This window comes from Hypanus sabinus, chromosome 23, assembly GCF_030144855.1.
Source record: "Hypanus sabinus isolate sHypSab1 chromosome 23, sHypSab1.hap1, whole genome shotgun sequence".
Lineage (NCBI taxonomy): Eukaryota > Metazoa > Chordata > Chondrichthyes > Myliobatiformes > Dasyatidae > Hypanus > Hypanus sabinus.
Window position 1 is genome coordinate 22,957,856 of NC_082728.1, and position 72,089 is coordinate 23,029,944.

Sequence of the window (72,089 nt, forward strand, 5' to 3'; positions counted from 1 at the left end):
CAAAGATCATCGTCAGAGGCTCAGCAATCTCCTCCCTCGCTTCCCACAGTAGCCTGGGGTACATTTCATCTGGTCCTGGCAATTTACCCAAATTGATGCTTTCTAAAAGCTCCAGCACATCCTTTTTCTTAATATCTACATGCTCAAGCTTTTCAGTCTGCTGCACGTCATCACTACAATCACTAAGGTCCTTTTCCATAGTAAATATTGAAGTAAAGTATTCATTAAGTACCTCTGCTACCTCCTCCAGCTCCATACACACTTTCCCACTGTCACACTTGATAGGTCCTATTCTTTCACATCTTATCCTCTTGCTGTTCACATACTTGTAGAATGCCTTGGGGATTTCCCTAATTTTGTCCACCAAGGCCTTCTCATGACCACTTCTGGCTCTCCTAATTTCCTTCTTAAGCTCCTTCCTGTTAGCCTTATAATCTTCTAGATCTCTAACATTATCTAGCTCTCTGAACCTTTTGTAAGCTTTTCTTTTCTTCTTGACTAGACTTATTACAGCCTTTGTACACCACGGTTCCTGTACCCTACCATAATTTCCCTGTTTCATTGGAACGTACCTATACAGAACTCTATACAAATGTCCCCTGAAAATTTGCCAAATTTCTTCCGTACTTTTCCCTGAGAACATCTGTTTCCAATTTAAGCCTCCAATTTCCTGCCTGATAGCCTCATAATTCCCCTTACTCTAATTAAATGCTTTTCTAACTTGTCTGTTCCTATCTCTCTCCAATGCTATTGTAAAAGCGATAGAATTATAATCACTATCTGCAAATTGCTCTCCCACTGAGAGATCTGACACCTGACCAGGTTCATTTCCCGATACCAAATCAAGTACAGCCTCTCTTCTTGTAGGCTTATCTATGTACTGTGTCAAGAAACCTTCCTGAACACAACTAACAAATTCCACCCCATTAAACCCCTTGCTCTAAGGAGATACCAAGCGATATTTGGGAAATTAAAATCTCCCATCACAACAACTCTGTTATTATTACACCTTTCCAGGATCTGTTTCCCTATCTGCTCCTCGATATCCCTGTTACTATTAGGCAACCTATAAAAAACACCCAGTAAAGTTATTGACCCCTTCCTGTCCTTAACCTCCACCCACAGAAACTCTGTAGACAATCCCTCCATGGCGACCACCTTTTCTGCAGTTGTGACACTATCTCTGATCAACAGTGCCACGCCCCCACCTCTTTTGCCTCCCTCCCTGTCCTTTCTGAAACATCTAAAACCCGGCACTTGAAGTAACCAGTCCTACCCCTGAGCCATCCAAGTCTCTGTAATGGCCACCACATCATATCTCCAAGTACTGATCCACGCTCTAAGCTCATCTGCTTTGTTCACAACACTCCTTGCGTTAAAATAGACACATCTCAAGCCTTTGGTCTGAGTGCATCCTTTCTTTATCACCTGCCTATCCTCCCTCTCGCACTGTCTACAAGCTTTCTCTATTTGTGAGCTAACCTCCTCTTCCCCAGTCTCTCCAGTTCGGTTCCCACCCCGCAACAGTTCTAGTTTAAACTCCGCCCAACAGCCTTAGCAAACCTCCCCGCCAGTATATTGGTCCCCTTGGGATTCAAGTGCAACACATCCTTTTTGTACAGATCACACCTGCCCCAAAAGAGGTCCCAATGATCCAGAAATCTGAATCCCTGCCTCCTGCTCCAATCCCTCAGCCACACATTTATCCTCCACCTCATTCTATTCCTATTCTCACTGTCGCGTGGCACAGGCAGTAATCCCCAGATTACTACCTTTGTGGTCCTGCTCCTCATCTTCCTTCCTAACTCCCTGTAGTCTTTCTTCAGGACCTCTTCCCTTTTCCCACCTATGTCATTGGTACCAATGAAACCGTTGCTCTGGTTTCCTCCCACAGCCCAAAGACATACCGGTTAATTTGTCAATCTACCCGTTGGTAGGTTAATTAGTCATTGTAAATTGCCCCATGATGAGGCTAGAGTTTAATCAGGGGTTGATGGCTGGTGCAGCTTGAGGGGCCAGAGGGCCCTACTCGGCGCTGTGTCTCAATAAATACCCAGTACAAAGTGGCAGAGCGATCCCAGACTGGGGAGATCCAGAATCATGGAGGCAATGACAAGTGAACTCCAATTCATCCATCAAAGGGGAGGAGATATCATTGAGCTAAGGGTGAGGGCAAGGACGCTGATAATGAGGCTGCGCACCAATGCAAGGACATGACTTCTTGTCGGTAGAAATGGGGCCAGATATTTACGTAACATTGTCCCATAGGAGAATCACTGTCCCATTTAATGATGCAGCAGGCTTGAAGTAACAATCATTGTTCACAACCAATATTACGTACTCTCTCTCCTTGGCACGGAGTATAGGAATTGGGGAGGGCATCATTGGAAGCACACTCAGGTATAGTCTTCATGAATAGCACACATTTAAATAGCTTCCAGATTATCCCTTGTTTTCTCTCATCGTCCTTTTACTCTCGTTGTGCAGGGCTCAGAGCTGGTGGCACGTTCTATGACTTCCAGCTGGCAACGTTGTACACAAAACCCAGACTAGCACAAGCCTTGATAGCAAATTTGTAGTCCTCTGCCGTTTGACGTGGCAGCGTTATTGTTTTAAGGATGGACCTCAATGCCCATATCCAGTGAACACACCATAGGCATGGCTTTCTTTGTTCACACGTGTTTGCAAAATGCATAATGACTCATCAGCCAAGCTGTTAGTTTATAGCCAGTCACTCAGTAGGTGCCTTTCGGTTTGCTATAGAAGCACAAAGGCAGAGTAGGGAGGCACTGACTGCTGCCTGGAAACCGGACACTTACCTGCATGATATGGTGGAGACAGTGTCATGCCAGCAGGATGCTGGGGGGGGGGGGGGGAGGCGTGGGGGTAGAATCCCTTTCTTTGTAATACAGGAGCTGAGTTAACATTAAGCAGACACAAAGCTCATATTACAAGGACAGTTTTAAAGGACATTAAAAGGCAGTCAAAGGACCCCCCACCATGGCAAAGCCTGAAAGTCTCAGAAAGCTGTGCACTGACTTGACTGGAAATAAACACTCCTCATCACATCACCAACCTGTTTTTAGATCCCATCTGTGAGAGATACTTCACTCTCATTCAACCACAGTTTAGCATTATTGAAATATAATGAAACCACAAACTAGATTGTACTAAAGAAGAAGGTGGGGAATTGAATAAACATATTATCGTGTCTCACTGCACTGATCCAAAATTACTACAATAAGACTCTATCGTTAACATCCTTTGGTATTGATCAGTCAAGGTGACAGGTTCTCAGAGAGAAGTTTGAAAGTAAGAATCCCAGAGCAATAGGAGCTGGGAAAGTTCTTCAAGGTGTTGTAGTTTAAGGTGGACATTTTGAGATCTTGAACAATTCCTTTGTAGAAAAGCAGCCAAAGCTTTTCTACCCTCTATATGCTGGTAGCTGATAAACCCCAAGACCAACACCGGGCTTCTGGTTTTCAACGGACTGTGTTATGATTCCTTCGTTTTGTTTCAAGTGTCTTTATCTTTATGCTTTGAAAAGACATTTTGCATGGCTGACTGGTGTGCAACAAAGCTGAGGAATGAAGTGTTCATCGAGGAGTCTTCCACAGTGCAGTTTAACTGACAAAACACGACACAATGAAGCCACCATTGCCCATTTAAAGCTGCAATCGAAAGACTCTCTGGAATGCTGAAACAGACATCTCTAGGGCCACAATAATGAAACCCCAAAATATTTTGTTGTGGAACTTGTGTTTGTTACATTAGCCCAAGAACCATCAACTAGAATATCGCATGGCACACTGCAAAATCAATGTAAACCAGTCCTCCACCACCACCAAAACTTATAGTGGTAAAGACACTGCACACTGCTCTATAACCACTAACAGTAATAAGAGATTGTGGTATTCTATATACCTGCCAGGTGTACCTATTATCTGAGTGCATTCCAGACAACCCAGATTCCCTTCATACTGTATGTAACCACCACGTCCCATAGCACTTTATTATATCCTCAGACAAAAGCATCTATAGTTCAACAATCCAAAGTCCAAAGTTCAATTTATTATCAGAGTACATACACGTCACCACATGCAACCCTGAGATTCTTTTTCTGCGGGCACACTTAGCAGATCTATAGAACAGGAACTGTAACCGGGATCAATGGACAACAAACTGTGCACATTCATATATAAATAAATTGCAATAAAAAATGAGCATGAGATAACAAGGTAAAGTGTGCTTAAAGTGGCAGGAACACCAGAAATAGAATGTGTGTGTGTAGTTATCCACTTTTGTTCAGGAGCCTGATGGTTGAGGGGTAGTAACTGTTCTTGAACCTGGTGGTGTGGGTCCTGAGCCTCCCGTACCTTCTACCTGATGGCAGCAGCGAGAAGAGAGCATGGCCAGGGCGGTGAGGATCTCTGATGATGGATGCTGCTTTTCTACAGCAATGTTTCATGTAGATGTGCTCAATGGTTGGTAGAGTTTTACGCACGATGTACTGGGCTGAATACGCTAACTTTTGTAGGCTTTTCTGCTTAAAGGCATTGGTGTTCCCATACCAGGCCATTACACACACTTTCCAGCACACATGTATAAATTATCCTGAAGCAGAGGCTGCCTCTGACCCAGTCACGATAGGTCAAAATGCTGCGGGGATGTAGCTAGTCCAAAAACATATGTCAATACTCAATATGAGTCAAGAGAGATCCTCTGTTTGATCCCCACCCACTCATCTGGTCGGTAAGAACAAATGACTGCAGCACATCCTCCACCCATGTGTTTACATTATTCAAAACTAGAAAGAGTTTTAATACCTATTTCACTTCAACAGGAGGCCAGATTCAAGGATTTCACTGACTGTCCACTACCGGCAAGTTCCCAGATCCTGTGTCTCATTACCATACTCCACATCATCCTTTCCTACTGAAAGCAAAATTAAATCTACAAATTCTTCCATAGCATGATTAATTAATGAAGAATTGCTCAACCAAAAGAAAATTGCCAAGAATTCTGTTTGTATCCCTGTGTCTGCTCTTCCACCTTACTGCTTCCTCGCTGTTCTGAATGACATACCCTGAAGAAATGGCACACTCTTAAGTGTACTAAAGTCATGAAACTCAAGAGCATAGAGATTAAAAATAAGAAGCATAACTTTGTAAGCAACACAAACTATATATAATCTCTCCTGAGGATCATTTTGTTTATGTAGGTCATCCTCTGAGTCTTCCACTGCAGCTACCTGAAGAGACGGAGGAGAACTGCCAGGTGGATAAAATATGAGCACCAGCCTTTAAAACAACAATAATGTAATAAATAACAATTATATAACACCTTCGTACTCTTAATGACATGGCATGCCCCAAGCTGTTTCGCAAACTAGAACAAGGAGACTTCAAACAGGAGCAGGGACAAAAAGTTGAACCAAGTTATCTGAGCCACAGGAAATGAGGGGAGCTCAGAGGGAACACAGGAAGGCAGGGGAATCTACGGAGAGCAATCCTGAGCAGGTTTTGCAGGACCAAAGATCCTGTCACAGATGGAAGGATACGTGGGGGTGGAGGGGGAAACAAATTGACTAGCGAATAGCGACTAGCATGGGAGTTGGGATGTCACATTGCAAACGTCTGAGTTATTGGTGAGACCACATTTGGACCACAGTGTGCAGTTCTGGTCACCCAGATACAGAAAGAGTGTCATTAAACATGAAAAGGGGCAGTGAATATTTTCTGGATATTACTAGAACTGCTTGAGTTATTAAGATAGTTTGGAATATTTTCCCCTGGCGTAAAAGGGGCTGTGTGTTGACATTATAGACATATATACAGTCAGGAGGAATGTGATAAAGTGGATGGCCAGCAACTTTTTCTGAGAGTAGGGAAGTCTAGATCTGGAGGACATAGATTGAAGATGAGAGGGCAAAGGTTCACCAAAATCTAAAAGTAATGCCAAAGCATACAGTGCAGCCAGATCGAGAGGCATCAAGACTGCCAATTATAGACGTAAGTACAGATAGAGACATATTTCTATGGTGCCACTGGTCCCCAACGTGTTTGGGAAGGAATCAGATCCATCTCAGATTACAAAGGAAAGCTCTCGTGTTCTGCTCACGGTGACATCAAGCTCGCCGAAGAGCTAAGCATCTTCCCTGCTCGCTTTGATAAGGACAATAAGGAACCAGTGATAAGGGCCTTTACATTGGTCGGAGGAACTGTGCCAGCACTGAGCACACATGAGAGGAGGTGTGCAGTCCGTGATATCAAGACACACAGATGGTGTACCCGGACAGGTTCTCAATGACTGCGCCAACCAGCTGGCGGGCGTGCTGATGGGTATTTACACATCTCGTTGCCCCAGGCATGTTATTCAAAGCAGAACCAGTCATACCAATCCCAAAGACATCAGTGGCAACATATCTTAATGACTAAAAACCGGTTGCACTGACTTCCATTGTTGCCAAGAGCTTGGAGAGATTAGTCTTGTCCCACATTAAGGACATAATCCTGGCTACTTTTTACCATTACCACAGAACTGGAGAGTATGACATCGGTGGCAGAGCGGAGGGCGCTGAGTAGGCTACGGTCAATCATGGAAAACCCTGAACATCCTCTGCACAGCACCATCCAGAGACAGAGAAGCAGCTTCAGCGGCAGGTTGCTGTCAATGCAATGCTCCTCAGACAGGATGAAGAGATCATTACTCCCCAATGCCATTCGGCTCTACAATTCAACCACCAGGGGCAAGACATGTTAAAGTGCCGGGGTTAGGACTGAGCTTAAGATACCAGTCAATGCACTTTAGTAAATTATTTAAGAACTTTTTAAAAGCTATTTATTAATGCTTTTTGGGAGGGTGATTTTAGATGCATATCATATTTATACTGAGTTAAATACTGTATGTAATTAGTTTTGCTACAATAAGTGTATGGGACACTGGAAAAATGTTGAATTTCCCCTTGGGGATGAATAAAGTATCTATCTATCTATCTATCTATTTTGCCTTCGAGGTGAATAGATCAATTGAATTTACCATCTCTATTGCTCTTCATTCTGGAGTACAAAGATGCCCACATCAGGAAGTTTTTCATTGATTACAGCTCAGCCATCAATACCATAGCATCGAACAAGCTGACTATCAAGCTCCATAATCTGGGTCTCCACACATCAACCTTTAATTGGATCTTTGACTTCCTCACCAATCGTAGCCAGAAGGTGAAACGAGGCAAGTGCCTATCAACCCCCATCCCTAAACACCAGTGCTTCGCAGGGGTGTGTACTGAGCCCACTTCTCTCCTCTCTCTTCACCGATGACTTCACACGCTACAAGCTCAATTATCAAATGTGATTGGCCTAATCACAAACAATAACAAATCTGCATAGAGCGAGGAGGTGCTGAAACCATCCGATTGGTGCAGGAGCCACAAACTATCACCCAGCATCAAGAAGATAAAATAAATGAGAATTCAGGAAGGCAAGAGATTCCGAACAAGCCCCACTATTCACAAAGGGTGACATAGTGGAAAGGATCTCCAGTTTCAGGCTCCTGGAGATGAACATCACTGAGGTGCTCTGTTGGTCTGCCAACACAACCTTAATAGTAGGAAAGGCACAACAGTGACTATGCTATCTGAACTGCTTAAGGAGAGCTAATCTGCCCCGAAAACTGCTGGCTAACTTTTATCAATGTGCCATGGAGAGCATACTGACAGTGTGGTACTCGAGCTGTAGCGAGGAAGATCATAAAGCTCTCCAATGGGTAAGTCGGATGGCTCAGCACATCACTGGGTCTCAACTATGGGAGCTGGAGACAATCTACAACTCTTGATGCCTTGATAACATCATTCAAGACCCATTCAAGACCCATTCCATCCCTGACACTGTCTTTTCAATCTCCTCCCATCTGGGAGCAGATACAGAAACATCTCGGCCAAGACAGTTAGACAGAAAAACAGCTTCTTCCTGAGGGCTGTTGTGCAGCTGAATATTGCTACACTCCAGCTTGCCAATGGCCTTTGATTGTTATGGACTTCGAAGTCTCTTGTTGCAGTATATATAAGATTTTTTAGAATTAGGCTGTACCACGTGCATTGAGAATATCTGTTTTGCACAGGTCTAGAGTAGCACCACAATCTTGTTGGCTTGGTATGCAATGACATTTCTATTCTGGCAGGATCCCGAGGGGCAATTCTTTCCACACAGAGGCTGGTGGAATGAGCTTCCGCAGAAAGTTGTAGAATTACAATGATTAATAGATATTTAGACAGGTACATACATACAGTAAATAGAAAAAGTTAAGGGGAAATGCAGGAAAATAAGACAATCTCAGATTAACATCTTGGTCTGCAAAGACAGATTGGGCCACAGGGCCTATTTCCATGCTGTGAACAAAATGATTCTGTGATCAAAATGTTAACGCATTTTGGTAAAAGGAACAATAGCGTGGGCTATTATGTAAATGGGGAGAAGGTTCAAACATCAGAGTTGCAGAGGGACTTAGGAGTCCTTGTGCAAGACCACCAGAAGGTTAATTCACAGGTTGAGTCTGTGGTAAAGAAGGCATGTGCAATGTTGGCATTTATTTCAAGAGGAGCAGAATATTGAAGCAAGGAGAAAATGCTCAGACTTTATACGACACTAGTCAGGCCACACCTAGAATACTGTCAACAATATTGGGCCCATATCTCAGAAAGGATGTGTTGTCATTGGAGAGAGTCCAGAGGAGGTTCATGAGGATGATTCAGGGAATGAAGGGATTAACAATTAGAAGCATCTGGCAGCTTTGGGCCTGTACTCACTGGTATATAGAAGAATGCAGGGAGATCTCATTGAAATCTACCAAATGTTAAAAGAAATAGATAGGGTGAAGGTGGAGAGGGTATATCCTTTGGTGAGGGTATCCAAAACTAGAGGGCACAGCCTCACAATTGAGGGGAGACCCTTTAGAACTGAGGTAAGGAGGAATTTTTTAGCCAGAGTGTAGTGAAACTGTGGAATGCTGTGCACGTACTGCAGTGGAGGCCAAGTCCATGGGTATACTTAAGGCGGAAGCTGATAGTTTCGAAATCGGTCAAGGCATCAAAGGTTATGGTGAGAATACAGGTGTATGGGTTTGAATGGGATCTGGGTTCAGCCATGAAGGAATGGTGGAACAGGCTCAATGGGCTGAATGGCCTAATTCTGCTCCTATGCCTTATGGTCTTATGGACCCTTTTGGGACCATGAGGAGAGATTGGAAGGAGGAAGGCTTTTAAAGGATTTGTAAGCAAGCGGACGAGCCTTGATTACAATGGAGGGGAGTGATAGGAAGTGACCACGGACTGGGATAGCGGATGAGTGATGAGTAATGAATCTGTAAGAAAATACTAAAAGAGGCCTGGATACATCGGAGGTTTGTAGGACATGGTGATGAGAAAATCATTGATGAAAGTGAACGTGGAGAGGACAGAGGTACCAGTGAAGGTTACCAGTGTAGCTGTGAATGGGTCGAGTGGGAATAAATCTTCAGGAGTTAACTGGGTGTTAAACTTTGAAGTTCATTCTGAGGTCCAGTGATGTCTAAGTGAAAGGTGGGTGGGTGTGTAATAAATACCCAAACCCTATCCTAACAAAACACTGGCATACTATATTTTCACTTTTGCCAGAAGAAGGTGTCTACATGTGATGGTGTCTCTTTTCATTTCAGCCGCTGCTCTTGAGGGAAGGTCATTACAATTAGATGATCTCTCTCTCTCACACACACACACACACACACACACACAGTGCCTGAGCAAGGTTTAATTGCCACTGATTGTAGATTTAGACACTAATTGAGATGCACTATGTGTACTAGTTCTTCTTGCTCCTTTTTTGTGGCTAGTTTGGGCGATTTTTGAATTGAGTTGGCCTACAGACAATGAGCACTGAGCTGAACCAAAACATGCCTTTTGATTTTGTGCTTCATATTCAGTGTTTTCAATTAGTTTTGTTGTGGTTTGTGAGATTTTTTTTTGGGGTGCGTGAGGGGGTTGGGAGGGGTTTGATGTTTTTTGAATGGGATGGGTCCAAGCTCTTTGTTTCATGGCTGTCTGTGAAGAAGACAAATCTCAGCGCTGTATACTGCATACATAATCTGATAATAAATGTACATTGAATTTTTGAATCTTCATGATGTGCAATCCCAACAGGTTCTAGAAAGAAAATGTAGATGGTTTAAAGACAGACAACCATGGTAACATTTAGCACAATTTGGTATCTTTGGGTATGAAGTGACTCCCTCTCTGAGTTCAAAACTGCTCACTGAGGTTTTGAATCAATCTACCGTTGTCCTACGCTAATCCAAACAATGAGTCTCGAGTAAATATGAGAGTTATCTAAACAGTGAAATCCTATCCCAATGCAGCTTGTATAGATTCAACAAAGAAGGATCTTGTTGAAGCATTGATAACAACAACTTGCTTTTACAAACCTCCATCAAAGTTAACAGCTCACTTCAGGAGCTCAACAAGGATTAATATAAAAATGAAGACAATCTTAAGCTTAGCAGGTAGGAATTTGGGCTGTGCAATTTGTTGAGGGAAGGAAATGTTGTTGCTTGTTAGGCAGGGGTATCACTGTCAGCCCTTAAGAAAGCAACAGAGATTAATTTCATCACAAGCAGACTGGTTCTGAGGGGCTGTTGCTGCATGCGCCAGGATTGCCCCCTGTGGTAAAAAGGGATCCGAACATTTTCATAGAAGCGATTCATCAGTAAGCACCAGGCAAGCAGCCAGGGCTCAGTGACTGCAGATGGGCAGCTTGACGCTGTGGGGTGCCGTGAGGATTTATGATTCAGGACAGGTGCGTGGTCTCAAATCCGAGTGGTGGGAGGGAGTGTGAAGACAAGAAGGACCGATCTGCTGAGTAGCATTTAATGACCAACTGTTGGTTTGAAGTTTGTGGGGGTATGTCGCACCTGACTGCATACAAAAGCACCCAAATACACAGTTTAATCCATTTCCCACGAATTACAGCTTAATCACAGATGCATCACTGATCACATTCCTCTGATCTTCATGGTGGTAGACACCACTAGTGGAATGGGGCCACAGCAACAACCTGGCACTCAACGTCAGTAAGACGAAAGAGCTGACTGTGGATTTCAGGAAGGGTAAGATGAAGGAACACACACCAATCCTCATAGAGGGATCAGAAGTGGAGAGAGTGAGCAGCTTCAAGTTCCTGGGTGTCAAGATCTCTGAGGATCTAACCTGGTCCCAACATATCGATGTCATTATAAAGAAGGTAAAACAGTGGCTATACTTCATTCGGAGTTTGAAGAGTTTTGGCATGTCAACAAATACACTCAAAAACTTCTATAGATGTACCACGGAGAGCATTCTGACAGGCTGCATCATTGTCTGGTATGGTGGGTGGGGGGGGGGGGAGCGGTTGCTACTGCACAGGACCAAAGGAAGCTGCAGAGGGTTGTAAATCTAGTCAGCTCCATCTTGGGTACTAATCTACAAAGTACCCAGGACATCTTCAGGGAGTGGTGTCTCAGAAAGGCAGTGTCCATTATTAAGGACCTCCAGCACCCAGGGCATGCCCTTTTCTCACTGTTACCATCAGGTAGGAGCTACAGAAGCCTGAAGGTACACACTCAGCGATTCAGGTTCAGCTTCTTCCCCTCTGCCATCTGATTCCTAAATTGACATTGAACCCTTGCACGCCACCTCACTTGTTAAATATATGTTATTTCTGCTTTTTGCACTATTTTTAATCTATTCAATATATGTATACTGTAATTGATTTACTTATTTATTTATTTTTTTCCTTCTATATTATGTATTGCATTGAAATGTTGCTGCTAAGTTAACATATTTTACAACACAGGCCAATATAATAGACCTGATTCTGATTATGGGAGGATGGAGACTTCTGGAAAATGAGTGCAGAAAATACCTATAGGTTGCTGTGACATTATTAATGATCAGTCCCTCCTACTTACCTTCAAAGACAGATCTGCTCTGTTAGCTACATTGGCACAGATTACCTGAGTGAGAATTCAAACAATCCATTCAGTTCCTCGAGCCTGCCTTGCCATGCAGCCACATTGTAGTTCCTCTGCACCTGAGCTCCATTCAGTTACCTGCCTATTACACACTTGACATTCGGAGGAACAAAACTATCCCCGTTCTTGAGTGCTCAAACTAATTTCAGTCCAAACGAGACTCAGGCCGATTTTCTAGCCAGACTGCTCTGTAATTTTTACAAAATGGTCAAATGTGTGAACACACTTTATTTTCCCGTGAGTTCCTCATCAGAAATTGTTTGTGGTCATGATTTAGCTTATGAAATATCTTTCTAGGTCACCAGTGACTGAGGGTAGTGATGCGGTCGCTGGTTAACCATCTATTCACATAACCATCCTTCCCTTTCACTTATCTCAAATTGCCTTCTGAATTATTCTCCATTTCCTGTCCATAGTAGACACGATTCCAAATTTTGACCCCTCATTGTGAGAAGATATTTTGCTAATCACTCCTAAATTTAAACTCACAAGCCATTGATAAAACTGTATTAGAAAATCATTGAGTCATACAACACAGAAACAGACCCTTTTTCCACTGACTCCATCACCCATTTTACAGTTAATCCTACCCTAATTCTTTGAAGTCACCCACATTTCAATCCACCCCCCCCCCGCATTCTTCCCCTGAATCCACACGATAAGTGCCACTTAGAATAAGGAATCAACCTATCGACCCTCGTGTTAATTGGGATTTTGGATTCTGAATTTTTTTCTCTAGGCCATGCTTTATCCACTACCTTTACAGAAGATTCAAATTTTGTTAGGCCTTGCACACCAGCAATTAGAGATCAGACTCTTGGCTCAGCCCAAGTGCTGGCCCATCTCCCCCATTTCTCTCTGACCGGAACTGAAGGGTGTGGCCTTCTCTTTGCTGTTTCTGCAGACTTCCAGCTCACATTTATTATCAAAGCATGTATACCATACGTGGACAACATTGGTGGCGTGGAGAGGGGAGACTTGCAGCATGGGCAACTGCTGGTCTTCCATACAACCTTGCCCAGGCCTCAGTCAACAGGGAAATCGATAGACAGCTGAAGAAGATATATACCATATACAACCTTGAGACCCACCTTCCTGCAGGCAGCTACAAAACAGAGAAACACAATAGAATCCATGGAAAACCCCACACAAAGACCGTCAAACGTCCAATGTGCAAGAAAAGAACAAGTTGGGCAAACAATTAAAAAGTAATCAAATAATACACAGAACACGAATCGCAAAGTCCCCCCGAAGAGGAAGTCTGTTGTCTCAGCACTTTTTATATTGCTGTTCTTTAAGGCTAATCTGAAGAACAGAGCTGCAAAAAATATATCCTTTCTTAAGGCCAGTAAACTGTTAACAAATCACAACACAGGCCATCCCTAGGTTATGAATGACCAATTTATGGAAATATCTCATTATCCATTCTGGATTTGCGCCAGAGTTTGAAACGGGGTTAATGGGCCAGTGATAGAATAGACACACAGTCACTAATGGATACTGACATTGTGTTTCAAATTACACTTTATTTGGTACAGCTCTACACCTGCTCATTAATGCAAATAACTAATCAGCCAATCATGTCACAGCAACACAATGCATAAACGCTTGTAGACATTATCATGCGTTTCAGTTGTTGTTCAGGCCAAACATCAGAATGGGGAAGAAATATGCTCGAAGTGAGTTTGACTCTGGAATGATTGTTGGTGCCAGACGTGGTGGTCCGAGTATTTTTGAAATTGCTGATCTCTTGGGATTCTCATGCACAACAAAGTTTACAGAGAATGGTGTCATAAACAAAAAAATAATCCAGCGCGCAGCAGTTCTGTGGGTGAAAAAGCCTTGTTAATGAGAGAGATCAGAATGGAATGGCCAGACTGGTTCAAGCTGACAGGAAAAGGACAGTAATTCAAATAACCAAGTGTAACAAGAGTAGTTTGCCGAAAAGCATTTCTAAATGCACAACGTGCCAAAGTGTGAAGCGGATGGGCTACAGCAGCAGAAGACCACATCGGGTTCCAATCCTCTACCTAATAAAGTACCCACTGAGAGTATGTACACATATTTGCTTCCACAAATGGCAGAACTAACTTCCCACATGTTCCGTCTCAGCAGTTCTCCAAACTAGTGGCACGAACACTCAATTCTCAAACTTCTGATAACCGCTCATCCTCTGCTCCTTTTCTCCAATTTTCTTTTTTCTCACCCTCTCTCCTCCTGATCCCACTGCTCCATCAGCTCATCTCTTACCTCTCTCCCGCCCTCTCCAGCTGCCCATCACCTGCACCTCCCAGCAAACCCTCCCCGCATCCCTCTCTTTTTTGCCATGCTCCACCATCCTCTCCTGTCGGATTCCACCATCTTTGGTCACTTCCACCTATCACCTCCCAGCTTCTGACTTTATTCCCAACCTCATCTGCCTACCACTCCTCTCACCTGGATATACCTGCCACCTCCAGCTGTTTGACACCTTCCGGCCATCAAGACGATCCAGCAGTGCGGCTGGGCTGAGCGAGTCAACCTGCACGCTTGCATGGGCCTTGTTCATTATAATGTCCTAGGGAAACAGGCAAATCTATCACGTACACTCGAGATTCTGCAGATGCTGGAAATCTAGAGTAACACACACAGAATGTCGGAGGAACTCAGCAGGTCAGGCAGCATCAATGGCGAGGAATAAGAAGCTGACATTCCAGGCTGAGACCCTTCATTAGGATGGGTTTTGATTTATCATGGGCTGACTTATTTAATGGTGTTGTCCAATTTCACACAAGGATTCTAAAACCACTTAGGGACTTTTATTTAAATGCTGTAAAGCATTGCCTGGCTTTTACAACTGTGGGATGCCCATGAAAAAGGACAATCAAAATTTCAGAATGGGGCTTATTTCGACTGGGTAGGTGACTTTGCCGTTTACCATATGGCTCCCTGAGCACCTGCTTCAGGCCTAAAATAGGTCCTAAACATGATCACATTTCTAAGGTGAAGGGTATGCCTTACAAGAGAATTGCACAACTTGACTGCTTAACGTATGCTCCAAAGGGGTCAAACCAACTGCTGAACTATGCTGGGAAACTAAAATTATGCAAAACCCTGAAGTAAGGTAACCCACCTGGAGTAGGTACTTTGCCTACATTCCTATTCACTTTGTGCCAAAGTCTCATTGCTTTCACTTACATTGAATTTGGACAAATTTAATCGGCAGTAAACAATGGCAGCTGGTCTGCGCAGCAACATCACTCCAACGTAGAACCACCTCGGACTGGGCTTGAACTGTCAGAGTAACCTTAATAATCAGCTATTGTTACTGGCAAAAAAAAAGATAAGTGCATTACAAGCAGACCAGGAGCAAGCCAACTGTCAAAATGATATACTCTTTAAATACAGCACTGAAAAATAGAGGAAGCTGAATGGCTGTCTGTGCAATATGGCTTTTATTTCCAGGCGTGAGTTATTGCAGCACATGTAAGTGAGAGTGAAAAAAATATACCGGAGACTCCGTGCTTTTCACTTAACACCCCTGCAATACACGATTCAAAACAATTGGAAGCAACTCCAGTTTACAGTGCGCTTTACTTTCGGGCTCCCAATTTATAAAGTTCAAAGCAATTTCATTATCAGTTATGACCTACCATATGCTACTCTGAGATTCGATTTCTTTTGGGCATTCACAGAGGGTCAAAGAAACACACTAGAATCAGTGGAAAACTGCACACAAAGACTGAAACCCAACCAATGTGCAAAAGAGGACGAATCATGCAAATAATGAAAAAAAGCAAATAAATCATACCGAGAAAGTGACTTGTAGAGTCCTTGAACGTGAATCTATCGGTTGTGGAACCAGTTCAGTGGTGGGGTGAGTGAAGTTATCCATCCTGGTTCAGGAGACTGATGGTTGAAGGGTAATAACTGTCCCTGGACCTGGTGGTGTGGGACCTAAAGCTCTTGCACCTCCTTTCTGATGGTGACAGCAAGAAGAGAGCATGGCCTGAATGCTGGGGGGGGGGGGGGGGGGCAGTGGGGTGTGTGCAGTCCTTGATGATGGAGGCTGCTTTCTTGTGGTACTCTTCCTGGTAGTGCTCAGTGGTGGGAAGGGCTTTGCCTGTGATGGACTGGGTCACATCCACCACCGTTTGTACCTGGTCAACACCCATTGCTTGTTCTTCTGCTTTCATTCCTTCTTCCTCTCTCACATGCACACCCTTCGGCATTCTCCTGCTCTCTCTAATTCTCCATTCTCTGTCCCGTATGTACATATCGTCGCACCCCAATGCTTTGTTTTCCCTGCTGCATGCCAAAAAAAACAAAATAATAAGCTTTCAATTGTGCACACACCTTCAGGACAAGCTCTCATCATTAATTCAATAACTGTCAGCTTTGTGATGCTCCAATAACAGCTGAAGTCACACCCACCATTATAATGCTTAATCTGACGTTTGATTTGAAAGACTTTACAAGATAGTTTGCAATAATCAAATTTGAGCCCATTATGAATTGTATGGATATAAGCAAGTTTCAAACTGTTATTCAGCACACTTTATTTTGTACTATGATGGCGAGTGATATTTGTAAGGTGTTAAGTATAACCAAAATCCTACCTCTTTCTCTCTCTGTGCTAGGGAAAGAATTTTTCATTGATCATGAGCTTATAGTCTCCAGCAGCAAGAAGGAAAGGCTTGCGAGTTCTTTCCAAAACTGAAGTGACTCTTGCCTTCTTCTGGGTCCACTTGCTTGTCCTTTTTTCCAAAACACAACCTCTTCCCTGATCCTCCTACATCGTCCAGCCTCAACATTACAATTCCTTATTTGTCTACATTTATTTAGCCAGAGGGTAATGAATCTATCAAATTCATTGCCACAGATGACAGTGGAGACCAAGTTGTTGGATATATTTAAAGCAGAGACTGATGGGTTCTTGATTATTAAGGGTGACAAAGGTTATAGGGGGAGAAGGCAGGAGAATGGGGTTCAGAGGGATAATAAATCGGCCATGATGGAATGACAACAGACCCAATGAGCTGAATGGCCTAATTCTACTCCTGTGTCTTATGGTTTACCCTGTGCCTGCTAATTCACCTCCTCAAACTGTCTGTAACCTTGCACAGAGTGAACACACCTCCTTCCTCCAAAGACTCCCATTCCCATCTAACTGAGTTGCACCCCACTGGCCCAGTTTCGTACTCATTTGGCTAGTCCCACCGAGACAATGGTTTCTATTCCAGATCTGGCACCTTTCTTCTGGTGTTCTTCTTCGATCTGCCCTGGGCACCCACCTACTCCCTCAATGTCATGCCTGGACAACATAATTTCAAACACAGTGTCAGTGTCCACATCTACATTGGTGATGGTGCATCTATTTTATCAACACCTCTCTTAACCCCATTCTCAAACTTCTAGTGCAACATCCAGGATGGATGCGGAGATATTTAGAACATAGAACATAGTAATCTACAGCACATTACAGGCCCTTCAGCCCACAATGTTGTGCCGACCATGTAACCTACTCTAAAGACTGCCTAGAATTTCCCTAATGCATAGCCCTCTATTTCTCTAAGCTGCATGTACCTATCTAAGAGGCTCTTAAAAAACCCTACGTATCCGCCTCCACCACCATCACCGGTAGCGTATTCTATGCACCCACCACTCTCTGTGTGAAAAACTTACCTCTGACATCCCCTCTGTAGCAACTTCCAAGCACCTTAAAACTACGTCCCAACTGTGTTAGTTATTACATCCCTGGGAAAAAGCCTCTGGGTATCCACACGATCAATGCCTTTCATCATCTAATACACCTCTCATCCTCCGTCGCTCTAAGGAGAAAAGGCCGAGTTTACTCAACCTATTCTCATAATGCAAGCTCCCCAATCCAGGCAACATCCTGGTAAATTTCCTGGAGTTAAATCTTTGAAGGACTGAAGCCGGTCTCTGCAATACCGTTTATCTGATTCAGAGTCAGGTTTATTTATCATGTGTACATTGACAAACACAGTGAACCAAGTCATTTCCGTTAACAACCAGCACAGCCAAAGATGTGCTGGGGGCAGCTGGAAGCGCTGCTGCAAATTCCAGTGCCGAAATAGCATGCCCATAATATTCCGCAGAGGAACACAAAGCAACAACAAAACAGCAATGCAAGCCCCTTTCCCATTCCACTCACCCTTTCACACAGCAGATAAGCCTCCTACTCCAGGACAGGCTAATTCTGGGTCGTCAATACTTGTCCACAGATTCTCAGACTCGCAGATATTGGGCCTCCAACTTTGAACTTTACCCTAGACAAACAATCACGGACGTGACCTTCAGACCTTCATTTCCAGACTCGCCTGGATCTCTGACCTGGTGACTTGGGCCCCCATCACTCCTTTGGCCTCCTACCTTCAGGCTTCAACCCTCAGGCTTTGACCTTGTTACAAGAATCACCCCGTGTAATAATGATCAGGGAGACAGAGAGAATCTGTAATTACTAACAAGTACCTATATTGTCTCAACAGAAGAACATGTGAACTTACACAACCAATACCCGTGTACACACCAACCAAGTCTTCCTGACCTTCCATGAACAGTCAAAGAACAGAAAAGATATTACCCATTAAAAAGGAGTTTCTGCTGCTGGACAAATGTTCCTAGTGGTTCCGTTTCGAATCTCCACGTGTTTGTGGGATACCACACATCCACAATAGTTGTTCCCCTACAGAATTAACACCACCAACATGCTTGAAACAACTGGTTTTATATTCATTTATTACAAATTCCAATATTGCATTCCAGTGTCATTGACTGTAGGTCATTTGTCTGACCTTTAACATCTTTTTATTGGCTATACTCCAGGCCTACATCCATTTATTGCCATCTACTCAGCAAGTGACAATCAGTAATTTATGACTCCTTGTTCTCAATCAGCTAGAATCACACAGACCAACATTCACAAACCTGCATGTTGTATCCAACCAAACAGCACCTCACAAATAACTTCTTGTTTGGAAATGATCCCTAGTTCAGCAGGTTACCTGATGCATTATTGTGTTGACTTTAAATCACTGATCAAGCCAAGCAATTTAAGCTCACAAAATGGAGAACAGAGTGTCTTCATAAAATGGCAGCCTCCATCTCCTCCCTCATGGCAAGAACAAAGGCAATTGTTCCATCTGCTTCCCCTGTCCTTGATTCATTCAAATTCACTGATTTGTGGACTGTAGTTCTTTCTGGCCAACATCTCCCTCCTCTTGATCCAAAGATATTTATCTTGTGATCACAGCCCTCCTCTATTCTCTGTATACAGACAATAGTCTTCTCTCTATTACAAAACCTTTTGCACAATTTCAGCCTTTCACTTTCTGGGGTGATACATGTTAAACAATACTATTATCGTTATATTTAAAATTGATAACACAGCCGCATACAATACTATCCTCGCCCATGGGCGTATTTGAACACTTAATCCCCAATTCCAAAATTTATCCCATGAGTTTGTGTCCTGTAATATGTCATTTGCTCTACCAGCATATTTTAATAACGTTTGTATGTTTAGTCCGTTGATGGATTGTCTCCTTTGCTTCTTCCACAACTTGTTCCCAGTCAGCAGTCAAATGAGGACTCGATAGCAATTCAGTGACAGCATAGTCCCAGAAAATATCGATCCATTTCAGTTCATTGGATTGTAAGGTTCTCCTTTGTCACATTCTCTCTCCACTGTCGTTTGTGGCAAAGGTCATCCTCTAACAGCCAAATCTAAAATCACACTTCCAAGTGCAACATTATGACTTCCAAAGGGTACTGTTTCCATCCCTTGATATATCTCATTTTGTTGTTTCTATAACATATCTGACTCATCAAAGCATATTGTAAGTAGAACTCATTATGTACAGGCAGAACATACAATAAACAATTCTCATAAGTACTGAAAACACAGTCCAGAAGTTTCTGTCTTGTCATCTCTTCTGGACAATCTCAATGGGTTTCCCCTTTAATGACATCTTGATAAATCTATCCATTTCCCAGTACTATTCATAACAATAGCATGTGTTGCTGGGTTACTTAAGAACATTCAAGTCTCATGATACTTGCTCATATTGTGAACTCTGCGGTTATACTCTTGGCAGTGTGGAGGATCAGCAAGATCTTGGGGTCTGTGTCCATAGGACACTCAAGTCAAGTCAAGTCAACTTTTATTGTCATTTTGACCATAACTGCTGGTACAGTGCATAGTAAAAATGAGACAACGTTTTTCAGGACCATGGTGTTACATGACACAGTACAAAAAACTAGACTGAACTACATAATAAAAACAACACAGAGAAAGCTACACTAGACTACAGACCTACACTGGACTGCATAAAGTTCACAAAAACACTGCAGGCATTACAATAAATAATAAACAGGACAATAGGGCAGCAAGGTGTCAGTCCAGGCTTAGGGTATTGAGGAGTCTGATAGCTTGGGGGAAGAAACTGTTACATAGTCTGGCTGTAAGAGCCCGAATGCTTTGGAGCCTTTTCCAAGACGGCAGGAGGGAGAAGAGATTGTATGATGGGTGCATGGGGTCCTTCGTAATGCTGTTTCCTTTGTGGATGCAGCCTGTAGTGTAAATGTCCGTGACGGCTGGAAGAGAGACACCGATGATCTTCTCAGCTGACTTCACTATCCGCTGCAGGATCTTGTGATCCGAGATGGTGCAATTTCCGAACCAGGCAGTGATGCAGCTGCTCATGATGCTCTCAATACAACCCCTGTAGAACGTGATGAGGATGGGGGTGGGAGATGGACTCTTCTCAGCCTTCGCAAAACATAGAGATGCTGCTGGGTTTTCTTTGCTATGGAGCTGGTGTTGAGGGACCAGGTGAGATTCTCTGTCAGGTGAACACCAAGAAATTTGGTGCTCCTTACAATCTCTACGAGGAGCCGTCGATGTTCAGTGGGGAGTGGTCGCTCCATGCCCTCCTGAAGTCAACAACCATCTCTTTTGTTTTGTTCACATTAAGAGACAGGTTGTTGGCTCTGCACCAGTCCGTTAGCCGCTGCACCTCCTCTCTGTAAGCTGACTCGTCGTTTTTGCTGATGAGACCCATCATGGTCGTGTCATCGGTGAACTTGATGATGTGGTTTGAGCTGTGTGTTGCAGCACAGTCATGGGTCAGCAGAGTGAACAGCAGTGGACTGAGCACACAGCCCTGGGGAGCCCTGTGCTCAGTGTGATGGTGTTGGAGATGCTGCTCCTGATCCAGACTCAACGCTGCTGCACAGGTTGACGGTGTTGTTAAGAAGGTGTATGATGTGTTGGCCTTCATCAACTGTGGGATGGAGTTCAAGAGCTGTGAGGTAATGTTACAGCTATATAAGACCTTAGTTAGACCCCATTTGGAGTACTGTGTTTGGTTCTGGTCACCTCACTACAGGAAGGATGTGGATACTATAGAGAGAGTGCAGAGGAGATTTACAAGGACACTGCCTGGATTGGAGAGCATGCCTTATGAGAATAGTTTGAGTGAACTTGGCCTTTTCTCCTTGGAGTGACAAAGGATGAGAGGTGACCTGACAGAGGTGTATAAGATGATGAGAGGCATTGACCGTGTGGATAGCCAAAGGCTTTTTTTCCAGGACTGAAATGGCGAACACGATGGGCATAGTTTTAAGGTGCTCGGAAGTAGGTACAGAGGGATGTCAGAGAGTTTTCATACAGAGAGTGGTAGTTGTGTGGAATGGGCTGCCGGCAATGGTGGTAGAGGCGGATACAATAGGGTCCTTTAAGAGACTCTTAGATAGGTACATGGAGCTTAGAAAAATAGAGGGCTATGCGGTACAGAAATTCTAGGCAGCTTCTAGTGTAGGTTACTTAGGCAGCACAACATTTTGGGCCGAAGGGCCTGTAATGTGCTGTAGATTTCTATGTTATGTTATGTTTTTTAAATTATTTCCATGTCGGAATATGAAATACTACACCATCATAAAACCTGTACCCAGGCACGTGTACCCAGTACTCTTTTGGTTAGTGTGACCTTCTGATGTGATACAAGGGCACTTTTCTCCAAACCCTTATTTTAGATGCTCATCTGATACCTAAATTGGTACTTGACATGCATCAGGTTGTAATGAATTTGCACCAATCATGGTGAACAACTAGCTAGTATATGTAACACAGATCTCAGCTCTATGTATTCCCTTGGATATGAGGTCAACAGTATGCAGTCAATTATCAAATTCATGATATCTTGAAGGGGCTTCAGAAATTTAACTGAATCCATTGTTACCTGTGATGCACTCTAATTTCATTAGTCTGTATCTGATTCCGATAATGTTCTCCAGTAATATCCCACATTTTCTGCTGAATGGACTATGTCTAGTTTCCTAACTCTGCTCTATCTAAAGTGTTGACCATCGCAAACCTTGATGCATTACATACTTCCACTAATTCCAACAGTTCTCTCTTTTTCCCGTTTTTAAACAACTTAAACTCACTCCTGCTTAGCCGTCTCCCAAGAAAACGAGTAAATGACCATCTTGTTAAGCACCATTATTTCAGTTAGGTTAGAAATTACCTACACTTGTTGGCTCCCTGATACCAAAGTGTCAAATTCCTAACACTGATCCTTCCCCTTTGTGTTATGCTGGGTCTTACTACACCTGGACTCTGGTGTAGTTCTAACTACTTGAGGTTGTGGGGTAGACAATTTTACATTATCCTCATCATATTGAATTAAGCCTGTAACACACCAGTGTAATTTCTGTTCTGATTTCCAGTTTCAAGTTTCAATTGTAAATAATTTTAAGTTCACATTTTCAATTTGTTTTCTACCTCATTCAATCCAGGCTCCTAATTGTCTTGGACTCAAGCCATCCATCTTTTTTCCCCCCATCCAATTTCATTCCCAATAGGGGAGGTAGGAACCAACATGTTTTTTCCTTTTCTTTATTTTCTTGACAAATCTCCCCCGATTCTCAGAATGAGAGAATGAAGAAAATCCTCCTTGGTCAAATCTGTCACAATATACTTGGAACAACTATCTCAAATCTTCCATATCAGGATTACCACATACACCGGTCATCACATCTCCAAAATTGGGACCATCATGTACATCAATTGTTATGTGCCAATGATGATAACTTTCCTGTTTCTCCCCCAATTTCAACTGGGTGATGTGAAACCATGTACTTTTATCTGGAGAAATCAGCACCTGTTGTACTGATGGACTTGCTTTGTTTATAATTTCATGGGATCTTGCAAACCTTGGATTTAAAAATGAGGTGGGTTGGTGCATTTGAATTCACTGATTTGTAGACTGTAGTTCTTTCCAACCAACAACCTTCAACCTTATTTGTGTCTTTCTGAATCTCTCTTGTGGACAGCTGACTAGAAATGAACCAGACCAACCTTAACCTTGGCATCATACATCTATGGGCATTGAGGTGAGCAATGGACCATTACTCATGTTCTTCCTCTGGCCTGGTCGCAACCTTACAGTGCATCAGCTTTACTGCAAACTAAACACTCATCCACACCCTTGTTATCTCTAGATGACTATTCCATCTGACCTCCATTCTTCTACACATTATAAACTTAAAGTCCTTCAAGATTTTGCTACTCATCACTAAATCACACCAAGATCTGTTCCAAAGGATTCTGTATAAACAATCCTTTGGCATCTCACATTCTCATCTGGGATATTTTGATACGTAACCACCAACTATCACAGCAACCTTCTTCAAAACTCTCCTCTTTCTCTTACATAGCATACTTATATGTTGTAAAATTTGGCAGAAATTGTCATTTCCTCAAGACACAGAAATAAGTTGCATGGGTCTCCACTGGTTATTTAAGTGATCCTAATGCATTGGTTTCCAAGTGGTATTTATCACTCCTTTTACAATGGAGCAGGATTTAGGGCAGCAACCTTACAGCTCCAGAGGCCTAGGCTCTGAAATGACTTCGAATGCCATCTCTGTGCTGTTCTTTCAGTGACTAGATGAGTTGCCTCCCACAATGCAGAGGCGTGCTAGCCGGTTACTTACTAATGTAACTCAGGCCTTAGAGTAGGTTAACAGCAAAAACAAAAATGTGAGCCTATAGGAATCTGAGAGGATGAATAAACTCCTGGACTGTCAAATTGGGTCCCATTTCTCAGAAAGGACATTCTGGGATCGGAGAGCGTCATGAACCCTGCAGGCCCATGCGACGAGCCATTGAGCATTGGGCTCTGAGCTTTCTAGCACACTTGGATTTGTTACTTGTTGTCTTAACTAGAGTGATTAAGCCCTTGTGCTTTCTGTTTAATCTTGTCAGGTTTATTTTGACTGGCCCAGGTTTTCTGTGCCCGGCAGACTCCCAATTAACACTTATCGCGGGGTTCTTGTTCTGAGAATGATTGTCTCCGTCTAACGACTGATGTTCTGTTGGAAGTCCAATGTCTAAACCCTTGTTTCCATCTCTACATGGCACTGCTGTTCCTCAGCACCTGGGTTCAGTCATTGCTAGTGGATACCGTGACAGAAGGACCCTGTGGCCAATGGACCCACTGGAGGTCTAACAGCATTTTGGCCACTGGGTTGGCTGGAGGCAAGGATGCTTTCTGTTCACAGTGTATTTCCTGAGTCAGCGTTCTGAGTGTCCCAAGTCTACATTCCGCGATACTCCAGTTTACATTCAAGGTTTCTTCTTTGACTCCCTAGGTTGACATGGTTCATTAGGTCTCCCATGGTATTCAGTATTTCTGAGTTACATGCAAAGTCCCCGAGTTAACCAGCCCTGTCTGGAGTTTACCAGCCCTATCTGGAGGGTATCAGGTCTGTTTCAAGTTTCCCAGCCCTGTCTCAAGTTCCCCAAAGCATCCTATGCTGACAGATGCCAACTTTAGGGAGGGTCATGAGCCTTGTGGCAAGCATAGAGTGTTGGGCTCTGAGATTTCTAGAACACCTGTATTTGTTCATTGATGTCTTAACTAGAATCTTAAAACCTTTGTGCTTTCTGTTTAATCTTGTCAAGTTTATCTTGACTGGCATGGGCCTTCCACATACTGAGATTATTTAAAGCAGGCTCCTTGTTCTGAGAATGATTGTCTCATGGTCTCCGAGCGACTGATGTTCTGTTGAAATTCCTACGCATAAATTCTTGTTTCTATCTTCTCATGGGAGTGTGTAATCCTCTGCACTTGGGGTCGGTTGCTGCCAGCACATTCCGCGATAAGTGGCTGTGGGGACACTTTCCTAGCCATCCTGTTCAGCGCCTTGTGTGTGTGTGTTGCTCAAGATTTCCACTATCTGCAGAAACTCGTGTGTTCATATCAAACCTCTGTGTTCATCCAAATGAGCCCGAGCAGCTATTCAACTGGGTACCTGCTCAATTCAGGCAGAACCGTTTTGAAACACAGGAGAGTTTGTAGATACTGGAAATCCAGAACAACGCACACAAAATGCTGGAGGAACTCAGCAAGCCAGCAGCATCTATGGATGGGAATAAACAGCCAATGTTTCAGGCTAAGACCCTTCATCAGGGCTGGAAAGGAGCGTGCAGGAGCTAGAATAAGGAAGGGGAAAGGAAGGAGTACAGGCTGACAGGTGGTAGGTAAGGCCAGGTGAGGGGGAAGGGGGGAGGGGAATGAAGTAAGAAGATTGGAGGGGATAGGTGGAAGAAGTAAAGGATTGAAGAAGGAATCTGAGAGGAGAGTGGACCATGGAGAAAAGGAAAGGAGGAGGACCAGAGGGAGGTAATAAGAAGGTAACAAGAAGAGAAGGGGTGAGAGGAATATGCAATAGAAGAGAAAAGAAGGGGTGGTTGGGGGAAGAGATTACCGGATGTTGGAAAAATCGTTGTTCATATCATCAGGTAGTTCCAAATTTTTTTTAAAACAGAATTTTATAGTATCACACCCAGGAGGCAACATTACAGTAGCTGGTGCTGAAAGCACACAGCAACCCTTTGCTTCTAGCCATAACGCCCCCCCCCCCCCATTTGATTTTGCTGACTGCAGTGAAATCCCAACGCTCAGAGGTGAATGCAACCATCAATATATTTCACACATGTTTAGCACTAATGAGCAACAGTGAGGTTCTCTCCTCTACTTCTGCAAGTGACATTGATCCGAGTTTCCGACCACAGTTAGCAAACATGCCGGGGCTCCACTCACTGTACGCTGATCGCAGATGTCTCGGCCTTATTTTCTGGTGATTTAAAACCTGTGAAGATAGATCTGACCGTCACTGTTTTCACGTAAAACTGAATGCAAAAATCAGCATGGCAGTATCCTAATTCTAGTCATTGGTAGTGTAATACTGTACTATTACCACTCTACGATGGTGGGGTGGGGGGTTCATTTCTCACCGATGCCCGTAAGAAGCTGCATGTTCTCCCCGTGACCGTGTGGGTTTCCCCAGGCAGGGTTAGTGGGCACGCGTGGCGACCCTAGCGGGCAACCCCTGCAGACCTGACTTGACAGAAGCAACCATCTCACCGTATGTTCTGATGACAATAAGGCTAATCGTATCTTCTCCTCACATTTTATGGGTGCTTACTGGTTGGGCGCTTTTGAGGAAGCATCCAGCGGTATGGCAGGTCAGGTAGTATCCAACGCTAGGCCATTCTGCCCAGCCAGATTACTACCTCACCTTGGGGAGCTAAAAGCTTCAAAGCAGGGTCGGTTCACATGGGGAAATGGGTGGGGCCGCGTTTTGGAGGGGTTGGCGACCAGGAGGAGCCTGCAGCCGGAAGGGGTGCTACCGATTGTGGCGGGTGGGAGGTGAGTCGGACGGTGCCTGTGATCACCGTATTTCCGGGTTCATTCCTCAACAGGGTGGGAAGGGGATTGAGGCAGATTCAGTGATCGGAGGAGGGGTTATTGGAGGGCTTGGGTATCACGGCGTTGTTTGATTTGGGAGCAGTAATTATGGGCGCTATCACGGGGAAGCGGGGTGTCGATGACTGGAAGGAGTTGCCAAGGAAAACCAGCGGGTTATAGGCACTGATCTCAACCTTGCAGCCAACCCGACCTTTTATTAGTTATCAAATACCAGCACTGACCCAAAAATGCAGTTAAAGCCCAAGGCACAACGATTTTTAAAACATTTTAACCAGCCATCCACCTCGTGGGGGGAAAAAGTTGGTTTAAGACTCCTCTACTACCTAATAACGTCGTTCAGGTTCATAAGGGCTCGTTTGAAAGCGTCTTTTTTGCAATATAAGATTCCATATAACCATTTTGAGATTATTCCAGTGCCCATTGCTAGTCTTCTCTTTGACCTTCCATAAACTTTGCGACTCTGAACACGAGAACCTCGATACAGAACCGGCTACTAAGCACCAGCGCGCGTTCCCCTCCCTCGGTGGAAAGCCACACACTAGGTTTGCTCAGACTTGGGGTCCAACTCATCTCGGGAAATCAGTTTCGCATTGTCTGCAGATACCAAGCGGAGTAAGCAAGCCTCATCAAAAGAACTCGCCGATCTTCAGGTTCTTTTGGCCAATAATTCGGTCTGGATCCTACCTAGAGTTTATGGCTTTTTGCAATTTCCTTCTGTGCGACCGTTTATTAAAAGCAATTCTTTCAGCATTAAACGTTAATGATGTGATTTCAGCATTTTAAAACAGCTCATTAAATATTAACTGTGGGTGTAATTACTTATTTCCATGTTGTCTCGGTTTCTGTGTTGAGGTGTACAACTCCATTCACAAGATTGTACATCATGGTCAAACTCCATTTCCTCACGTCAGCTCCCTGTTCATTCACAAATCCCGGCCAAGATCCGTCTTCACATCAGTTCTTCCCATCCAACCCCACCCCCCACAACAAGAAGTGCTTGCTCGTTATAGTTTTCAGAGTTCACTTCGCTGACTCCTCACTCCGAAAAATAAACACAGCTCCGTGGGGAAAGATTTGCTCTAAACACCGAGTTTAGTGCAATCGTAAACCCGCCCTTTATATGCGCGTTTACGATTTTGCTACACTTAACCCGCAAGAGAGAGGGGAAAAAAAATCTCACCTCCATATGTTGAAATGGGGTTTACACTCCGCCTCACTCTTTCTGCTCGTAAATCTAATTCGTAACATTTCCCTGATGCTGGAACGCGAGCCTACCATCAGGAGGCGCTCTTGCCGTGGAGGCGTGGTTCCCTATTCACCGCCATCAAAAGCCATGAAAGAAATGATTCTATTAATTCTTAGCACACACCGTCATTAGTACGTCTGAAGTCAAATTTACCACTTCCAGTGGTTTCTAAAAGGGAAGAGAACGACATTTGTGACAACGAAATATTTGGAACTACTTGTTTTCAATTGTGTTTTAAGAATTACCCTAATCGATTCAGCAAGTTGTATATCAGGGTTGGAAACCAAACTAATTAAAGCACTAAGTTATTGCTTCATACTTTAATTAGCTCCCTGTCCCGTAATCCAGCATAAAATTCACGTCTACCTCATTAGGAGTTAATTCCCTGCAGTAATTATCATGTGGTTATCTTGCCTTATCTGGCCATATTATAATACCTCTTCCTGCTTCCCAAAGGAAACTGGAGTTTTTGTGTAATCTAGATTATTGCCGACATCGGGGAAATAAGACCCCCTCCACCTTTGTGCCCACTTGGAAAGTTGTGCATACGGTGAGGTAGGGTTGAAGGTGCATGTTTAAATTAAGCAAGCAACCTCTGTAACTGTAGGAGGCCAGCTGTGGTCATGGGGAGGTGGTGGGAAGTAGTTGCTGGTTTTTAACCATTCAAATCTGGGGAGGTTAACTTTACTGCAGTAAATCATCAAGACACTTGGTAATGAAACTATCAACAGTACTTGGCAGATTAAATTCCATTCGTTACAGTTTTAGTTGTAGGCCTATTATTTCAGTAGTTTAAAAACTTTAGGTGTTATGAGGATCAAATAAGGCACAATGTCCTTCACTGTGTTGGGGTCATCAACACTAAAACTTTATTATCTTCATAATTCATTGTTTTGTGCAGAGACAGGCAGAAGGGAAAAACGAGGATTTATTACATTTGTGGTAGTGACACATCATTGTAAATCACTCTGACTAGATACACAGCTGCCAATGTTGGGCCGAAACCAGTTGAGACTAGTTTTGGGGAATGTTGGACTGCTCGCCCCTTAGGTAAATGAGCGAAACCACATGATGCTTGCAGATGCTGATTAGGAGAAAATACATCATCATGGCAGCTTTAACCCCTTAAGCACTGTTGCGACGAAGCATTGCCTTGGATCAGATACAGGAACGTTTGGGATAACAGCAAGGATCTCGAGAGGAAAAGGTGTGCAAAGAAGTCCCATGTAAAGGGTGAAAGGAGCATGCTGTCTCCCAAGTAACAGACTTGCTTGCTTTAGCAAGCACCTCCTTTCCCTGTCATCCTTTTCAACTACCTAAGAGTCCATTAAACCAGAATGGGAGTAAGTCAACCTCGACTCCAAGGAATAGTTTAAGAAGCGGATGAAATGTTAAAAATTATATTAAGTTTCTAATTGCACTTCGTTACATGTGGGAAGATGGAGAATCTTAGACTCCGGGCGTCTATTGACCGACTAGAGTATAGGCAGTCACGGTTCAGTCAGACTGAGCCTGCATGTGCCATTTTACCCTTTCATTGTTCACCTACTGTCATCCTCCTATGCAAAGATGATTCTAGAAGTGGACGATAATGGTGCAGTCTTCCATGAAGTTTAGAATCAGAATCAGGTTGATTATCTTTATGCATGTCATGAAATTTATTGTTCTGCTGCAGCAGCACAGTGCAATTCAGAAAATATTACTTCTAAGTTTCAATAAGGAATATGAAAAAAGTAGTTAGTGCAAAAAAGAAAGCAAAAGTTGAGGTAGTGTTCATGGGTTTATCGTCCATTCAGAGATCAGACAGCAGAGGGGAAGAAACTGTTCCAGAGATTGAGGGGAAAATTAAAAGAGGGAAGAGGGGTGGGGAAAAGTTGTAGAAATTGATATTCTCTGCTTGGCCTTTTACCGCTTCTCCTCACCTGCCTATCACTTCACCTGGTACTCCTCCTTCCCTTTCTCCCATGGTCCACTTTCTCTCCTGTCAGATTCCTTCTTCTCTAGCCCTTTGCCTTTTCCACCTATTAACTGCCAGCTTCTTACGTCAGTCCTCTCCCCTATCCACCTGGCTTCCCCTATCACCTTCTAGCTTGTCCTCCTTCCCTGTGCTTCCATCTTATTCTGGCATTTCCCCCTTGCTATCCAGTCCTGATGATGCTTTCCATGGATGCTGCCTGACCTTTTGAGTTCCTCCATAATTTTGTGTGTGTTGCTCTGAATTTCAACATCTGCAGAATCTCTTGTGTTTATAACAAAGCTGCTGGCATGTCTTTGTGATTGCATCAATCTGTGGGCCCAAGATATATCTTCAGAGACATTGACACCAGGAACTTAACACTATTCACCCATTTCTCTGTAACTCCCTTGATGAGGACTGATGTAGGTTCTCCCAACTTCCCCCTCCTGAAGTCCCCATTTAATTCCTTGGTCTTACTGACGTTGAGTGCAAGGCTGCCGTTGAGACACCACTCAACCAGCTGATCTAGCTCACTTCTATATACCTCCTCATCACCATCTGAGATGCTGCCAACAACAGTCGTATCATCAGCAAATTTATAGATGGCATTTGAGCTGTCCCTAACCACACAGTCATGACTGTACAAAGAACCGAGTAGTGGGCTGAGCTCACATCCTTGAGGTGCACCTGTGTAGATGGTTAGTGAGTTTATCCTAATAAACTGGGGTAACTCCAACCAGTAGACATTCATAGATAAGACACCTATAGATCCTGGTGAACAGCTTCACAGGTAGAAAATTATATAATGTGAAAATCTCAATAGACATGAGGATCGAGACAAATGGCAGAATGGGATTCCTTACTCATCTTGGTCTCCTTGCCATTAGATGAAAGACTTGCTCCAATAAGTAACACAGAGAAGATGAAAAGCATCACTGTCTCCATGTTAATTAAGTAACACAGAGAAGTTTTCAACTGAGGTCTGGAGCCATTTGACAGCAAAAGATCGTCCAAAGTGGGAGAGGCAAAACATCACAAGAGGGCCACATCAATAATCTAGTCTGTCTCACTGGCAACGTATGTCTTGGGTGTGGTGGAAAAGGCAATCTCCAATAATCCATTTCTGTAGCTGAGGAAAATGGAGAAAGCCCAGCCTTGACTTCGAGGGATTGTCTTTAAAACTGAGGATTTCAGTCTGTAGCATAGCCGTAGGCAAGCTCAGCCAACCAAAGCCTGATTACTCAGTCAAAAGCACCAAAAATGTCTGTATTCTTCTTGCTGGGAAGCAAAAACAGAGTGCTGGAGTTATGAGGGTGTTCAGTACAATGAACCCATCAGAGGATATGTCATAATAGAAGATTTGACAAATCTTCAGCATTTGTGGCTAGATGATTTTTCTGCTCAGTGAGTACAAGGTAATGCAGGCAGTGCACAGAAATACTATGATTCACAAATATATATTGAATTTATTCTCTAAAATATGCAACATTGCTAATAACAGATCCAAGTCACAACATTTGACAGTAAAATCAATCCTTAAAGATAAACTAAAATGTAAGTAAGAAAATAATACAAGAATAAAGAAACAAAAGCAATCTGTGAAGATTTCTGTATGTAAAAAGGAAAAGATTAATAAACGTTAATGTGCTTGAATCAGGAATAAATATCTTGGGGAATATTGAAGTGGCAGAGAAATTAAACAAATATTTTGTCTCTGTCTACATGGATTTGCAGATTCTGGCTGGCTATAACATTACCAACATGCAAGCTTTTCCCAAAATGTACCTGTTTTGTTCAACTGTCAAACCTTCATTAAGAAGATGAAGTAAGTAAGTGATTACAACTGGATGTAGGGATGGGCATTGCTGGATGCCAGTTTCTTATTTGCCATTAATCAGTTTTTATGAAATCTGACCGAACAAATGGAGAAAACAGTAAAGAGACAAAGTTATCACAAAAGCTGAACTTCCACGTTCTCAAGTTCTTTTATACCAACCAGCTTCTATTCAAAATAAAGTAATATTTACTACTATGTAAAAGAACGCACCTCACTTTTACTGATATTCAGTTCCCTGCCATTCTTTTTCGTCTGTTCCATTGTCTATCAAATGAACTTTCTTATTTCTAACTAAGAGAAACAGTTGATGTATTTCCTATTTTAATACCACTTGCAGATTTCATAAGAACATAAGAAATTACAACAGGAGTCAGCCATCCAATCTGTCAAGCCTGCCCTGCCATGCAGTAAAATCATGATCTGGACGTGGGTTCAGCTCCACCTACCTGCCTTTCTCAATAACCCTTAATTCCAGACCTATGCAAAACAAAAGTGTCTTAAATATATTTATTGAGATAATTTTTACTGTTTCCCTGGGCAGAAAATTCCAGAGATTCACTATTATCTGGGAGAAACAGTTTCTTCTCAACTCCATCTTAAATGTATTCCCTTGAATCCCTGGAGAATTTCAATACAATTTTGGCAAGGACATTATTGACATACAAAATGCACAGAAACAGTTATCAAAATCAGAATCAGTTTTATTAAAACCAGAGATTCTGCAGATGCTGGAAATTCAGAGTAACACACACAAAGTGCTGCAGTAACTCAGCAGGTCAGGCAGCACCTATGGAAAGGAGTAAAGAGTTGACATTTCAGGCCAAGACTCCTTATCAGTCCCGAAGAGGTCCTCGATGCTGGGGTGGCTAACACCCTTGATGGAGTTAGCTGAAACCTCTGCAGCTTTTTTAAAGCATCCAGTGCATTGTTAATCCATACCAGGCAGTGATGCTACCAGTCAGTATGCTCTCCACAGTACCTCTGTAGAAGTTTGCAAAACTTCGGCAACATGCCGAAACTCCCCACTCTCCCAATGGAATATAGCCATTGCCATGCCTTCTTTGTGATTTCATCAATATGCTTAGCCCAGGATAGATCCTTTGAGATGTGGACAGCCACCAACTTGTATCTCCTCACCTGTTCCACCGCTGATCCTTCGATGAGGACTGGTGTGTAGCAGAATTAACTAATCTTCCACAATTATAAGAAACTGTGACTAAATCCTGACTTAGATGATGGTTGTTGACTTCAGGAGGGCACGGAGCGACCACTCCCCGCTGAACATCGACGGCTCCTCGGTATAGATTGTTAAGAGCACCAAATTTCTTGGTGTTCACCTGGCGGAGAATCTCACCTGGTCCCTCAACACCAGCTCCATAGCAAAGAAAGCCCAGCAGTGTCTCTACTTTCTGCGAAGGCTGAGGAAAGTCCATCTCCCCCCCCCACCCCATCCTCATCACATTCTACAGGGGTTGTATTGAGAGCATCCTGAGCAGCTGCATCACTGCCTGGTTCAGAAATTGCACCATCTCGGATTGCAAGATCCTGCAGCGGATAGTGAGGTCAGCTGAGAAGATCATCGGGGTCTCTCTTCCTGCCATTATGGACATTTACACCACATGCTACATGCTACAATCTCTTCTGCCTCCTGCTGTCTAGGAAAAGGCACCAAAGCATTCGGGCTCTCACAACCAGACTATGTAACAGTTTCTTCCTCCAAGTTATCAGACTTCTCAATACCCAGAATCTGGACTGACACCTTGCTGCCCTGTTGTCTTGTTTATTATTTATTGTAATGCCTGCATTGTTTTGTGCACTTTATGTAGTCCTGGGTAGGTCTGTAGTCTAGTGTAGTTTTCTTTTCTGTGTCGTTCTTTACGTAGTTCAGTCTAGTTTTTGTACTGTGTCATAAGCACCATGATCCTGAAAAAACGTTGTCTCATTTTTATTGTGTACTGTACCAGCAATTATGGTCGAAATGACAATAAAACGTGGCTTGACTTGACTCCATATTTTCTTCTATCAAGGAGTTGAATTTTATCTGATTTGAATCCCTCCCAATTATATCTTGAGTATGATGTTGCACAGGACTTGAAAGTACACAAACCGCATTACTACTTCAGTCTCTCCACCATCTTCTGCTCCTTAAAGATTTCTGTGCTGAAGCTTAATCATGATTCAACACAATTGCTTTTGAGACAGTGGATTCGTTTTTTTTGGGCACATCAAGACCATTTTGGCCCAATTAAGTGGCTGCCCCAGTTAGCTAAAGTTTCATGGAAGTACTTAAAAGGGTACAAAAAAGACAAGCTACCATTAAACTGAGTAACAAATTATTTATAAAAAATTAAATATTGAACAAATTTGAACACTATCAATACTACTGCAGTACTAAAAGCTGTGTATTAGTTCCTAGTGTTTATCAATGGAAGAATTCATCCAGAGTACACTGCCATGTTCTTTTGATTAACCATAAATAAACATAATCAAACAGAAAGCTAGTGTACAACCCCCTTCAATGATTGCATCAACCAAATCTTCATTTTCATTGTAACATTCATAATTATTGCTGATACCCTCAACAACTTTGTAGTCTCTAACTTGTTGAAGTAAATAAATGTTTTTGTTTTCCCCCCATGGCCATTTCTGGCATTTCCAAGCCTGAATGCTTGAAAACACAGTAAGCAAAAGAGTTCTGAATTGTCTTATGGTTTATTGCCCTCCAACTATCAGTGACAAAAATCATTGTATTTGAATGCAAACACACACAACTGACACTGCTTAAAAGCTGTTTGCTCAGTGTTGTGTCTGATGGCCACATGGGTGCATGCAACTGCCATAATTAGAAATTGTTCTGTAATAATCTCCTGCCACAATTAAGTGGTATATTGTCTAAATTAAATGGGAGGAATCCAGGATTAGGTTTGTTCTTTAAGAGTTGGCCCAAATAAATGGCTACGCTGATTAACCAATGCCCAAACTGAGTGGAATGCTCTGCACTTATTTTCTCATTTACCTCAAATACTTCTCTATAAAAATGGAAAGAAATGACACACCAAAAATGAATTGTGTGTAAATTGATGAGGAAGGGCCAGGTCAGAGGCAAACTCACAGGCAATCTGTGTGTCACTTATCATCAATGCCCGGAACTGCACAACTGCCACACTTTGAAGATGCAAAATTCAGTTTTCTATTTGCTTTTACTAATATATGTAAATCTAAGACAATTAAGTTGCAAAGGCAGGGCAGACTCCTCATGTCAAGTACTGATTTGTATTAACTTGTAATTCAATTCTAACATTGTGATTTTCTGGGCTATTTTATGCCATTACTTCCATTCAGCAAAGTTATATTTAACTTACTTGAACTATAATGTTCAAAATGTTATTCTGAAGTAGTCTTACCCTTAGATTTCTAGATCAGCAGAAAGTGATAGAAACAGTTCATTAATATTCCTTGGAAGGAATTTGCATAATTGTACATGATTTTAGCCTAGTAATTATAATCAAGCTTGTTTAGCTAATGCCTTTTGTTTACCAATATACAAAGGTTTATTCACAAACAAAAACATAGACAATAATCAGGGGTTCACAAAGTTATTTACAATTTCAAACTAATATATGACTGCTATTATCTGCATTCAAGCTCTTGCAGGGGTAAACAAAATATCATAACACATCAGTGTAAGAACTGGAAGGCAATACAGGGTTTTCCTCTGTACCACCTTCATAAAATTCCAGAAGTGCCCCATGCTCTCTTCCAAAATCTTAATTGTTCTGATATTTGTTCTTTAGTTAAATAATCAAAACTTCTGGTTTACTTATTGCTGGGTGGAATCAGATTATTTATTGTGGAAAAAAGCACATGATTTATTGTTACAGGGATGGTAAAATTTAGCTGTCTCCATTCTATAAGTGTCATTGCAGTCCTCCTCAATGGCAGCACTTTAATTTGAACATTGTACACTTGAACACAATTATGCAAAGAGGGCAATGGCATCAGCTTTAATTCCCTGTGGTGTAACTCCCAGCCAAAGGTTCCTCTCATTTGTAATGACCATTGTATGCAAAAACCTTGTGCTGTGAAATTTTTTGCCCAGTGACAACATATGCGCACTGAATAATTTCATCAATTAAAACAGTATAAATAAGACTTTTATAAAATTTGCAGACAAATCATCACAAACTCCATGTTGTCAACACCATCCTCATCAGAAACCGGAAAAGGAAATGTGATTGTGTATGATTGTGAAATACACTTTACTTGCCAACGAGGCAGAAGGCGACAACCATTTGAGTGCAGTCTAAATTCCTTCATGTGCTAGTTGCAAAAGATGTGCGCACATGCACATCTTAGAGGGAACATTGCTCCCAGCCCATTTTGAAATTACACCTTTCATTATGACATTAGCAGTAAGCAGACTCCTCTGCCTGTGCCCAGCAAACATTAAGAACTGGTGCACAATATGCAGTAGCTCTGTATGCACGGGCAGTCACAAATGTCCGTTGGTATTGTCACATGTACAAAGATACAGTGAAAAGCTTGTCTTACATACTGTTTATACAAATCACACAGTGCACTGAGCTAGACTGGGATAAATAATAACAATGCAGAATAAAAAATAAAAGAGTGCAGTACAGATAGGTGATAAAGGGCAAGATCATAATGAGCTACACTGTAGCAACTGCCCATTTTATCATACAAGATTCTGCTAACATTGGGATAGAAGCTGTCCTTGCTGGCTGAGCCAGCAAGAATTAGGAACGGAGTCCACAGAGGGGAGACGGGTTCGTGTGATGTGCTGGGATCTGTTGCTACTCAACCTGGGTGCTGGTCTGAATCTGAACATTCGCAAGTGCCTGTCAGAATTTTGTAGCAGCTAATGGACAGGTTTCAAAAGAAGCCCAGTCTTAAAGTTAAATGCCTCGTATTGATCCCACCCCCTCCACCATTACTGTCCACAGTAATTTACTGCTTGGAACTTCTGACCAGCATTTTGTGATCCAGTAATTTCCATGCTCTGCTATGTTATAAATCTGTATTATGGATCTATTCTAATTCTAATTGTGATCTAACTAAGACCTGAAAATAACTAAGATTTGTACTAAGCTATAGTTAATTAACTTTTCAAAAGCAATTTTTGTGACTCAGCTGACGGTGTTTCTGACTACAAGAATGTTGGGTTACAGACATTTCTTGGATCCCTTACATGATCAGGAAGTGCCTATACCTAAAAAAAAAGCAGTTCTCCTGCCTGGAGGAAGGTGATCACGGACAGTTTCTGTGTCCCGGCACCAGACATGTCCCACGAGTGCCGGACCAGAGTATTTCAACCTGCGTTCCTATCTGACCCTGGTTAGATGTTCAACATGCTCCCTAGGATTGTACATATGTCCCAGCAGAATATAAACAGAGTTATTCCAGTAAGGCAGATTATTAGTAACCTGTCCAGTTTTACCCATTCTCAGCAAGTTGAAGGTAACACCAATTTTGGCTGTGACTCACTTGTGTTCATTACCCATTACTTATAAGATCATTATAGTAGGTCTTTGTGACTTTCCATCAGGCAAGTTCCATTTAGAGTGCCATGCACTTTAATGTTGATAGTAATTGTGGGCATTCATGTTCAAGATAATCATGGAATGCCCAAACCATGGTAATTCTATAATTATAATTCTATAATGCTGCCAGCATCAGGAAAAGTTCATTACTGCTGTGGATGGAGGGCAGAAACATTGATAACTTGCCTCTCTGATCAGCTGAGAACAACAAAAACTTGCACTTTTATGTTTTAATGCAGTCAGGAGTTCCATCAAGTGAAAGTTATCAGGACAGGTGATTAAAAGTTATCAACGAAATAGACATGCAGGAGGATCTAAATGGGAGAAACTAAAGGTTGAGTGAGCACTGTGTGCAAAATGAAAATGCAAAAGAAGTAATAATAAACAGTAAATAGAAAACAACAGTCTTGCCAGTGGAATAGGGAGAGTCATAAAACCCAGGTTTATTTATGCAAGTACTGTGCAATTGCATCATCCTAACTTTCCTTACCAATGTTGGTGATGCATTCCAAGCAGCAACATTTCAGGGAACGCAGCGCTGTCAGCGGCCAGTCAGTGTGATACCTGTTCATCTATCCAAGCTTACATTCAGGTTGGGTGGCAACCTGTTGCCCTCTGTCAGTCAAATTTGGTAAGAAGTCTTTGTTATAACCTGTTGCACCTTATTAGCTTCCTATCAGCAGCAAACCAGCCCTGCTGTGAGAGGAGAGAAACGAATCCAGTACCAGTCTGCTGGAAGTTATCCACTGCATCTGAAGTGAGTGGAGCATTTTACATAGTTTTGAAAAGCAAGGAAAGCCCCTGAGGTCAGCACCATTTTATGGAATAAATGTCATGAAAACAAAGTCTCCCCTTTCCTGTGACTTTTACAAATAACTTTTCAAATCTGTTCTCTTTAATGTGGTGATGCATTTTTTTATGGTTTGGACGCATTATCCCAGGCAGAGTGAGATTTTCTATTTATGGCATCAAGTTGGCATCTTTGCAAGACCGAACTTTACTTCCAGCTGACAAATTTATATTCCTGATACTGTGAGGTGTCAAGTGAGTGTCACAGTCCTTGTAAAATGAAAGTGACAGGCAAAGTTTCTGACTTTTTGTGCAAGACAATAACTCCGAAATGGGGAAAGAACATACACAAGGAAATAAAGAACGTGTTTTTGTCAGTACTATTCACAACCACAAAATATATTACAACCAACAAAATACTTTTGTTATCTTAGCCTTTTTCCACAGAAATCACAATTAAACAAACAATCAGATCATATCTGCTACTTTTGGTCGCTAAGAGATTCATAGTAGAAGGGACAACATTGTTCTTGTTGCGGTGTCAAGGGACCTTTTATACTCCATCAAAATGGAAGACAGAAGATCTAATGATTGGGACCTTTGTCTGGATTCTCTCAACAATGCATAAAAGCATCAGTGCAGATTTTGTGCTCAAGCCTTGAAAGAAGTGTTTCCCAAATGCCCCCTTAAAGCACCTTCATACTTGCCAAAGCTCCTCTTAGGCACAATGTACTTTCCATAGTGTAAAAAGCATGTCTACCATATGCTAACATGAGAAAAATGATTCTGCTTTAAATCTAGCTTACACAGTACTTGTGCGCTATACAGCAATTTGGATATCAATGTGATCCTTGAGCTTGATGGTTTTTAGCAAGAGTTGCAACATTTGGTCCAAGTGTGACAGCAAAAGTTTTAAATCCCCACACGTAACAATGTCCAAGCAGTTCCTGTTTTTTGTGAGTGTCTGGTTCACTGCACTGAAGCCTCTTTCAACAAGATAAGAGGTTGGAAATGCAATGAAGAGCAGTTTGGCTCTTCTCCAAAGACCAGGAAACTTTGTGTGACAGTGTATCCACATACCACAAAAGCCGACATTTTTGAAATCATTTTTGCTTCTTCTTCATTCTGAATTTCAATAATTTCTTCTCGCAAGCTCTCTTCCTGTTTTGACACCTTGCAAAGAAATGGGTTAATTACACAGTCCCAAATCCTGTGGGACTTGGGATGGTTCAAATCCTTGAATCAATTCTGAAAATCCTTCCTTCATTGATTGCAGGTGTAAGCAGTACTCTTGCAAATCGTCATCTGTGAAAGAGAGTGCCATACTTTCCATGCAGGGAAACTGTGAGAACATTCCTCTCCCAAGGTTTTGTTTACAAATTCCCAATTTCCTGAAAAAAGGCACTGCACTTTTCTCCTGGATTAAATTGAAATTCTCACCTTGCAGTTTCAAATTTAGAATATTCATTTTATCATACAGATCGGCTAGCTATGCCACATTTCCACTTAGAGGTTCAATCTTGTTTTCCAAGCTCTTGAGCAAAAATTCAACCAGTGTCAAACCGACCAAAGAAACATTTTAAGCAGCAGCCTTTTGACAGCCAATGCACTTCAATGTGAAGAAGCAATGTGGCGTAACGTGAAGTATTCTGCTATTTAATGGATGAGCTTTATTTTTGTTGATAGCAGATATTACAAGAGTTACGCTTGAAAAAAATCACTGGCTGGGGTTTTTGGCTGCAAGATGTTGACAATGAATTACACAATGGATTGCAAACAGACTTGGAACTTCAATTTTCATAAATGCCACTAAACCAGCATGGTGACCTGTCATATATGGTGCTCCAACTATTGCATAAGAAATCATGTTTCGTCGCAGTTCTTTTATCCTCAATATACATTTTGAGCTCATCATAGATTGATTCTCAGTTGATAGTTGTTTTTAACTTTTTACAAAAAAGAATAAACTGTACATTTGACATTTGCAATGACTCATTTTCTCTCTCAGTTAACTCATCCAGTTATATCCCAAATTCTGTTTTTCGTAGCTCTGTGCATAGTTGATCTTCACTCGTTTCACCAATATGATGAGCTACAGACTTATTACTCGAGTAATTGATCTGAAAGTATTGGTATTTTTAAGCAGTGGTGAGCACTTCCGATACAGCAGACATTATTAATCTTTCACCAATTGTATGAGATTTTCCACACTTTGCTTCTTATAACATTTCCAAAATGATAGCAATGAGACCACTATCAAGGTCATTTTTAGCTTCCTTGCCAAATGACTCGAGTGTGTAACACTTCTCAAATGCTTTTTTCATCTTCTGAAACTGAGTAATACAATAAGTAGCCTTTTCAGAGCACCTTTCACTGAAATGTTCTGTAAAAGGTTCATGGTTTTATGGCTTCATTAGACAGTAGAGTATTACAATTCAGAATTTAGAAGATTGAGGGGGGATCTTACTGAAACGTATAAAATTCTAAAGGGATTGGATGGGCTAGATGCAGGAAGATTGTTTACGATGTTGGGGAAGTCCAGAATGAGGGGTCACAGTTTAAGGATAAAGGGGAAGCCTTTTGGGACCAAGATGAGGAAAAACTTCTTCACACAGAGGGTGGTGAATCTGTGGAATTCTCTGCCACAGGAAACAGTTGAGGCCAGTTCAATGGCTATATTTAAGAAGAAGTTAGATATGGCCCTTTTGGCTAAAGGGATCAGGGGGTATGGAGAGAAAGCAGGTACAGGGTTCTGAGTTGGATGATCAGCCATGATCATGCTGAATGGCGGTGCAGGCTTGAAGGGCTGAATGGCCTACTCCTGCACCTATTTTCTATGTTTCTACAAATACAACACAATAAGTGTTGCTGATCTGACGGGAACAGAATAAAACCATACTCTAGGTATGTAACATTGTATTGACACACTTTCTGTAGTTTCTGTTTCTTAGTAAGATTAGAATTCAAGGCCTCACCGCCTTCAGATTCATAGTGATCACAGCATAGATATTTATCCATTATTAGCAAGGTTAAATTAAAATTGAAAAGAATAACACAAACTGGGAATGCCTATCAGATGTTGATGTTGGCAGAGATTTGACAACATATGGACCAATGGCAGCGGCACAAAAAGGAATGGCCAGATGAAGATGAAGACGATCACACCAGTGAAGATTATATTGCCGAGGATTCAGGTTGGAATTTGAATGTTAGTTGGCGTAGAGCTGGTGTTTGGCAAGCTACCTTTATAGTATTCCAATTAACACGAATTGACCAATCATGTAAAGTCTCATAATCCCCAAAGATGGTTCTTGACCACACATATGAAGCTGAGGTCACAGAGGAATCCTTGGAGTAGGCAGGTTCACTGATTGGCTCTATTTCACTGTTTGGTTCCAGCCAGTGCTGTATCATTACACAAGCTGTTTTCTGTAAAAATCTGTAGAGAAAGTAGAAAGGGTGTACTTGACTTGCTAACTCTTAAATTACATGAACTTGTTCTGTGCTGCAAGTCAAGGGGAACTGTTGGGCATCCTGGTTGCTAACTTATGCATCCCCAATAAAGCCTGCTTGGTTGGTAAGGTCGGATGAGATTGCCAAGTTTCAGACGTGTTAAGTCGATAAGCGCTCGCCGCCTGCAGAGTCGTGGTTCTTTCTGTAGTCCAGTGCCTCATCTGTTTTTTCGGAAGTGCCTGCTCTACTAACAGTCAGTTAGGCCTCATGCCTCAAGTTAGGGTGCCACTTACCGCCCCGCACCCCCTCTGACAGCTTCTATTTCTCCTAACGCTCCCTTAGGACATGTAACCACTCCCATTGGGAATCACAGCTCTCGAATGAGACTGGAAGCCTATGATCATTTACGGCAGAACAACAAAAGTTTTCCACTAGGCCCTAGATGCCAACAAAGCCTCTAAACAGTAGAACCGATCCAAGCACTTAAACTTTAAGTACAAGGTCTGACTCATCACTGGTTTCATAAATGAATACATATTTTTCGTTTTGGTATTCAATCAAATTGTTGCTGTTTTTAGTGATACCTTGTGAAATAATTACAATATCTCAAGCCCGGCAAACAAATATGCCCAGCAGGAAGTAATTATTTATAAATGTGCTGCTAAGGTGATAACATTTTAAGCATATTTCTATTTTTATTGATATTGCATTGACGTAGATTCAGTATTATGATTCCATAATGGATAGTTCAGCTTCTTGCAAGATCTGTTGTTATCCATGCTGTACTGTATATCTGAAATAGGAGCCTGGAGATTGGTGTAGTACTAGACTTCTGATTTAGAATGTAAAAATTTGGATACATATGCACAGAGTCTGAGGAGTGTACAATTTATCCTGTAGAACCAGGCATTGAGCAATCCCCAGGCTGGCGGAGGCCACTGAATAAAGGCCACATTGATTCTTCACACACTCAAGTTGCAGGATCAACAGTTTGCAAGCAGATTCTTTAGCAGCACAAGCAACAAATGCTCTATGAACGTTCCTTCTTCAGGCAAAGTAACTCACTTATTGTGACAAAAGTAATATATTTTGGATAATTCTTCACTGTCAGTTTCTTGCAAAGATTAAAGTTTTGATACAGGATTCATTTTCCACACAGGGATCTTTTGTTACATAATTCTTGAGCAGAATCATCCTGTGCTCTTGCTCTGTAAGGTTCATGACTTATTTTATCCCACTTACAGATTGTGAATCTCTTACCAGGTTTCTGGAGACGAAATATTGACTATGATTCATTAACACAAGAGTTTCTGTAGATGCTGGTAATCCAGACCAACACACAAAATGCAGGAGGAACTCAGCAGGTCAGACAGCATCTATGAAGGGGAATATGTCTGCAGGAGGAGAATCAGTCTCCCTAACACAGGCTTCTTCCGATCAAAGTATGGTTAGGTCAACTGTGAGTGACAAAAACCTGTTGCATTAATTCAGCCACCTTTGCTACATCCCCACATAAAAAAATGACCAAGTGTATTGTGAACTGTTTCAGAGAAATTACCATGGCAGTGACATAACTGGGTATGGATTCTCCTTTCCTGTTAATTAACACAGACCATTTACACTTTGCACTTGTTTCATTGGCTTTTAGCTAAACTTTGGCTTTTGAATATTTTGAAAGAAATGAAACCGATGTTTTCTGCTGACTGTCTACGCTCATGTAGGAGGAATTCACATTCAAGCAAGCCAGCTGGTGCTCTTGAACCTACACTTCACCGCAGATCATTACCTTCAGAGCAGAAAGCAGAGAAACCAAATACTTAAACATGGTTCACTGACTGATACTTTGCAGGTAACGATTAACCCTTTTCAAGACGTACAATGAATGCCAGGTTATGATTCACGGGCTGGAATCAGTCTGGTAACAGGTGGCTAGAAATAGCAAAGACAATAGACATAGGTGCAGCGGGTCAAAATCCAGTCATAATCCACTGATAAAAGGAAGGCGGACTTCACAGCCTTTCTCCATCTGGACCATGCAGTTGAAATGCTTGAAAAAAAATGCATTCATAAAACAGCTGGGTCTGGGGGGGGTGGGGGGGTCAATTCTTTCATACAACTGTGAAACTGTAGGCAATGTAATTATGCAGGTAGACATAACGGATTTTATCATCACTGGCTCTGCACAAAGCACATATCAAATGGTGGAACTGTGTCAGAGTAAGGCCTTCAACATGATAAATGCCACAAAGGAGGAATGTGCAAGCCCTTATCCAATGACAGCACCACACACTCACTAATTGGATACACCAACAGCTCGACATAATTTAAGATCCTGCTAAATTATCTCCACAACTTGCCTTTCTAATCTTAAAACAGTACCTTTTCCAGCAATACTTTGACTGTTACAATTTTTCTTACACCATCTGCCCATTTGCTAGGATTGCCAAATTAGATCCAATTAAAGATAAATTAAAGGGAAACATGTGCTGTGGGCTACTATCCCCAGGGAAAGGGTTAAGATTATCTAAATTAATTTTCCACAAAGAATATCATCCTCAGATAAAGGGCCTTACGAAGAAAAGTATGTTTAATTGCCAGAAATTAAAAACATTATTCCTTCATATTGATAAAACAAACCAAACAAGCAGAATTTATATTGTTTTGTTTGAATATTGTGCCTCCTTTTTCTCTCCATCATACTTCTGCCTTAATCAGGATGAAACTGGGTAGCAGACCTCTCCATAAATCAATAGCAAAGTTGTAACATGATTGTTGAGGGGAGCTCAATGAAATGACTGGTACAAGTGCTGAGAGACATCCAGTGAAGCAGGTAAGTTTATGAATTATTCACAGCCAGTTGCATTAGGGTGATCATTATAGATTTTGCCTTAAATAGATGCAGGAAGCTGATGCGAATCATTGACCTGAAATTATGAAAAGGGTGGAGATAGAATAAGCCATGCGGTATTTTCTGAGCATTCAGACCTTAAGAGTAGAAATTTGTTGAACACACACTTTTAGTAGATCCGAAGTATTTCAATGTATCACATTATCCACTTCTGTTCATTGTGTTTGAAACTGATTCCTATAAAACGTTAGATCAATGCAAATCAGAAAATGACCAGTTAATATTGTGGACAATTTTGATTTTAAATTGAGCATATTATAAAATTTTATACTGATAAGATATAATGCGCACTTGTCAAACTCAAAGATGTTAACAATGTTCTAAATAGATAAATTCAATGAACTACCAAATTATTCTATTTGCTTATCTTCTTGTTTCCCAATATACTTTATAACAATCACGTGCACACACTTTTTCTTCTGAGATTTAATTTTCCACAAATCTAATCTTGTGTTTAGATGAAAATAAAAGAGAGGAGATGCTTTGTGAGACTGAAAGGAAATTAGATACCACTGGACTGCTTGAAAATTGGATGTATCTTTGCCATTAGATTGGCAAGAAAATCCGAACAGAAATCCTATAATAGGTGTAGATCGAGATATATATGCATCAAATAACTTCCCCCGTGACAGGCATGGCTAAGATCATGCAGTCAATAATGATTAAAAGGTCATTGCACAACTCAGTTGCCACCTGATCAAAAGTCAGCATCAGAACAAATGGGTTAATTTGTGATACTGAACCAGCAAATTTACCAGAAAGCTTGCTTTGGTTTCAGGTAGTCAGCATCTTTACTTGGCAAAAATATCCAGGGAATAGAAAGTGTTTTGTTACATGTGAAATATGGATGCTGTGGTTTTAGTCACCTGATGTGACTCTTTCCCAACCCTCAATTTCATGGATTCAATGGCATGAGATATTGGAAGAAAGTCAATAGGCTAACTCTTCAGCATCAATGACCATTTGAGAAGACTTGTCCCTCAACCTCCACGTAACCCATATGAAAAGCTAACAGAGAGGCAATAATTAAATGACCTTTACATTGCCTGCTCATATATATTACTTACGTGAAGCATTTAGCCACTCTGTAGTGGAAAAGATCATTCACTTCAAGACCATAAAACATAGGAGCAGAATTAGGCCATTCAGCCCAGTGTGTCTGCTCTACCATTCCATCATGGCTGATCCCAGATCCTGCTCAACCCTTCTCACCATAACCTTTGATGCCCTGATCGAGCTACTTCAGTACAGTGGGCTGCTTCTTCATTTGGTTAGTTCTGGGCCAGGGATCCAGCCCAGGATTTAAAGCAATCCCTAATCTGAATGTGGAGATGCAGTGATCTGCTGCTTGCCTCATACCAGCAGTCTGATTCCCTCGCCAAGCTGTAGTCTGGGCTGAGAACGCTGAAGCTTCACTTCTAGTCAATACCACACATAATAGTCAGGCAGTATGGACCCACAAAGTCTGGCATTGGCCAATATTCATTCTTGACCACACTATCTCAAGTCAACAATCATAAAAATAAATGTTTTACATTCATTGTGTGATTACCTAAGTTGATGAAGAACTACACTTACAAAGGTTTCAGTCTCCTTTGTGTTGTTATACTGTAACTTTAATCCCACCATCAAAAACAACTATGACTAAGGTAGACATAATGAATTGGCAGGCATTTTGATATGCTTGAGCTTAGAGTAGCATTTCTTAATGCTTCAATGAATGTGTGACAAATAAAGCTAATCTCTCTCTCCAAATAGGTTGATATTTGCTCTGTAGTTAGCTTTAAGGTTATATATTTAAAAAAGTGGCAATTTATATTGTGCTGTTACCCACTAGTAGATAAGAATGAAGAATGAAACTTGGGTGAAGGAGGAGCAAGCATCTGAAATAACTATTTAAAGAACATGAGATCATTGATGTATGCACGTACACTTCACGTCCTCTACTAAAAGGAAGCAAATTTGAATTCTTATACAAACACTTGAATTTAGTTGCCGTAGGACTGAATTCATACTTTATCACTAACTGTTAAGATTAACAATTTTCAATGAAGCTCAACTTAAGCGCTCCCTATCAAAAAGAAAGAGACCTATTAAACAGTCACAGTGGGTAGTGAGGACCTTGAATATTGTTTTTAATTCTATCCACTTCTAGCTCAGGTCATAATGCCTCAAATGTACAAGTCAGGGGCAACCATTTTCAAGGCTAATTAAAAAGATCACAAGTCCCTCTTATGTAAAGTTACTGGCCAACTTCAAGAGAAACTCTTCTTGTATTTTGCAGCTTGAATTTTACTGTAGTGATAGCACAAACACTCAATAACATTATGATATAAATTGGACAGTAATGTAAAATTGGAGATATTATTGTCCATGCCTTTTCTTCCATGCCAGAATTCACTTCACCATTGCTTCAACTGAGAATTTAATCGTTAAAAGAAATGGAACAGTGAGAAATCATGTTACCTACCAGACAGACAGACATACTTTATTGATCCCAAAGGAAATTGGGTTTCATTACAGCCACACCAAGAATAGTGAAGAAATATAGCAATAAAAACCATAAATAATTAAATAATAATGTTAATCATGCCAAGTGGAAATAAGTCCAGGACCAGCCTATCAGCTCAGGGTGTCTGAGGGAGGAGTTGTCGAGTTTGATGGCCACAGGTAGGAATGACTTCCTGTGACGCTCAGTGTTACATCTCGGTGGAATGAGTCTCTGGCTGAATGTACACCTGTGCCTAACCAGTACTTATGGAGTGGATGGGAGTCATTGTCCAAGATGGCATGCAACTTGGACAGCATCCTCTTTTCAGACACCACCGTCAGAGAGTCCAGTTCCACCCCTACATCACTGACCTTACGAATGAGTTTGTTGATTCTGTTGGTGTCTGCTACCTTCAGCCTGCTGCCCCAGCACACAACAGCAAACATGATAGCACTGGCCACCACAGACTCGTAGAACATCCTCAGCATCGTCCGGCAGATGTTAATGGACCCCATTCTCCTCAGGAAATAGAGACGGCTCTGCCCCTTCTTGTAGACAGTCTCAGTATTCTTTGACCAGTCCAGTTTATTGTCAATTCATATCCCCAGGTATTTGTAATCCTCCACTTTGTCCACACTGACCCCTTAGATGGAAACAGGGGTCACCGGTACCTTAGCCCTCCTGAGGTCCACCAACAGCTCCTTAGTCTTTTTCACATTAAGCTGCAGATGATTCTGCTCGCACCATGCGACAAACACACCTGGAAAAATGAAGACACATCTCTTCATAAAGGTGCAAAAGAGTATTAGCTGCCTAACAGTGCCCTGGAAATATTTATTTTACCAATATGTGGTTTGATTAATTTACGTTTCAATTATGGTTGGAACTTTTAAAAGGTTTAAATTGATTTTTCTATTTCTTACTCTTTCATTTTATCTTAATCTCATCTTCTCATCTATTTATTTGATCTTCTCTGCATGGTTTTACAGGGAGGTGGGTATTAGAATTTGTGCTGCCCTGGCTCAAAACCTGAGAGTACCAGAGTTCTTTAATCATTTAATAAAGGAAGAGACACTTTTTTGTGTACCTTGTTCCTATGGGCGTGGTCCCACTACATATAGTGCTAGGTTATTTCAGACCTAATGTTGGTATCACAGACCAGGAAAGCTTTTGTGCAGCTGCAAGCATGAGAAGGTTCTTGATGAAGGGCCATGGCCCAAAACATTGACTGCTTGTTCACTTCCATAGATGCTACCTGACCTGCTGAGTTCCTCCAGAATGTTGTGTGTTACTCATTATCAGTAAGTATTGCCTGATCACACTCCATACATAACCCAGTTGATATGTTTTTTTTTTGTTACTGAGATGATGTTATAGGATGAGTGTGTGAAACATTCCAAACTCTTTACGTCCTTTAGATCACACGTGTAGCTCTCCATGGAGGTCCTGTTGACAAGTTAGCTCTGGGATGAGGAGAAGAAGACAAATCAGAGGCCTGGAATTCAGGTTCTCATCAGGGAACCTTACTTGTAATCATACTGTCCATATCGATCATATTATTACACAGTGCACTGAGTTTGATTAAGGTTAAACAATAACAATGCAGAATAGCAGGTAACAGCTACAGAGAAAGTGCAGTGCAGGTTAACAATAAAGTACAAAATCATAACGAGGTAGATTGTGAGTCCATCTTATTATACAACAGGTTTTTTCAAGGGACTGATAACAGCAGGATAGAAATGGTCCTTGAGCCTGTTGGCCACCAAGATTCAAGATTCAATTTTATTTCTCACATGTACATGGAGACATACAGTGAAATGTGCCATTTGTGTTAACAGCCAACACACCTGAGGGTATGCTGGGGGCAGCCCATGAGAGTCACCACACAGCATGCCCCCGATGCCCGGTAGATAACCACGGAATACAACGAGCAACAAAACAGCAAAAGCAAAGCAAGCCCCATTCCTCCATCCCGCCCATGCACATAACACTGCCCTCCAACACCAGGACAGGCTGTCTTCAGCCTTCAGCCTCCAGTGGACTTGCAGACTCAGTCTCCAGCCAATAGGCTTCGACTTCCAGACTTAAAATTCAACCCTCGGGCTTCAATCCTCAGCATCGAACCTGGGACTCACCAATCACCGAAAACTAAGTCCTGGATTCACCAAGCTATGAAGTGTATACCACATGAGGGGGCACGCAGCTGATAAAGGTTAAACCATAAGGTTAGGATCACTCATTGCCAGAACAAAGTCAGTAGTGTGCACTACATTGCTGAAGTGTTCCTTTCACCCACGATTGCTCATTTTCATTTTGCCATAAGCAGCAAACAAGAAGCAACCTGACACCTTTCAAATCATTGTTGGTGACCTCAATCTGGCTTGTTTGAAGAAATCTCTGACCAATTATCATCAGCATATCACCTGCAGCACCAGGGGTCCCAACGTACTTGGCCATTTCACATTAGAAATGCCTGCCCTAGACTGCTTTTTGGGAATTCTGATCACTTAGCTGTTTTCCTACTGGCCTCCAGGCAAAGGCTAAAGAACAGGGCTCCAGAGATAAGGACAACAAGGAGGTGGTTGTGGCAGGCAGAAGGGTTGCTTTGAGTTGGTGGACTGGGCCACGTTCAGCAACTCATCAGAGGATCTGAATGAATAACACTACATTGTCACAGATTTTATTGAAATAGTCGTAGACGAGTACGTCATCACAAAATCATTGAGAGTCTTCCTCAACCGGAGGCTCCGGATGAATAATGAGATCTGCAATCTGTTGAAGGCCAGATCAGTTGACATTCAGGTCTGACAGCCAAGTAAGGAGAAGAGCTCCAGGTACAGGCTCCAAAAAGCCATCTCATGTGTGAGATTATGAACCAAACCTGAACCACTGAAGGAGGCTCAACAACTGTGGCAGGGTTTGAATGCCATCATCTCCTACAAGGAGAATCCTAGCAATATGGGTGACAACCGGTCATCACTCCAAGATGAGCTTTTATGCAGGCACCATCACAAGCTCTATGACATGGTGATTTCAATCTCTGAGGCTGACATGAGTGCATCCTTCAGGAGGCTGAACCCACGGAAAGCATCTGCTCCATGTTACTGGGATTTGAAGATGTCAGAAAAGTACATCAGTGCATACAAGGAGAGGGGGAGACTTCAAAAGAAGCCAAAGGGAGAAGAAGGTACATGGGCAGAGATGGGTCATAAAAGCATAAGAATTCAGTTAGAAAGTGCAATGAATATTCCATTCAGTGTGGAAGAATTGGAGACTAGGACTTGGTACATTGTACTAATAGAGCTGGTGCAATGTCATATGGCGCAGGGCTGAACATAGTATGAGAAACATGAAGGAAGTTAGTTTGACAAAACTGGTGACAACATTAACTTTTCAACTCTACACCTTTACACTACATTATGATGTTTTGATCATACACAAGGTTTAATTGCTTTGCCATCAGCAGTCAAGGTTTGAAGCATGGTTGCTCGTGGTGGAGTGGTAAAATTTGAAGACAATCAAGAGATTATAAATCTCTGTTCCTTTACCTTCCTTCCCACCTTTGTCCAAATGTTGAGTCACTTCCCGGTGTGGCTCGGAATCAAGCTTTGCTCCTCTAAAGCACCAAGGGATGTCCGGTGACATCAAAGTTGCTAAATGAATAAAAGTCTCTGCTGCATTCAAATAAAAAGTCAAATCCTTTATCAACGTTACACCCAAATTTGTTTCTCCCACCTTTTCAGTCTATGCATTCTGGACCATAACAGCCTGCAGTATTAAATGAATATTCTCATCTTCCCCCACCCCCCACCCCCACCGTCTGTTTTAATTGATTGTACTGTAAGAATGTTGGAATGAGTCACTGGCCGAGTGTCGTCAAAGCCTCTTGTTTACTAGTGCTTGCACAGAAGTTGTGCAGAATTCCAAGGCCAGGCATGCTCGTGATTAATTGGCCTTTTGCAGGCAGAAGACAGGAGCACCTTGTAAATAATTGAAAGTTCAAAGCAAAGCCTGACACATTGAGCACTGCAGATGATGAATGAGTGAATGATCATGGCAGCCTGCTAGCCACTTAACGTCGGACATCTCCCTGCAAATGCTTGCACTACCTTCCCTGCGTATGTAAGCTGCTGGCGTGTGAGATGGGACAGCATTGTAGGGTGCTGCAATGTTTCTCAAAATAGTTCTCCTCTCTCCTGGTACTGCATCTTTTTTGTAGATTACGAGCTACCTCTGCAATTTGTGGATGAAAGCTAATGACTCACATTGAGTTCTGCTAAACACAAGAAATTCTGCAGATGTCGGAAAACCAAAGCAACACACACAGAGAAACACACAGGAGCTCAGCAAGTCAGGCAGCATCTATGGAAATGAAGAAACATTTGACAATTCGGTCTGAGACGCGTCTTCAGGATTGGAAAGGAAGGGAGAAAACACCAAAATTAAAAGGTGGGGCATGGCAGGGGAAGGAGGATAGCTAGAAGATAGCTAGGAGAAGCCAGGAGGATAGGAAAGATAAAGTTGATAACACCACAAAATATAGGAGCAAAATTAAGCCATTTGACCTATCAGGTCTGCTCTGCCATTTCATCAAGGCTGATCCATTTTCCCTCTCTGCCCCAATCTTCTGCCTTCTCCTTGTATCCCTTCATGCCCTGACCCATCAAGAATCTATCAACCTTAAATAAACATAAGGACCCAGCCTCTACAGCCACATGTGGCAATGAATTCCACAGCTAAAGAAAAGCCTCCACATCTCCATTCAAAAAGGACGCCCCTCCATTTTGTCCTCTGGTCCTACACTCTCCACATCCACTCTATTGAGGCTTTTCGATGCTCAATAAGTTTCAATTTGGTTACCCTTCATTCTTCTGAATTCCAGTCAATACAGGCCCAGAGCCATCAAATGCTCTTCATATGACAAGTCATCCAATCCTGGGATCTCTTTTGTGAACTTCCCTTGCATCCTCTCCAGTGTCAGCACACCCTTTCTAAGGTAAGAACAGCTCACAATACCACAAGTGAGGCCTAACCAGTGCTTTATAAAAAAATCAACATTACATCCTTGCTTTTATAGTCATGTTCTCTTGAAATGAATGCTAACGTTGCGTTTGCCTTCCTCACCACCAACTCAACCTGAAAAATAACCTTCAGGAATCCTGCACAAGGACTCCCAAGTCCCTTTGTGCCTCAGATTTTTGAATTCTCTCTCCATTTAGAAAACAGTCTACCCTTTTACTTCTTCTGCCAAAGTGCATGACCATACACTTTCCATCACTATATTCCCTCTGCCACTTCTTTGCCCATTCTCCTAACCTGTCTAAATCCTTCTGTGGCCTCTACTTTCTCAAAACTATCTGCCCCTCCACCGATCCTTGTATCATCTGCAAACTTTGCAACAAAGCCATTAATTCTGTCATCCAAGTCATTGACATATAAGGCAAAAAGAATCAATCCCACCACAGACCCCTGTGGAACATCATGTGTCACCAGCAACTGACCACAAAAGGCTCCCTTTATTCCCACTCTTTGCTTCCTGCCAAGCAGTCAATGCTTTATCCATGCTAGAATCTTTCCTGTAATGCCTTGGGCTTGTAACTCATTAAGCAGCCTCATGTGTGGCACCTTGTCAAAGGCCTGGAGAGGAAGGAATCCAATAGGAGAGGAGAGTGGACCCATAGGAGGAAAGGAAGGAGGAGGGGATCCATGAGGAGGTGATAGGCCAGAGTGCAGAACAGAAGAAGAGGGGAGAGGGAGGAAACATTTTTTATCGGAAGACAAAATCAATACTCATGCCTTCGGGTTGGAGGGTACCCAGACAGAATATAAGGTGTCGCTCTTCCACTCTGAGGGTGGCCTCATCTTGGCCTAAGAAGAGTCCATAGACTGACATGTTGGAATAAGAATGGCAATGAACTAAAATGTTTGGCCACCGGGAGGTTCAGCTTTTGGCAAGTGGTGCCACGTTCAGCTCCTGGATGCGTTGAATTACCTGGAAAAACAGATTTTACATCACACGCCAGGCAGCTTGGCAGAGGAAGTGACTAATAGTTTTCAAAAACTTTGTTGTATTATGATTTATTTCCGATATGAGTAGTGTAAATATTGGTTGTGATAGCACTCTTGTCTGTGAGCCCTTATTTAAGAAAGGATGTCCAGACATTGGAGTGGTTCCGGAGGAGCTTCACAAGAATGATCCCAGGAATGAAAGGGTTAACATATGAGGAAACTTCCATTGCTCTGGGCCTGTACTCACTGGAGCTTAAAAGAATTGGCGGGGGGGGGGGGGGGGTGGATCTCATTGAAATCCATCGAGTATTGAAAGCATAGATAGAGTGGGCTTGGAGTGGATATTTCCTATAGTGGGGGGAGTCTGGAACTAGAGGGTACAGCCTCAGAATACAAGGACATCTCTTTAGAACAGAGATGAGGAGGAATTTCTTTAGCTAGAGGGTGGAGAAACTGTGGAATTTATTGCCATTGATGGCTGTGGAGGCCAAGTCATTGGGTATATTTAACGCAGAGGCTGAGGGGCTATTGATCAGGAAGGGTGTCAAAGGTTACTGGAAGCAGGTAGTTGAATGGGGCTGAGAAGGATAATAAATCAGATATGACTGAATGGCAGATCAGACTCAATGGGCTGTATGGCCTAATTCTGTTCTAATGTCTTATGGTCTTAAGATGTCAGTCCAAAATCTAACTCTGGAGACTTCTATGCAGGTATCCTGGTTTGCAGTTTGCAACTTTCCTTTCTTTACTGAACTCTTTTAAGAATGGAGTGGTAGATTACTTTTGGAAATCCACGGCTGGTATAGGAACACTTGATTGTTTGGAAATGGCTGTCCAGTTGTGTGTCCGGAAATTAGAGACACCTTCTAACAATGATACTAAAACTTCCTGCAAACCTATTTGGAGATGCCAAAATTTGATCACAGGCCTCATAAATGCAAAGCACAACCCCGCCACCAGACTGCATCCCCAGAGGATAATTGCTTGACAATTAGTGACACATGGGACAGGTGAGCAGCTGGTTAGCCAGGGGCATAGAGCAGAAGGCATGCTTGTTTACTTCTAAATTACAATTCACTGTCAACTGGGAATGTAGCTCAGGTATGAGGCCCCGGAGATTAATCCCTGGAATCTCCAAGCCATTCGTTGCCTCTTTTGTTCGGAATTGTGACAAGTTTCCTGATGGCTTCCCTCATCTCAAGCAAGAGGTATGCATCTGACCTGACTGAAATCTTACCCTCAGCAACAGATATAATTCAGTGGAAGAAGGGACACGTTCACTCAATGGTTTTCAAACACTGGCCTTCCAGCTGCAGTTGACTGAGATGATGCTTAAATATATAGGTTGGACCTCAGGCTGGTCTCTCACAAAATGGGTTCCACCTTCTCTGTGCCTTGTATATTGGGTCCCTATACCACCACTGAATTCTGTTGTCCTAGAACCTGATGAATGAGCACAAGAAGCACAACTTGCCTTGGTCCAGTCTCCTAACCATTGTCCTTCAGCCTCACTACTCTGGATGGGAAAGCTGTTCACTCTGTAGCCGCGTTAGGGCCAAGCTGGTCTGACACAGAACGTAAGAAGCTGCAGGGACTACTAGACTCAGGCCAATGCAATACTGGCATACCCCTCTGCCTTATCAAAAATATCTGCAGCAAGCACTCAAGGAGCTAATATTCATCATCAAAGATCCCATCATCTGAGCCATGCCACCTTCTCACAGCGACCATCAGGAAGGAAGCACTGGAAGTCCCTCACCATCAAGTTCAATAACACTTACTTCCCTTCAACCATTCATGTCATAAACTAACTTAGAACCCTAATCACTACCTCAGTACAAGCTACAATATGACTATTTTGCTGAACAATAGATTTTGAATTATTTTTGTTCCAATAAAGTTTCCTCTTGTATAATTTTATAAAATTCATACCCAATTTATGATTTTTTGTGGATGCTGTGTCTCTGATACTATGTGCGTCTGATGCTGCTACAAGTAAGTTTTTCATTGCACCTGTGCATTAAAGTACTTGTGTGTATGACAGTTAATTTGATTTTGGTTTTTGACTCCGACCAACTTCAGGGTCAGTTGTGTGTTTGGTTGAGATAGCTTCAAACTGAATCAAGCAATAGACAATTCTGGAAGATAATGTGCTTAGTTTTGTCCTGACATCTTGTCACTCAGCTGGATTTAAGAACGTATATCATGTGCACCCTTAGCTTTTACTGGCCCCATAGATATGTCCTGGGTGCAATTTGCATGAGGAAACACCACTACAGGAGCTGTTGAAACAAAATCTTGTCAGTCAATTGAAGAGGGCAGCAAGTGTACCTTGGATCTTTCTTTTGTAAATATTCTGGAAGTTAGTGCTGGCTGGAAGGTGGTTTCTTTCACATGCATTTGAGTGCAAAGGATGGAGGACGTATCTCAAACCAAAGCCTGCTCCAATAGTGAGTGGAAGAGGATGCGGTGGTCTGAGGCCCATTCACACTCTGGCCTTCTGGGAATGATGATGCTGCTTCTGTTAGGACCCAAGTAAAGGGCAATGTATTGGAGGTTTGGGCCAAGTATGGTTGGTGCTGTACCTGACACTGGTCAATGGGTGGAGGGAGGTAGGGTTTTGGTGCCTGGAGACTGGCTTGTAAGGGAGGAGCTTCACCTGAAAGTCTGAGTCTGGGATTCCAGAGCTGAGAATGACTGTGGCCATGTTATGGGTGCCTCATGCTTTTATCAATCTCAACTAGTATCTTCCCATTTTGGGTTTCTTTTTTGGCTGTCTAAAATTTGCTCTGGCACCCATGCTCAGCTCCCACTGAAAGTCTCATCCCTAAAGGCCAGCACTGTCAAACCAGTCAGAGCATGGCCTGGCATCCAGTTCCCCTACAAACATTACAGCACCAGCAACTCAGGTTCAATTCCACTGCTGTGTGTACATTCTCCCCGTGACTTTGTGGGTTTCTTCTGGATGCTCCAGTTTTCTCCCACATTCCAAAGACGTACAGGCTAGTAGGTTAATTGGTCACATGGGTGTAATTGGGTGGCACTGGCTCATTGGGCTGGAATGGCCTACAACAAGTTGTATTTCTAAATCAATCAATCAATCAATCAATCAATAAATAAATAAAACCCATTGATAACAGCTCTTGCAATGGCAGGCAGGGTTCTCCATTTTTACAATGCACAGATTTCCAGCAAGTATATAATGTTTTCTTTTAAAGAAATGCAGCATCCCTCCTTTGGATAAGCTATAGAAAGGGACAGAAGCTCAAGTGCATCGATTCAGTACTAGGTCTGGGCGATGGCTGTGAAAGCAAGAACAGTGCTTACAAGAACAATATCACTTACGTGCCAGAGTACTTTGACTATAGCAGGTGGCTCACCACTGAAAATATTGCTGGTGTAATTGCCTCAGTGTTGTTCTGGAGGAAGGGAAACATTGGTAGACATAGGTCTGATTGGAAAGAGCTGGGGGTAGAGGAGACCATGGTGAGCTAGCTGAGAAGGGAGTGGAGTAAGGATGGTGGGGGATATGAAACTAATGGTGATGGATGGATGGGAGAGGTTGAATTGATGATGGTTGGGAAGTAGGATGAACATGGAATGTTTGCTGATACTTGCACACTTCCACAATTCGTAACTCCTCAGCAAACGAACCACCAGCAAGCACCAGGTAACAATCAAGCCTGGGCTGATATGGCAAGTGACAGTTATGCCTTAAATATATTGAGCAATAGTCATATCCAGCAAGAAATTGCCCATTCCTTGATGTTCATGGACATTCCCTTACTAAGGGAATTCAACCACCAGGGGCAAGACGTGTTAAAGTGCCAGGGTTAGGACCGAGCTTAAGTTACCGCTCAATGCACTTTAGTAAACTATTTAAGAACTTTTTAAAAGCTATTTATTAATGCTTTTTGGGAGGGTGATTTTAGATGCATATCATATTTATACTGAGTTAAATAGTGTATGTAATTAATTTTGCTACAATAAGTGTATGGGACACTGGAAAAATGTTGAATTTCCCCTTGGGGATGAATAAAGTATCTATCTATCTATCTAAGCTCTCCACCACCAACATTCTGTGGGCATCGCCATTGAACATAAACTCAATTGGATGAAATACCACAGCTAAAATATGAGGTCAGAGGATGTTGGGTATCCCCCGAGAGTATTCACCCCCTGAATACCCCAAGGCCTACCCACTGTCTCCAAGGCCCCCATTCAGAGTGTGATGGAATACTCTTCACTTGGCTGGAATTGTGCCTTGCCAACGACATCAAGACGGTCAACAGCATCTGGGACAAAGGACCTCCATTAATTGGTATCCTGTCCACCATCCTAAATGTTCAACACCTTCAGCACTGATACACTATGACTCCAGTGTGCCTGACACACAAAATGTTACTGACCTGCAGCACCACAACAACATCTCCTGAATCCATGATCTCCACCACAAAAAACGAGCAAGGTCTTTGGTTGCATGAGAATATTATCAACAACAGATATCTCTCCAAGTCATCCACGGTCTTAACTTGGAAGTATATCACCGGTCTGCATTTAACACCATCATTCCCACAGTCCTGAAGACTGCAGAAGCTATGCCTCTGTATCTTCCTCTGCAATTGGGTCCTCGACTTCCTAACCGGAAGACCACAATCTGTGCAGATTGGTAATAATATCTTCTCCTCGCTGATGATCAACATTGGCTCACCTCAGGGATGTGTGCTTGGCCCACGGTTCTATTCTTTCTATACCAATGACTGTGTGGCTCAAATGCCATCTATAAATTTGCCGATGATGCAACCATTGTTGGAAGAGTCTCAGATGGAGACAAGAGGGCGTACAGGAGCGAGATGTACAAATTAGTTGAGTGTTGTCGCAGCAACAACCTTGCACTCAATGTCAGTAAGATGAAAGAGCTGATTGCAGACTTCAGGAAGGGTAAGACAAGGGAACATGAACCAACCCTTATAAAGGGATCAGAAGTGGAGCGAGTGAGCAATTTCAAGTTTCTAGGGGTTAAGATCTAACCTGGTCCCAGCATATCGATGCAACTATAAACAAGGCAAGACGGTGGCTATACTTCATTAGGAGTTTGAGTAAATCTGGTTTGACACCTAAAATACTCGAAATATTATATAGATGTACAGTAGAGAGCATTCTGTCGCTGCCTCGCCATCTGGTATGGGGGAGGGCAAACCGTGCAGGATCAAAAGAAGCTACAGAAAGTTGTAAAATTAGTCAGCTCCGTTTTGGGTACTAGCCTCCACAGTATCGAAGACATCTTCAAGGAGATGTGCCTCAGAAAGGAGGTGTTCATTATTAAGGACCCCCATCACCCAGTTTATGCTTTCTTCTCATCATTACCATCAGTAAGGAGATGTATAAGCTGGTGGCACACACGCAGCAACACATATCTGCCATATGATTCCTAAATGGACATTATACCCATGAATATTACCTCACTTATTTTTTGTTTTTATAGTATTTCTGTTGTTGCACTAATTTAACTATTTAATATACTGTAATTGAATTATGTATTTTTTATTTTAATTTATTTTTCTCTATATTATCATGGTACTGCTGCTGCTAAGTTAGTAAATTTCACGACATATGCCGGTGATATTAAACCTGATTCTGATCCTAGTTCGTCATTGTCTTTGCTCTCCCTCCCCGCCAGCGCTGTGGGAAGGCTTCCCCAGAGGAACCACAATGGTTCAGGCAGACATTTGCCTGGCCTTTCTCAAAGGCAATAAGGGATTGGTAGTAAATACTGGCCTTGTCTGTGATGTCTGGATCTTGAACATGAATAAAGAAAGATGAGTGGGAAATGTGCAGAAAGTCAGCAGGGGCCAATGGGTAAAGAATCTGCCAAAGAGCAGAGGGTCTGAATGGGGATGAGACATGAGTGATAATTAGTGTTAAACCTGTCTTTGAAAATAAGATCTCAGCAATGGCACAGCTTCAAGCTACAGTACTGTGCAGAAGTCTTGGGCGCATATATATATAGAGATAGATAGAGAACTATATTTGTCTCCGTGGAGCAGAGAGCGAGGTTGTAAATCTGTTGGGAATGGTGAGGGTGGAGTGTTGCAGGAGGGGTGTGGGATAGGTCCCAGAGAAGGAGTGCCGGGGCGGAGGGTGGTGTGGGTGCAGACACACCCAGCCCTGAGACACCAGGCAAGGTCAGTTGATTCCAAACGATTGGTTTATTGAATGTCTCTCTGGGGGCTTCCCACTCCCTCCGCTCTCCCTTCCCTTTTTCCCAACCAGAACTGGGCTTCCCCTGCTCCCTTTCAACCATCAGTCCACAATAGAAACCAATTTCAGAATCATCATTCAAATATCATGAGTTCTTTTGTGGCAGCTGTACACTGCAATGCATAAAATTACTACAGTGCCGTGCAAAGGTTTTAGGGCCCTAGCTAAGCATATTGTGTATACATATATGTATCTAAGACCTTTGTGCAGTACTGCACAATCATTTTAAAAAATCATCCTCCAAGCCGTGCATGCTTTCTGCAAAGAGTTACCTCAAGATAATTAATGTTGCCATGGGCACTTTGAACAGGCAGTTATCCTCTTACCGGCATGTGAAATCCAGGAATTGAGCAAGATTATTACTCAGAGTTATTTACCACCAGCACTAGAAAAGTAAAGTTCCATTTTCAAGGGAGGATGTGACATAACTGATGTGGTGGCGATACCGCAGCTCCGTATGCACATGTAAGGACAAAGTAAAAGGTTTTCAGAAAGGTCCAAGCAAGGGGTGTGCAGTGTCAGAATCCCAATTCTGTTAGTTGTTTATATTGCACACTTCTAACAGGACAAAACAAACAGCTAGACTAAATTAGTCAACACACACAAAATGCTGGTGGAACACTGCAAGCCGGGCAGCATCTATAAGGAGAAGCACTTCGTTAGCCCTGACAAAGGGTCTCGGCCCGAAACGTCGACGGTGCTTCTCCTTATAGATGCTGCCTGGCCCGCTGTGTTCCACCAGCATTTTGTGTGTTTTGTTTGAATTTCCAGTATCTGCAGATTTCCTCGTGTTGAGACTAAATTAGTCACTGGGATGAAGCTTTGATTTAAAACTGAGCTGTGAAAGTCAGGTCATGGTAAAATTCTGCTGAACAGTTTAAAGTTCAAAATTCAAAGTTCCAGGTAAATTTATTAATTGCATATATGTCACCATATACAACTCTGAGATTGCTTTTCTTGTGGGCATACTGGATAAATCCAGTAGTCATAATAGAATCAATGAAAGTCCGCATGGACAGGGCAGACAACCAGGGTGCAAAAGACAAACTGTGCCAATACAAGAAGAAAGGGGAAAAGAGATATAATAAAAATAACAAAAAATAAATAAGCAATAAATATTGAGAACATGAAATGAAAGGTCCTTGAAAGTGAGTCCATAGGCTGTGGGAGCAGTTCAGTGATGGAGGAAGAGAAGTTATCTCCTTTAGTTCAAGACCCTGATGGCTGAGGGGTAATAACTGTTCCTGAACCTGGTGGTTTGAGCCCTGAGGCTCCTGTACCTTCTCCCCGATGCCGGCAGTGAGTAGAGAGCTTGTCCTGGATGGTGGGGTTCTCTGATAATAGACAGTACTTTCCTGCAGCAAAACTCTGCGTTGGTATGCTCAATGGAGGGGCAGATTTACCCGTGGTGGACTGGGCGGTATCCACTACTTTTGTTAGATTTTCTGTTCAAGGGCATTGGTGTTTTCAGACCAGGCAGTGATGCAGCCAGTCAATACACTCACTGCCGCACATCAACAGAAGTTTAAGATACTACATTGTAAAGTAGCATTGGACATTGTCGTGTTCCCTTTGAAGGACAGAGGCCTGAGGTCTAAAGCTCTAATTGTTCAGACACCACACCTCCACATCTAGTCGGTCACCAGCAGGCATGACAGCAAGCTATGTCGAAATGCTTGGCTGCACATTAATGAACTTTCCTTTTTAAAGTCAGGTACATCTAAATCTGAAATGTCTGAAATAAATCACTTGCTTATAATCCGAAAATTAATTCTGACAAATTTAGGCCAATTCAGGCTTGTAATTTGATTACATCGGGTCGGAATGACTGATGATGTATTGAATGAAAATATATAAAGCAAATAAATCGGAAGGAAATATAAAAAAATTGTTGCCTCCAGTCTAGGACATGGTGAGAGCTTCTATTGCATCAACACTAAATGGAGGATTTATGCCCTTTGAATTTCAGGGGTTGTGTGGGAATTGGGGAGGGAGTGGTTTCAATTCAACTGTTAGTGACTGAGACATAATATTCTATCCTTATCATTCCAGCTGGATCAGTAATGTTAATTCAGCAAGAAGTTCACACAGAGTGGGAAGACATAGGGAGGATGGCAGGGTTCTGTGTAAACCTCTAGCTGGAATTAGTGTCAGGCTGTATGTTACCAAGGGATATGAGTAATAACAAACCAGTTACTGGCTAATTCCTAGATATCTACACCTACTAGACAGGCCTGTAGGCTTTCAGGGGGAAGAATGATGGTCGTTTTGAACAATTCAAAAGTGAATTCACACATTTGACAGCAATTTTGTTCTAATTTCATGTTAATAGTAATTCAGAGCCCATGGTTGAGGGAAACGATCTTCTCAAAAAGTAATCACCTTTCATTGGAGGAGTCACCTCTCAGAGGTGATTATAACTCGAAGGTTGGTGCTTAAATGTTCCCCCAAATTCACCAATAAAACTTCTGAAACTTTGTGGTCTGTGGTGCTGTAACAAAACTTTAAATACTTACTTCAAAAAAACATACTATATGAAATTCACAAAGAAATTAACAGATGGGCAGGAGTGGCTACATTAAAAATAGCTAATCTCAAGATTCAGATAGCAAGAAACAACTTCAGCTTTACATTTTTAGCTTGCATCATCATATGAACTTTTCTTGCACTCATGAGGCTGCCTTTATTTGGAAAGCCATTTCCTTCAGCTGCTCCCCAGGCAACAGCAGAGAGGCAGGATCTCTGTAGGGAGTTTGCAAGCAACCTGCAGCATCTTTTTATCTGTCTGCAATATTTCAGAATTTCTCTATCCCCACTCTTTCCTCTCCCACACCACTGACCATTGGCAAGGAATAAAGATCAAAAGAGACAATATGTGCATTGCAAAGACGAGGAAATCTGCAAATGCTGGAAATTCAAGCAACATACACAAAATGCTGATGGAACGCAGTAGGCCAGGCAGCATCTATAGGAAGAAGTACAGTCGATGTTTTGGGCCGAGACCCTTCATCAAGACTAACTGAAAGAAAAGTTAGTAAGAGATTTGAAAGTAGGAGGGGGAGGGGGAAATCCGAAATGATAGGGGAAGACCGGAGGGGGTGGGGTGAAGCTGAGAGCTGGAAAGTTCATTGGCAAAAGGGATACAGAGCTGGAAAAGGGAAAGGATCATGGACGGGAGGCCTAGGGAGAAAGAAGTGGGGAGGGGAGCACCAGAGGGAGATGGAGTACAGGCAAAGTGTGATTGTGAGAGGGGCAGAGAGAGAGAAAAAAGGGGGAAGAGGAATAAATAAATAAACAAACAAACAAATAAGTAAGGGATGGGGTAAGAAGGAGAGGAGGGGCATAAACGGAAGTTAGAGAAATCAATGTTCATGCCATCAGGTTGGAGGCTACCCAGATGGAATATAAGGTGTTGCTCCTCCAACCTGAGTGCGGCTTCATCTTGACAGTAGAGGAGGCCATGGATAGACATATCAGAACATCTTTTGCTAATCACCTTTCCAGCTCTTAGCTTCAATCCACCCCTCCTGTCTTCTCCTATCATCTCGGATCTCCCCCCTCCCTCCCACTTTCAAATCTCTTGCTATCTTTTCTTTCAGTTAGTCCTGACGAAGGGTCTCGGCCCGAAACGTCGACTGTACTTCTTCCTATAGATGCTGCTTGGCTTGCTGCGTTCCACTGGCATTCTGTGTGTGTTGTTTTAATATGTGAATTGCACCTTGCACCCAGCAGAAAAAACCTCCCAACGTGTTTCAGAAATGGATGGAGAAAAATCAGGGATTACTCAGAGCAATGTGCTTTGAAAAGCATCAAGGTAGAGGAAGGGCGGTAAGGGCTCAGGCCGCCAAGAAAGGTAGGAATACCAATGTTCTTTTTGGTGTGTGTGGCAATGCCATCAACTCACTCACCACATGGTGCCCTCTACCCCAGATACACGACACCGTTGGGTGGGGTGGGGGAGAATTCATTTGAACTCAGTTACACTCACACGTGCTTCGGTGCCAGAGCACGTCGGGCTGTGCTGACCTTTTCCTCCACCTTTCAACTCTGAACTCTGACAGCACACTCAGGAGACCTTTCCTGTCACCTTCTAGGCATCGACCTTTGCACCACTTCGACTTTGACTCTGTCGGAGGTCAGGAAGGGTTTTAGTTGCACTTAATATTCGGGCATCAAGCCCAGCTACCCAGGTTGCCCTTGGTGGTGGAGAGGGAGAGGTGGGCTGAGGGGAAAGGGAGAAATAAAAAGCCACTATATAGGTGCGTTTAATTAGCTCAGCTTCCGCCAACTCCCCAAAGGATTGCAAATTTTGTATAATTAGTATGCAAATCCACCATGTTTCTTCAACATACAAAAGAGCAGAAGATGAAAAGCTAAACCTCATAAATCTGGGATAGTTGAAAGGTTATTCATTATGGAGCCAGCTGCGTAAATCCCCTTCTGCATTGCAGCTGCAGATTAGCACTTGCAAATTCACAGCTGATTGACACCAGAATCATTAATGCAAACCAGATACTCTGGTTCGCTCCAGTTTGAGATCCCAGGAAAAACTCCCACCTCTGGAATGTTGGACACAGCTTAGCTGTTGTGCAGGAGATTCAGAGCAGACGTAAGTAAACAGGCGCATCTGAATCTTGGTCTCGGAGCCAGCACCGACGCAAGTTTCAACTTGGCCCTTGCATGCATGGCAAATCAGGGGTGAGACAAGAGGAGGGATTGCAGTCAGTGCAAATCTTGCTGCTGATGTGAGTAGCCAGTAAGGAATTGGCAAGGATACTGGCCTCTCATGGAGATGTTGGTGGCACAAAGTTGGGGACGGTGCCAGGCTCCCACAGCAAAGGTCACTCAGGCACTTGGGTCAAAGTTCGTGCAAGGTCACCCAGAGGCCTCAGAATTTCTGAGATATCAGAACTCAGTTACTGTGAATGCACGAGGTGGCGGGGGAACTTCTGTAACTCCACCGAGTCTCAAGGAGACCAGGTTGGCACAGTGACAGTTGTTACAACAAATCTAATGGAGGATCTTGGCAGAAAGCAGCCTGAAGTTTGGTGAGTGAGAGCACATGATGTTAAACAGTGCAGTGGGAACTACATATGCCAACTCACATTTCTCTAAATTAAAATCCAAGGAGGTGCTTTTAACTCCCAGGATAGGACTTGTTGAGTCTAAAGCGCACTTTTAATTTTTTTAGTATCTCATGTTGAGATAGAGATCAGTAACAGGGTCTTCCAGCCTAACAAACTCATGCCACCCAATTACACCAATGTGACTAACTTTTATATCTCTGGAATGTGGGAGGAAACCCATGTGGTCACGGGGAGAACGTACACTCTCCTTAGAGATAGTAACAGAATTGAACCCGGGTTGCTGGCTACACTACCCCAAAAGTTGCAGGTCCAAGCTGTAGGCTTTCTGCCTTGACTGGATGTAGCTCATGGAAATAAGTGTAAAGTTATTGTACAATGCATTCCTTCAGTGTGTGCACACTTGCAGTCTGAGAAGAACCCTGAATGAACCAGGTACGTCCTCTTTATTTGCAACTCTCTGTTTTTTCCAAGTATGCACACTCCCCCTGCAACATTTGTCCCGCTGACACAAGGACAGTTGGATTCAGAGATACTTTGAAGTTGCACTGGAGCCTGCTCAAGAAAACACAGGTTTCAGTGTATTACTGAAACCACTCCCAAGCAGCATGCAAGGTCTGCATGGCACCTTGGCACTGGGATCGGAAGTGGCACTAAAAAACGGAGCTGTTTCGTGCAGGAGCAGAAACCCAGGGGTCCTAAGTGATGTACTTCCATGCCAACGTCAGTGACCAAGAGCCAAGATGGTCCTGTAGAACCTGGAATCTACCACTACAATGCGAAGCAGCCCCCATTTTGTAGAGAAGCCCCATTTCACCGGGTTGTATTTTCCTAGTCTTCACATGTGGATTAACCGTGGCAGGATTGGCTGAGGCTGACCTGGAGGCGCTGATGTGGTCCCGTAAATGGGGAGATAAGTGACTGCTTGATGGGCACAATAGGAATGTGGCTCGATTTGTGGTCAGAACGTTCTGACCACCAGGCGTGCTATCAGGCAGCGATCCAACCAAAGCAAATGGAAACCATCAGAGTGGGCTCTTTGCTCAGTTCTAATGCGACATTCCACCAATGTAAACCACCCAAAGTCAAAGTCAAAATTCCCATTTCCAGCAGGATGCTTCCATTTCCTGCCATTGCCATCAGACTCGACCGAGCAAATGAAATAGTAGCGGAGAAGTTTCTGTTGGGTTATCTGCAGCCAAGCATGCTCCATTTTAAACTAAACCCTCCGCCAACCTCTGCCCTAGCTCACAGCGTAATTTGTTGTTTGCATTTACAACCAACACAGCTTAGGGATGTCCTGTTTGCTAAGATCAAGTGCGGCCTGTAAATGTCATCACACATTCTGGCGCCAACATAGCATGGCCCCAATGCTTGGTAGAACAATACACAGCACAACAAATCAGAACACAACAGGTAACAAAACAACAACAGCAAAACTAGCCCGTTCCCTCCCTCCCACGCACCCACATTCACGGACAGTCCTCCAACTCCAGACTGATCTCCAGTCTCCAGGCTTTGGCAATCAAGCTTTGATTTCCAGATTACTGAGCAGATAATGGATTACATAGAGGGAGAAAATGAGTTTCAGTCAGCATATTCTGCACGTTACTGTTCCTGAGGAAACATTGGATTATGAAGAGGGAGGGTGAGTTTAAAAGAAGGAAGCAGGAGCAGTTGCCAAATTTTGCACACCACAGTTCCCAAGGAGACATTGGATTGTGCATAATTAGGCAGCTGGCAAGGTTCAATACAAAGAAGTTAGGTTCAAACAGAGCAGCCATTGTGTGAGTGGGCCAGTGCTAGAGTGGGGAGTAGAGGCATAGCCTGTAGATAGATTTTTTCTTTTTTTTTTCTTTCTTTCTTTCTTATTGCACATTTTGAGCAGTGGGGTTGCCAGGCAGGGTAGTGAAATGCTCCTCTTGCAGGACGTGGGCAGACAAGGAGACCTCCCGTGTCCCTGACGACTACACCTGCAAGGAATGCATCCAGCCGCAGCTTCTGACAGACCATGTAAAGGAGTTGGATCTGGAACTTGATGAACTCCGGGTCATTCGTGGGGCTGAGGGATTGATGGACAGGACAAACAAGGAAACAGTTAACCCAAGGTTCAGGGCAAAGTAGTCAGGAGGGGAGAAGGGGACAGGCAGCGGGGGGAATGACCTAATGGAGGAAAGCCTCTGCAGGCAGGTCTCTGCCACTGAGACTGGCTCTGTAGATCCGAAGGGAACGGGGCAGGAAGTGGTGAGCTGTAGTGATAGGGGATTTATTGGTTGGGGAACGGAGAGGAGGTTCTGTGGATAAGAACAAGATTCCCAGATGGTTCAATTCCTCCCAGGTGCCAGGGTGTGGGACAGCTCAAAACGAGTCCATAGTGAGAGGGTGAGCAGCCAGAGGTCATGGTCCAATGACATGGGTAGGAGGAGTGATAAAATCCTGCAAAGTGAGTTCAGGGAGTTAGGTTCTAAGTTACAGGACAGGACCTCCAGCGTTCAATCTCAGAACTGCTACATGTGCCACATGCTAGTGAGGCCAGAAATGGGAAGAACATAGAGTTTAATGTGTGGCTAAGGAGATGGTGCAGGAGGGAGGGCTTCAGATGTTTGGATCAGAAGGCACGGTTTGAACTGGAAGGGGACAAATATCCAAGTGGGGAGGTTTGCTAGTGCTGCATGGGGGGGGGGGTTAAACTGGAGCATGGTAGGATTAATGTTCTGAGCTGTGAACACTTCAATGCAAAAACTATCATAGGACATGAGCTTAGCACATGGAATTGTGACATTGTAACTGTGGGTGAGTCTTGGTTCCAGTAGGGACAGAACTTGGCAGCTCAATGGTCCAGCATTCGGTTGTTTTAAATGTTTCCCTTTAATCCACGGGAAGGATTAAATGGGGGGGGGGGGCATTACCAGTCAGGGAAAATGTCCCCGCAGTGCTTAGTCAGGACAGATTAGAGAACTCACCTAGTGAGGTTCTGTGGATAGAACTGAGTGAACAGGAAGTATGACCATGCTGATGGGATTATATCATTGACAACCAAACAGTCCACAGGATTTACAGGAGCAAATATATAGGCAGATTGCAAACTGTAGCAAGAAACCTAAGGTTGTGATAGTAGGTGATTGACTGGGACTCCCATACTGTAAAAGGGCTGGATGGGAAAGAGGTTGTCAGTTGTGTTCAGGAAAGCTTCCTTGGTCAGTACATAGAAGTCCCAACTGGAGAGAGTGTGATACTAATTCTCCTACTTGAGAATGAGACAGGGCAGGTGACAGAAGTTTGTGTGGGGGAATACAAGTGACCACAATGCCATTAGTTTCAAGCTAATTATAGACAAAGGTAAGTCTGATCCTTGGGTTGAGACTCTAAGTTGGAGAAAGGCCATTTTTGACTGTGTCAGAAAGGATCTGGCAAGTGTGGATTGGGTCTGGTTGTTTTCTGGCAAAGGTATACTTGGTAAGTGGGAGGCCTTCAAAAGTGAAATTTTGAGAGTGCAGAATTCCAGAGGTCCAATCTGCATTGGGAACAGAGCACTTCGAAGAGTTTACTTGCAGGTCAACGAAGCTAGTATGAAAGGAGAGCTTTGCCGGCTTTGGGAGCAGAGCACTTCGATTTAAATAAAAGTACAGAAGGAGCAAGCGGAGCGGCTATTGTCGGGGCAGCGATTGTTGGGTGTAGGCCAGCGGCGGGAGTAGGAGCCCCCGGCTTTGACTCGAGTGGCTTCGACGAGAGGAGGCTGAGGCCAAGGAAACGGGTTGGAGGATTTGGTCTTGGTTGCCCATTGTACAGTGCGGGCTGGATGGCAGATATGGCAGTGGAATGCTCCTCCGGCAGGATGTGGGAATTCGTGGAACCTGATAGTCTCCCTGATGACTACGTCTGTGGGAAGTGCAGCCAACTCCAGCTCATGAAAGACCACATTAAGGAGCTGGAGCTGGAGTTGGATGAACTTAGAACCATCTGTGAGGCAGAGCAATTGATAGATATGACTTCTGAGCAGGTGGTTACACCCAGAGTGCAGAATTCAGGGAGTAGATGGGTGAACACCGAGAGAGGTAAAGGGAGTAGGAAGTCAGTGCATGGTCCCCTGTGGCCATTCCCCTCAGCAACAGGAATACCCCTTTGGATACTGATGAGGGGGTTGACCTATCTGGGCAAGGCAGCTGCAGCCAGACAGTAGCACTCTGGTCAGCTCTGAGCCTCAGAATGGCAGGGTGACGTCAGGTGGAGCGATAGTCACAGGGGCTTGATAGTTAGGGAGACTGATAGGAGATTCTGTGGCAGCAAAAGAGTCCCCTCCCCCTCCTACTTTCAAATCTCTTACTATCTTTCCTTTCAGTTAGTCCTGACGAAGGGTCTTGGCCCGAAGCGTCGACAATGCTTCTCCCTATAGATGCTGCCTGGCCTGCTGCGTTCCACCGGCATTTTGTGCGTGTTGCTTGAGTTTCCAGCATCTCCAGATTTCCTCATGTTTGGCAGGATAGTGTGTTGCCTCCCGGCTGCTAGGGTCCAGAATGTCTCTGAGTGGTTGCAGAATATTCTTGAAGGGGAGGCAGAGGTGTACCAGAGGTTGTGGTACACGTTGTTACCAATGACATAGAGGGCTAGAGGTCCTGTGCGGTAAGTTTAGGAAGTTAGGGAGGCTGAAGAGCAGGACCTCCAAGGTGGTTATCTCCGGATTACCCCCAGTGCCATGAGCAGGGAAGGTCAGAACAGGAAGATAGTGCAGATGAATGAGTGGCCGAGGTGATGGTGCAGGGGATAGGGTTTCAAGTTCTTGGATCATTGGAACCTCTTCTGGGGAATGGTGACCTGTACAAGTGGGACAGGTTGTACCTAAATTGGAGGGGAACCATATTCTAGGAGAGAGGTTTGCTAATGCTATTGGGGAGGGTTTAAACTAGATTTGCAAGGGGGTGGGAACCAAAGTAAAGAGGTCGAGGGTGGTACGGTTGGCATGCAAGTAGTGACAGCTTGTAGGCAGTTTATGAGGAAGGATGGGCAGATGATAGAGCAAAGAATCACTCAGCCCGATGGTTTGAGATGTGTTTATTTTAATGCAAGGGGCATCAAAAGCAAGCTGGATGAACTTAGAGTGTGGATTAACATGAGGAACTATGATGTTGTGGCAATTACCAAGACTAGAATGACTCAAGGGCAGGAATGCTGCTGAATGTGCCAGGCTTTAGATGTTTCAAAAAGGACAGGGAGAGAGACAAAAGAGTTGGGGAGTGGCACTGCTAATCAGGGATAGTTTCACAGCTGCAGAAAAGGAGGAAGTCATGGAGGGATTGGCTACTGAGTCATTGTGGTAGAATTCAGAAACAGGAAGAGAGCAATAACTCTACTGGGCGTTTTTTATAGACCCCCCAATAGTAACAGAGACATCGAAAAGCAGATAGGGAAGCAGATTCTGGAACAATTCAACAATGATAGGTAGTAGTATGGGTGATTTTAACTTTACTAATATTGACTGGCAACTCCTTAGAGCAAGGGATTTAGATGGGGTGGTGTTTGTTAGGTGAGTTCAGGAAGGTTTGCTGACACAATATGTAGATAAGGCAACTAGAGGAGAGGCTGTACTTGATCTGGTATTGGGAAATGAACTTGGTCAGGTGTCAGGTCTCTCAGTGGCAGAGTGTTTAGTAGGTAGTGATCATAACTCTACCTCCTTTACCATAGCACTGGAGAATGATAGGAGCAGAACATTTGGGAAAACATTTAATTGGGGTAGGGGGAAATATGATGCTATTAGGCAGGAACTTGGTAACATAAATTGGGAGCAGATGTTCTCAGGGCAATACCCAGCAGAAATGTAGCAAATGTTCAGGGAACTTATGCATGGCGTTCTGCATAGGTATGTTCCATTGAGACAGGGAAAGGATGGTAGGGTAAAAGAGCAATGGTGTATGACGGATGTAGAAAATCTAGTTAAAAAGAAAAGAAAAGCTTACGAAAGGTTCAAGAAACTAGATACTGTTAAAGCTCCAGAAAATTACAAGGGTGCCAGGAAGGAGCTCCAGAATGAAATTAGGAGAGCTAGAAGGAACAATGAGAAGGCCTTGGTGACCAGGATTAAGGGAAACCCCAAGGCATTCTACAAGTATGTGAAGAGCAAGAGGATGAGCCATGTGAGAATAGAACCAATCAGGAGTGAGAGTGGAAACATGTGCGTGGAGCCGGAGGAGGTAGGGGAGGTACTTAATGAATAACTTGGTTCAATATTCACCAGTGAAATGGACCTTTCTAACCAATCTTATATTTTTTGAGGATGTTACCAAGACAGATGATGAAGATAAGGCAGTGGATGTTGTCTACTTGGACTTTAGCAAAGTATTTGACAAGGTTCCACATAGGAGGTTGGTCAGGAAGATTCATTTGCTCGGCATTCAAGATGAGGTAGTAAATTGAATTTGATATTGGCTTTTTGGGAGAAGCCAGAGAGTGGTAGTAGATGGTTGCCTCTCTGACTGGAGGCCCATGACTAGTGATGCACTGCAGGGATCGGTTCTGGGTCCGTTGTTCTTTGTTATCTATATCTATATTCTGGATGGTAACGTAATCTGGGTCAGCAAATTTGGAGATGACACCAAGATTGGGCATGTAGCGGACAGAGAGGAAGACTATTAAAGCTTGCAGCAGGATCTAGACCAGCTGGAAAAACAGGCTGAAAAATAGCAGATGGAATTTAGTGCAGACAAGTGTGAAGTGTTGCACTTTGGGATGACCAGCCAGGGTAGGTCCTACTGAGGGAACAGTAGGGCAGTGAGGAGTGCTATAGAACAAAAGGATCTGGGAATACAGGTCCATAATTCCTTGAAAGTGGCGTCACATGTAAGTACAGTCCAAAAGAAATCTTTTGGCACATTAGTCTTCATAAATCAATGTATTGAGTACAGCAGATGGGATGTTATATTGAAATTTTATAAGATGTTGGTGAGGCCTAATTTGGAATATTGTGGGCATTTTTGTTCACCTACCTACAGGAAAAAATGTAAATAAGACTGAAAGAGTACAGAGAAAATTTACAAGGATGTTGCCAGGACCTGAGTTATAGGGAAAAGTTGAATAGATTTGTTCTTTTTTCCCTAGAACATAGAAGAATGAGGGGAGATTTGATAGAGGTATATGAAATTATGTGGGGTATAGATAGGGTGAAGGCAAGCAGGCTTATTTCTACTTAGGTTGAGTGAAACTACAACTAGAGGTGATGGATTAAGGGTGAAAGGTAAAATGTTTAAGGGGAACATGAAGGGGAACTTTTTCACTCAGAGGGTGAGGTAAGAATGTGGAACTAGCTAGCAGCATAAGTAGTGGATTTCAGCATTTAAGAAAAAATTGGATAGTTACTGTACATGGATGGGAGGGGTATGGAGGTCTATGGACTGGGTGTAGGTCGATGAGACTAGGCAGATTAATGGTTCAGCATGGATTAGATGGGTCGAATAGCCTGATTCTGTGCTGTAATTCTCTATATCTCTATGATCCTCATTGCCACAGTGCCAGCTATAATAGCACTAGGAGTTGTATAATCCACTGATAGAAAGTTAAAAACAATTCTGAATGAAGAATATAGAAAACACCATGGGCATTTTGGAAAATTTCCCATAGCATTTCATAGTTTTCAGAAGAGCCAAAGTAGTAATAGGGTGTGAGAAAAGAGCAGGGCTCATG

The 72,089-nt window shown here is 42.9% G+C and overlaps 1 long non-coding RNA gene across 3 annotated transcripts; it reads right to left on the minus strand.

The window, feature by feature from the left end:
- Window positions 1-13,552: 13,552 nt before the first annotated feature.
- On the minus strand, window positions 13,553-28,123 carry LOC132380049 (uncharacterized). 3 transcript variants are annotated; one of them, XR_009507624.1, is made up of 4 exons: window positions 28,000-28,123; window positions 26,151-26,199; window positions 15,827-16,323; window positions 13,553-15,343 (listed from the first exon to the last, which is right to left on the minus strand). It is a non-coding gene; the product is annotated as an uncharacterized LOC132380049 (long non-coding RNA). The 3 variants fall into 3 exon arrangements; XR_009507623.1 differs by lacking the exon at window positions 26,151-26,199 and having other exon boundaries at window positions 13,553-14,593; window positions 15,214-15,343; window positions 28,000-28,071; XR_009507622.1 differs by lacking the exon at window positions 26,151-26,199 and having other exon boundaries at window positions 28,000-28,071.
- Window positions 28,124-72,089: the final 43,966 nt, after the last annotated feature.